The sequence below is a fragment of the Panthera pardus genome, unplaced genomic scaffold, assembly GCF_024362965.1.
Source record: "Panthera pardus isolate Hobbes unplaced genomic scaffold, ASM2436296v1 HiC_scaffold_12, whole genome shotgun sequence".
Lineage (NCBI taxonomy): Eukaryota > Metazoa > Chordata > Mammalia > Carnivora > Felidae > Panthera > Panthera pardus.
This window is the reverse complement of record NW_026526677.1, coordinates 36,759,203-36,831,291: the sequence shown is the minus strand read 5'-3', so window position 1 is coordinate 36,831,291 and position 72,089 is coordinate 36,759,203. Positions and strand designations below refer to the sequence as shown.

Below are 72,089 nucleotides of genomic sequence, written 5' to 3'. Positions count from 1 at the left end.
AGATGTATTAGATGTAGATCTTAAAAAAAATTTAAAAACACAAAAGAAAGACAATAAATAACTCCATGTAACACAAAAGTTGAAAAAAACCCAAGAAATATAACCAGATTTCCTTATGTGGCTCAACCGTGGAAAACATTTACATGGTTACAGTAATGGAAACATGAAATAATGATTTGATCAAAAAGCGTAAAATGGTTATACTGAAAAAAATAGAGGAAGAAAAGCTTAAGGGGTTTGAAATGGCATGAACAGGGGTGTATAAGACAGCTAAATTCTCATTCAACATTCTTGCAAATCAATGTATAATGTCTAGAATTCAAAACTAATTAATGGTAGTATACATATTATTAAGAAATATGAAAGTAAGTAAAAAGAAACAAAAAAAGAAAGTGACTGTTTCTAAGTGTTGGAGGCTGGGGTTGAGGAGGGTGGGGTAGAAGATTGCCATAGTCCACTCCAACCTTTGTCATGCCATTTTAAAAAAATTAACTTGACTTTATTGTGGTAAGAACACTTAACATGAGATCTACCATCTTGAAAAAATTTAAGTGTGTAATACAGTATTGTTAACTATAGGTACAATACGGTACAGAAGACCTCTAGAACGTATTCATCTTGTGTAAGTGAAACTTTATGCCTGTTAATTAGCAAGTCTCCATTTTCCCCTCCCATCAGCCCTGGCATCCACCATTCCACTCTCTGGCTAAATGAGTTTAACTATTTTAGATACTTCATACAGGTGGAATAATGCAGTGTTTGTTTTTCTGTGACTGGCATTTCACTTAGCATATTGTCCTCAAGCTTCATCCATGTGGTCACTTACTGTAGATTTTTTTTTCTTTTTTAAGACTGAAACATTCCATTGTATGAATATGCCACATTTTCCTTGTCCATCATCCACAAAAAGACATTTAGGTTGTTTCCACATCTTAGCTATTGTGAATAGTGCTGCCATGAACCTAAGAGTGCTAATATTGTTAAGATTTTGATTTTGATTCTTTTGGGTAAACAGCAGAAGTGAGGTCATATTGTGTTCCGCCGGGGTGTGAGAATTCTGGTAGGACGGTATCTCAAATTTCGATATCAGCTTGGATGTTTCTGGTTTTGTGCTTGCTTGGGGTGCAGGAGCCTTTCAACTGATTCCTGGATATCTTACAAAGGGATTTGTCCGCCAACTGATGAACTGGTGTTTTTGTTGGGAGTGGGGAGAGGAGGACCCCAGGATTTCTCATTTTGCTATCTTGCTGATGTCATGCCCCATCATGTTATTTACCACGTGAACATACATTAATTATAATAGTCCCAGTATATAATCTTTACTGCAAACTACAATAAAACCTCTTAGGAAATGATGGAGGATAGTTTTACTGTGAGCAGAAACATAAATTCTCAATGGAAAGATTTACAATTGAATTTTGTTCTTCCATTTACTAATTACATGAATTTGGGAGACTATCTTTCTGAACATAAATAACAAATAAGCATATTTGAAGTATCCAGTGTTATTTAATTTATTTATATTTAAATTATTTATATTTATTTGTTGATCTAAACAAGCTTATAGAAGATATTCTAATTCATTCCCTGGCATGATGTCTAACTTATCATGTTCATTATTCCCTCAAGCAGGGAAGCACATTTTATGGCAATTTTGAGCTTATATTTTGCTCTCTGTTTTCTTAATGCATTCCTTCAACAATCCTCTAAATCATGTGTCCTCATGTTTATACACAAGGAGGTATAGAAAATAGAGTTCTAGAATAATAGCACTCAAAGGGATATTAGAGACCATTTATTTCAAATGCCATCTAAAGTATGAAGGTATATTTCTTTGTTTCTTTTGAGACTTTGTTAATCCCTTAATAAATAATATTTAAGTGGTGTCTTTTGAAATGAAACCAAAATCTGACATTCTTAAGATATACAAGTCCCCAAATATGCTTTATTTTGATAGTTTCTTTTTATTGTGAATAGGATTTTTTTCTAATTCCATTTATCCATTGGATATTGATGGTCTAGAAAAAAACTCTTGGGGGCTCCTGGGTGACTCAGTCGGTTGAGCGTCCGACTTCAGCTCAGGTCACGATCTCGCGGTTTGTGAGTTAGAGCCCCGCGTCAGGCTCGGGGCTGATGGCTCAGAGCCTGGAGCCTGCTTCAGATTTTGTGTCTCCCTCTCTCTCTGCCCCTCCCCCATTCATGCTCTGTCTCTCTCTGTCTCAAAAATAAACATTAAAAAAAATTAAAAAAAAAAGAAAAAACTCTTGATTTACACACACACACACACACACACACACACACACACACACACATCCCTGTTTTGCTGGCCATTTACTAATTACTATTAGTTCTAATAATGTTTACCGTTTTCAATTTTTCTCTTTTTTAAAAGTATTAACAATTTCATCTGCAAACTGAAAATTTGGATTATCTTTAATATTCGAATTTAATTTTCTATGAATTAATTCAACAGAAAAATGTCTGAAAATATTTGTAGACAAAAGTTTATTACAACATTATACAAAAGAGTAAAAATTAGAAACAACATTATACAAAAGAGTAAAAATTAGAAACAGCCCAAATGATGCCCATTAATGAAAACTGGTTATAGTCTGAAATAAATGACATAATTTCATATATCTTGACTTTAAGAAGGTGTACCGGAAATAATACTCACCTTCAAAATCTTGTTGCAAACTGTGGGCATTACATGTTTAAATTTTGTCTCACCAAATTATTTTGGATTTGTCCTTTAGAGGTCTAGAGTTTACTGTAAACAGCCATTCTTAGCGGACAGCTCACATCTAGCAAAGATCTAATAGATAGACACTGCTTAAAATAGGCAAAATTTGTAATTGCAGAATATTACAATAGGATAAAACTGTTTGAACATGTTGGCTTATACAACTGAAGGTTGTATGAATATGCCACACTGTCCAACTGAAAATTTAGTTGGTGTTTCTGTCATATCTTCATCTTACTGGTTGTAGGAAACACCCTTGTGATTGCTGGATTGTATGCACCACATCTACATTCAGGTACTAAGCCTTTAAATAGTTCTGATCTAGATCTTGTATCTCAGATTGATACTTAGTTGAACTGGAAAGAAAAACTTACTTTCCTCACTTTATGGGAGGTATTTCCCCCAACCTATTTTGGTAATAGAGAGAATCATGTACTTTATTTTTTAACATTTTTTTTAAAGTTTATTTTTGAGAGATAGAACAGTGTGAGTGAGGGAGGGGCAGAGAGAGAGGGAGAGAGAGAATCCCAAGTTGGCTCTGAGCCACCAGCACAGAGCCTGATGCGGGGCTTGAACTCACAAAACCATGAGATCATGACCTGAGCTGACACCAAAAGGTGGGTGTCTAACCGACTGAGCCACCCAAGTGCCCCTAGCACCAAACACTTTAAACCTGATATACTAGGGTGTATGCTGACCCATCAGAAAGCAATTGAGAAATAGGAGACTAGGAAGCTGCAGGACAGAAGGCTCTTGTTTTAGGAGAGATGATGCTTTGTTAAGTACCTCATGGGGTTTACTGAAAGAGGTAAGAATCTCCTGGAAGTCCCCAGGGAAGAGTTGCACACACCTTCACCTTCACCTCGTGTTTATATGGTTCCACAGGACTGAGATGTTTTATTATGGAGGCAAACACGATTTATTATGGATGGTATTTTTAACTTGTTTGCCAAGGACAAATGTGGAGGTAGTAAGACACCCAGTTCAATATTCTCCAAAATGCCTGAAGCTAAACTCCTGATTAAATCTTTTGATTAGTGCCTAAGATGCATTATTTGTATTTCTTTCAGCATGCAGCAAAGTCACCAGACAAATGCTTTCAAAACACAATAGCAGAAGCATTGACCTTAAGAATTAAAAAATCAATGGGCTTTTAACTGCTCATTTGCTTAAAGTTGCAATATTTTAGTATTTTGTAATGAAATTATAATAATAATGGTAGAGATCTGCTAATGTCATTTAATTTTAGAGAAACTTGTGTAGGGTCTAATTATTGAGAATTGAATATATTTCCAGTTAAATACACACCTATATTTTAAGATAGAAGCAATTCAATCTTTCACTCTTAAGTCATGATATCATTATGTTCAGGAAAGCCAGGATACTAATAATCAGTATTGCTGCTAAATAGTTTAGCCACTAAAAATAGTTTGCAAAATAAAAGCTCCTAAAACCTATTTTATATAAATTGTTCCTCTAGAGCATGCTGAGCTGTACCTATCACAAGCCCTCTGGAACCTTCAGTTGAACAAACCACTTTAGGTTTGTGGGTCAATGAAGCAGTCGGTTCGAAGTGGGAGAAGAATTGCTCCAAAACTAAAAATTAGACAAAAGAGGCCGTCCTCCATAGAAAAGTTCTTAGAATGTGAGGAAAGAGAGCATTCACACTTACAGGGGAAAAAATGCTCATTTCTACCATGAAGCTCTTGAGGATCCCGTATTACCTAGGAGTAATGAGGAAAGGTTCACTGTGTATCTCTTGGATATTTCATGACGTAGGTAACTTAGTAACATTTTAAGACTTTTTCCTTCAATATATCCTTGTTAAGTATTTATTCCTTGCTAGAATCTGTCATGAAAATATAAATATTGGAGGAACTAAGGCCAAGAAAATCCAAGGAGTTTTTACAGTTCAGCGCACAAGACAGATGTGTAAACAATCATTCCAAGCACTTGTAAGGTGGGAGTGTTGTCCACACTGTAGAGAAGTATAATGTAAAGGAGAGTGATCAGTTACAATAGTAGCAGTGTGAAGAGGGTGGTGGGAAAGGTTTCACAAAAAGGAAAGAAGCAATTTGAGGCTTATTTTATTTTGGCTAAAATATAAAAATAAAAACTAACACTATTGATTCCTCAGTATGTGCTAAGTAAATTAATTATCTCACTTAGTCATAATAACTGCTCTATAAGGTAGGAAAAATTGTCTCTGTTTTACTAATGAGGATCTGAAGCCCAGGGCGTATAGATGAAACAGGACAGAGTTCATATTTGAACACAAGCATCTTGCTTCTGAAGCCATTGTTCCCAAGCACTCCCTATGCCACCTCTCACTGTAAAAGGAAGGAGAGCACATTGCAAAACCCAGAATGTGAAACAAAACTATGCTTTGGGGGAAGTAAAAATAATTCAGCACAACTGAAGCAAAGGCTGTATGTACATGAAAGAGTGAAAGGGTATAGGATTGGATCAAAGGATTAGAAGACAGACCAAATGGGACCACGTAGGCTGTGCATATGGCTTAAGAAATGAGGAATGCAGGACCAAAGGCAAAGAGATCAGATGAGAGACAGAACAACCAAGGTAAGAGAATGATGGCTGCCTAGAATAAAGCAGACACAGTGATAAAGGGACAGGAGTGGATAGAAAAATGGTTAAAAAGAAGAGTGGAAAGGGGCGCCTGGGTGGCTCAGTGGATTAAGCATGGGACTCTTGATTTCAGCTCAGGTCATGGTCTTATGGTTCCTGAGTTCGAGCGCCACCTCAGGCTATGTGCTGACAGTGCAGAGCCTGCTTGGGATTCTCTCCCTCTCTCTCTCTGCCCCTCCCCTGGTCTCTTTCTTTCTCTCTCAAAATAAAAAAATAAACTTCAAAAAATTAAAAAAAAAAAAAGAAGAGGGGAGGCCTAGGGGGTGTATTAAAGGGAGGCTGAAGAAGACAAGAATGGATCCTAGGTTTATAACCTGAGCAACTGATTGTATATTAGTACCACACAAGCTAGGACACAAGGGAGAGAGTGCTTTCCCAGAGTCAATGCCCTTGTGCCTTTGAGGGTTTTGTGTGCATCTTTCAGAGATGCTTGTGCCTGGTGAATGCTTAAGAAGTCATTATCTATTCATCAGAGACCTCTTTGAGAGAAGCATACAGCTGTCTTTAGGACACAATAGAATATGTGTCTCCTTTGCCAAGGTAACAAATGATTCTCCATTTTCCCCAATTTGTGTAAATATACAAAAATAATCCAATATCACGGGCTTATTCTTTAGATTCTGGGCCAGAAAGTCCAGCAACTCTCTTTGAAAACATCCAATATCCTTTTATTGTGAGACATTTAAATTGCCCTGCAGACGTGACCTCACAGATCGTTACTTCGCCACCATGAAGTGGGCCAAAGAATAATTTATCACTATTTTTAAAAGGTATAAAAAGGTTAAATGACTCATTGGATTGCTCAAAATAGAAGCTCAGCTCTGAAGTCAGCTAGGTGCATGTAAGAGCAACCACCGAATGGCTGCATGACAGGATGTAAATTGCAGTTTATTGATACTTGATATAGCTTGAGTTCTTAGAGTCTTAGTCTGCTGTGAGCAATGAGCTTAGAAGTGAAAAGGGGAATTGAAGAGGTATTTTTTCCAAGGTAGGCAGTTTATTCTTATTCTTTGTAGGCTTTTCTTCTGACCTGTGCTTTTCCATCAATAGGAATCTCAAGGTGAGATCCAATATCAAAGAAATAGGCACAACACGTTTGGCAGAAATGTTTCCTATGTAAAAACGCCTTTATGTTATGTATTATCCAATATTCTATTTGTCCCATACAATTTTATATTTTATAATTTTATATCTAGGTCATCTCATTTAGTCTCTGCTGATGAATATGTATGTCAAATGCAGTCCTTTTCCCTGGATGCCAGACCCACATAAGAAACTGTTTTTGCAATTCTTGGCTGAGAATAGGTCTCTCAAGGTCAGTATATTCACAACTTGAGTTATGTATATTCTTTCTATTCCAATTTTGCTCCTCCTACAGTCTTGTACAACTAGTTAATTGAAACTCTGTTCTTCTGTTGGTCAGGCCAAATCTTGGAATCATTCTTAATGCCTCAGCTTTTCTGAGGTCCCAAATTGGGTCTCTGATGAAATCCTGTAGCTACATTTATAATCAAATAGCTATTCCATTTACTCTTCCCACATCCACTAACTTACCAGGCTGAACCATCAATGCTCTTGTCTGAAAACATTGGAACAGCCTTCCAACTTGTCATCCTGACTGTGTATTTTGCCTCCAAAATCTATTCCCACCATAATAGTCAGAGTTACTCTGTGATAATCGACGCTGTATTATTCTTTCACTTAATCCCTCTGGTGCCTTTACTTCTCATTTGAAATACAAATCAAAGTAGTTACAACACAATTTAATCTGGTCCTACCATATGAATTTCCTCCTCCTACATTCCCTATAGCCCATTCCTTTCTGTCCACACTTGACTTCTTCATATATGAGGCAAACTCCTGCCTCAGTGCCTTTGCACTCATGGTCCAATCTTCCTGAAATCACACCTTACAGACTTTTACATGATTTCATCCATTATATCTCTTAGGTCTTCACTTTTCTTTGAGGCTTTCCCAAACTACCTGTTTTAAAATTGGAACCATTATGGGGTACCTGGGTGGCTCAGTCGGTTAGGCATCCAACTTCTGCTCAAGTCATGATCTTACAGTTCATGGGTATGAGTTCTGTGTCAGGTTCTGTGCTGGCAGCTCAGAGCCTGGAGCCTGCTTCAGATTCTGTGTCTCCCTCTCTCTCTGCCCTTCCACCTCTCAACGTTGGTCTCTCTTTCAAAAATAAATAAACATTTAAAAATTAAGAAGTAAAATGAAAAAAAATTGGAACTATTACTCTTATATACAATATCCTCCTTCCCTACTTTATTTTTCCCCTTAGCTCTTATTGTTATGTATAATAGGTAATATGCATTTTATTTATTTTTCTTATTTATTTTCTGCATGATAGAATTTAAGAACCATAAAGACAGGGATATTACCTGTTTTCTTAATGGTCTTGTACATGTAGTTACTCAATATATATTTATTGAATGAATGAAAAGCTATGCATTTTATACTTACTAAAATGACCTAGAATTTTGTACATTTTTTGTACATTTTTAAGAATCCTCATCATAGAAGAATGGTTGCTGTCTTTGCATGGATCCATGAAAAGTTGTATGTCTATTTTATCTATAAGGTTGAACCATATAAAATTGCCAACTTTCAATATTGGTTTTGATTAATTTCTAAATAAAATTAATCACTTTTTTTTCTTAGTACTGATTGCTTTTCTCCTTTGATCTCTTTTTTTTAAGTTTTCAAAATGTTTATTTTTCAGAGACAGAGTGCGAGCAGGGGAGGGGCAGAGAGAGAGGGAGACAGAGGATCTGAAGTGGGCTTTGCGTTGATGGCAGAGAGTCCCAAGCAGGGTTTGAATTCGTGAACTGTGAGATCACCACCTGAGCTGTAGTCCAATGCTTAACCAACTGAACAAACAAGGGGCCCCTCTCCTTTGATTTCTTGACAGCTCTTAACTATAGTTCCCAAATTCTGAATTCTATAAAGCAAATGGCTATAGGCTACTTCAGTTAAAGAAAAAGAAAGGTTGGCAATTACTCAGAAATTAGCTACTCTATGATCAGCTTTATGTTTGCAAGCATATGCAGGTTTAAGGCTGATATTCCTAGCTTGGAAAAGATAAGTTCTGGGCTCCATTCTGCTATTGCAGCATCAGGAAGATATGATAATGTAATCACTATATTATTTTATTTCTTTACGTTTTCCAAAAGAAAAATGTCAATATCATCTACTGAAGAATTTGAGACATTGGGTTAAGTTCTTATTTTTGCCTTTTATCTATGTAATTCCTTTTAAATTGGGTTTCTCCTGAGTAAACCCAACTATTTTACCTTGAACAAAACTCTGTAGCTTGTCTCCTTTCACGGAAAAATTTAAAAAAAGAAAAGAAGTTATTAACTGTTTTATCTTTTGGTGAAAAATAATCAGCAGTGAGCTTAACACTTTGAAACAAAGTATGCTAGTAAGCTAGTGAGTACACACATGTTGCCTCTATTATTTACTTCTCCTCTATTTAAATTTTGTTAATGTTTATTTATTTTTGGGAGTGAGACAGAGGGACAGAGCACAAGTTGGGAAGGGGCAGAGAGACGACAGGAAGACACAGAATCCAAAGCTAGCTCCAGGCTCTGAGCTGTGAGCACAGAGCCTGACACGTGGCTCGAACCCACGAACCGTGAGATCATGACCTGAGCTGGAGTCAGACATCTCACTGACTGAACCACCCAGGTGCCCCAGTTTCTCCCCTACCTTAAAAATGGACTGTGATGCTTTTATTTCATCTATTTCTATAAATATAAAAAACAAAATCAGCAAAAACAAACAAATAAGCAAACAAACAAAAAAAAAACACTCCTAAATGTACTGAAAGCCAAGGAAGACAAGACTTCATTAAAAGTGGCTGATGAAGTGATGAAGTATGGACAAGGAGGAAAGGATATCCTTGGCATCTGGGGGTAAGTTTGTGTCAGAGGCTGTGATAGGTAGGGATGTGGAAATGATAACTCACGATCCAATAAAATTGTGTTAGTTCTTTTCCATAACAACAGTCTGGCAGGGTAAGATTTTCCTGTCCCCATTTTACAGAAAAATAACCTAAGATTCTTGTCTAAGAAAAAAATATATTGTATATGCGTAGGTAATGTATGGAGTATTCATGTATATGTAGGTGTGCGTATGTATATGATTCTTTCTGACAAAATAATTTGTTAGCTTTAAGGTATTTTTGTTAGCTTCAAGGTCTTTGAGTGTAAGCAAGAGAGCTGAAATTGGAATATTTTCATGTGATAAATAGCATTATGCTTCATCTTCACCTTCTGAGTCATTCTTAACGCCTTAGGAGTATGAACTCTTGTTAATGGCAGTATATGTGTTATTAAGGATTTGCCTTTCCTGCATCCAAAAGGTATAGTGTGTCCAAGGTACTAAAATTTTCCTCCTAGTAGAAATAAAATAGTTCTAAGAAGCTCTTTTTGTCTCTAGGTTAAACCATAATACTTTTATGACAACACAGAAACTCCTGGAAAACTTTTGACTTAGAAAAATTTGTCTCCTTAATATTTTGTCCTTGAGGTGATATATTTATTAGGATCTGGGAGAAGCCTTGGTAAGTAAAACAGCAAGAAACAGCACTGCCCATTTTATTTAAAAGTATATTCAATACACTGGGGAACCAACAGCACTGCTTTAATATCCTTCAGAAGGAATACATGATGGAAATGGAAAGAAGCGTTTGGACACTTCATTATAGAACTCCCTGTGGTTGGGGGCCACTTGAGAGTTTTGGCTGCTTCCCCGGCAGGAAAGAAATGCTTGTGATTAATAACCTCGATCTTCAGTGCCTACCAGAGCTGGTGCACAAATATCCCAGGTCCCTCACATTTTGTGTGGTGCGTTTTACACTGATTTCCAAAGTTTCTCATGAGAGATTAGCCTCCATCCACTGGCAATAGTAGCTGGCTTGAAAAGGTTGTCTTTATTGGCTGCCTTTTCTCTTAGCCTCAATTCTCTACCACTGGTGTTTCTTTCACATCTTTACACAAGCTACTTGTGCTTGAGTCCTTGCCTTGGGGTATACCTCTGGGGAACTTAAACTGAGACACACATTTTAAAAACTGGGTGTTTCCTGCTCTGCTTTTCAATGACCCAAATATCTAAATGATTACTCCCGACAGCCTCTGAGCACCCATTTCCAGGTTTCTGCATCTTAGACGCTTCCATTTTGTCACTCTCCTCTACATAGATTTTAAGAAGTTAAATTCTGCTGACATCCCATTCTAGATATTTGGTGTCTGGGTCCTTTTAAGGTCTGTCAGAGCAAAATTTGCACTGGATAGTCAAGCAGGCAGAAGCCTTTATACAAAACTAGTGTAAAAAGGAGAAAGAGTGAACTCAACTCTGGGAGCGCTCTTAAGTGTGGGGGTGAGCAAGTGGAAAAGTCCTGGATGACATTAGTGAGAGCACACTTACTTCTGTGTTGGCAGTTGTTTTTCTCATTAAGCCATGTGTGATTGCTCCTTGATGTCTATTTAGATTAGGTTCCCACCTTCCACGAAGACTGGGAGGTAGGGGCACTATTTCTTTCAACGTTCACATTTCAAAAAGGTGGTTCCCAAGTCGTTGAGAAAGACATTTCCTTGATTATAAAACTGGTAAGAGTCTAGGAGAAGACTTACATACACATTTCAAATAATGTGTACATAATATACAATTGCAAACTTTCTAAAGTAAATGCTCTAAGAAAAGAGAGGTCGGGGCGCCTGGGTGGCTCAGTCGGTTGGGCGTCCGACTTCGGCTCAGGTCATGATCTCACGGTCCGTGGGTTTGAGCCCCGCGTCGGGCTCTGTGCTGACAGCTTGGAGCCTGGAGCCTGTTTCGGATTCTGTGTCTCCCTCTCTCTCTGCCCCTCCCCTGTTCATGCTCTCTCTCTGTCTCAAAAATAAATAAATGTTAAAAAAAAAAAAAAGAAAGAAAAGAGAGGTCAAAGGCTGATTGTCAGGAAGAAAGCTGTCCAAAGTTTAGTCAGGCTGAGGGTAATATTAAGGCCATCTTGGTCAATTCCTATTAATAAACACCCAAAGACATGCTTTTCTAGTCCTCTCTCATGCAGTGGTAAGAGTTGTCCAGATGTGTCCTTCATTAGTTGTGTGATTCTGGTAACTTTACTTCACATTTCTAAGCCTCATAATCAAAAAGCTGGTAGTAATCATATACTTTCTTCAATATTAGAACGTATTAGTTGGCTAGGGTGGCCCTAACAAAATACTGCAAACTAGAAGCCTTAGACAACAGGAATTTATTTGCTTATGGTTCTTTGGGCAAAGTATGAAGTGTTAGCCTGGTTGGTTTCAGGTAAGACGCCCTTTCTAGCTTATAGACAACCATCTTCTTACTGTGTCCTCACACGGCCTTCCTCTATATGTAGCATCCCTGGTATCTCTTGCTTTTCTTTTAAGGACATTGGTCCTATTGGATTAAAGCTCATTTAACCTTAACTACTTCCTGACGACCCCACCTTCACATATGGTCACACTGGGGGTTAAGACTTTCACTTACGAATTTTGGAGGGACACAATTCAGCCTGTAACACATAGTTTCGGGATCATAGTAAGAAACCTACAAATGGTAATTATTATTAATAAGCACATGACGACTGGAAGCTTTGAATGAAAGGTAACTTTAGTAGCGTGTCAAGGAAATTTGAAAGCATAGAAGATGAGCTCTTTGGAGGCAGACAGCTCTTTTCTAAAGTGCAGATGTAACTAATTCACTTACCAGCCATGATTAAGAAAACATATTTCTAAAAATTCTTTCACCAGTACCTCTTTGATTTGATAAGTTTTACATTGATTTGGTAGGCTGATATTTTCTTATGCTACATAATTATTCAGGATAAATAAGCTTATAAAGAAATGTCCTTCTGGCAAATTTGTATATTAGAGTTAGACTAAAAAAATTACCTTTAGGAACTAGCCTGAAACCCAGAAGAACCTCAATAGATCCACCTAGCCCTTTTGCTACCAATCGTATTGATTGTGGGAGTAAATACATACAGAATACATAATTGGCTTTAAATGACATATTTGCTAGTAAACCTATAACCACAAAATAGATTTAACTAAAAAAAATATTTGACAGAACAAACCTTTAGAAAAGGGGCAGTGGGTGGGAAGTATTTCAGGAAAAGCAATGCTAAAATTAGAAATTTTCTCACGGAGAATTTTTTGGGGAAATCCCATTTATTCCCTATTAATCTCATATTTTAGGAACTTCCAACTTGTACCATTGGAATAATTTACATGATTGTCAAAACGTCGAAAAGGCAAGACGCATAGCCTTAGAGTCACTACTCATTCTTGTACCCGGAGGAACTCCAGATATCTAAGAATACTCTCAGAAAAGCAAAATACATGTAACATTCCCAGAGTCACTGATGGGTTGAATGGAAAATGCTAAAGTTGAATATCTACCCACCCTTTTCCCATTTATGTTGTTCTAGTGAATTTAATAACCCTTGCCTGAACTTGTTGTCCTGAGTTCGAGCCATTGAGCAGGTTTTGGTGATAACATGACATTATAGATGTGATTGGCTTTTGAATCGTTGTCAAATTGATAGTGTGAAGCAGATATTGCAGAATAATATGATGTGATAGAGAATCAAGGAGTCTTGTATGTCGTACAAGGCAGGAGGATTCCTCAAGCTCCTTTATTATAACATCTCTGCAAATGTTTCAGGGTTATTACCTCAGGGCTTTAAGTGTGTGTATAGAGATGGGGTGGGGAATGCACTTGACTTGTCCATTGCTTCTCAGATTCCAACTCTGACAAATCTTCTTCTTCCTTACAATAAAAGTAGAATAAAAAGAATGTGGGAGAATAAGGAATGAGAAGCAAGACCAAAAAGGAGAAATGCAGCAGAATGAAGAGCACCAAAAATCTGAGCTGCCTCACTTCTTATGTCCTCTGGTATTGTTTATGCCATTAGCTAAATTAATTAAGCACTTAGATTAAAAGTCTTCTTGACCGCTGATTAATCAGCAAGATTTTCAGAGTGCTAAATTACTCTCTGAGGAAACATCAAATTTGATTAATACTTCTTGTCACATTCACACACACACACACACACACACACACACACACACATCCCTGTATACACATGCACACACATAACACTAATTACTAAAGTATTATTTTGGTATCTTAAGGATAAGTCTCACTTCCAGAAGCATTTTCATCATTCTTTTGTTTAAAGTTCACATCTTTGTGAAATAGCTATTATCATTTGCTCACTTTCCGGAGGACGAAAATGGGACTTAGTATGTTTGTTACTTGACCATAGTCTCCAAACGAGTGAAAGATGAATTTAATAATGTAACCCACTTCTGTCTGATTCCAGAGCCATTACAGGGAGACAATAGATTTTAGTTATCAAGAGGTAAACTCTCAAGTCAGATGGCATATCTTGAGTGCTGAATGCAACTAATTACAATCTATGGAAACCTCTGCATGTTAATTTCCTTCTTTCACCTCTCACTTCCCCTTCTGTGATATGGAAATAATATATTGTGTACCTCATGTAAATGTTGTGACAATTAAATGAATTAGTGTATGTACTCAGAACACTGCCTAGAATATAGCACATGTCCAGCAAACGTTAGTCCTGAAGACAAAACAATGATGATGATGATGATTAATGATGATAATGAGGACCCATTGTCTCTAGTGATGAAACAGCTCTCTCTGCAGTAGGTGAAGCTTCTACCCCTCACATTTTTTTGACAATGATACATATGTGTTGAGAAGGCTTGCCTCTGACGAAATAAGCCTAGTCTCTATGTATTTCCTTCATTGCTGTTACTGGTTTGATCAATGCTGACCATTGCTGGGGAGAAATGTGTTATGATGTCTCTTCCAGAAACTGAAAATGCAGGTTATTTTTCCTATCTATACTTCAAACCCTAGGAAACTTCTTCGTGTCATGTCTCCTAATGAAGTTGAGGGAGATAGCATCCAACTGGAGCAGGATGAAGGCTTCCACAGCCCATCAATGTGGTTTAAAGAGGAAAGACCTTCTTTTTCCATTTGAAGTTTCTGCGTTGATTCTCATTGTTCATTCTACTTTTCTTTTAAGAAATTTTTTTTTTTCAACATTTATTTATGTTTGGGACAGAGAGAGAGCATGAACGGGGGAGGGGCAGAGAGAGAGGGAGACACAGAATCGGAAACAGGCTCCAGGCTCTGAGCCATCAGCCCAGAGCCTGACGCGGGGCTCGAACTCACGGACCGCGAGATCGTGACCTGGCTGAAGTTGGACGCCCAACCGACTGCGCCACCCAGGCGCCCCCATTCTACTTTTCTAATCACCCTCAATCTCAAAGGGAATTTAGGGGATTCCTGACACCATCTTCTGGTTGAAACGATTTACAAGACCTTTAAAGTAATTAAAGAAACTGGCATCAAAGACAAAACTAGCCAAAAATTGGAATTACTCAGAAAATTTCTTGAAGTACTTTTATGTTTGTGTCAGTGCAGTACCAAGAAAAATATGTTTTAAACAAAAACACTCTTTTTGTGGACTTTCATATTTGGGAAATTGGCTTTGTTTTTAGAGGACATTTTTACATTGTGCTTGATTTAATATCAGGCCAGAGGCAGAGTTTTGTCTTCCCAAATAATGATGACATTAAACATCTTAAAATTAGTAAATGAAAGAAAAAATGCAATTCAATAGAATGTTCTGAATTTTTACCAAGACCTTTATTAATGACTGGCTAGCAAATGTTTTAAGGGAAGTTGGTCAAGAGAGCTCTTAAATTATTTCAGTTATTCTTTGTGGATTTTATGGGATACATCTGAGAAGATTTTTATTTATTTATGTATTTATTTACTTTATTATTTTTTGTTTGTTTGTTTTTAGTGACAACATGAAATTAAGAACATATGATTGTATTTGGTCATGAACTTTCATCATCAGACTGAATGCCAAATGAATTCTAGTTGTTTCCTAAATTAAAACTTGTAGTCAAAAGACAGAGTTATGCTACATTAGAGAAAATAAAAAAAAATAATTGGTCTCAGTATCTGAAGGCAAGGCCATGGTTTGTGGAAGGAAATGGATCTCTGGAGAACCCTTAGGACAGTAGAGTAAGGAGTTTGGATCATTAACCATTTGTAGTTAATAGAATATGGTTACAGTCACTGTATTTCAGTGCTGTCTGCAGTGACCAAGTCATGTTGGAATTAACAGGATATAGATTATGTGGTGGCTAATATTGATGTTGCTTGGAGAGGAGGATTGGGCTGCATTTATATGATTACAATATAGTTAGTTCAGTTCTCTGCACTATTCTGTGTCTTGACAACTAAATTCACGTGTGTGAGTCCAAACTGCATAGGAGACTTGTGTATGTGAGAAAGAAGGGTGTACACATACTAAGATACTGAAAAATCGGTGATGGGGTGTCCTAGAAAGTGCTCAGTCTTTAGTCAGAGATCTGGTGTCTCATCACTGCCATTAGTTAAGTGTGAGATCTGTGCTGAGTAAAGCATTCTTCAAGCTTTACTTCCCTGATTGATAAAATGCAAGCAATAAATTCTAACTACATAGCTGCTATGAGAATTAGACGTGATGCAATTCATCAGAGTGCTTTGTAAGAGGTAAAAATTCTACATAAGGTTGACACTTGAACGCAGGTTTGAACAGCCAGGTCCACTTATACACAGATTTTTTTCGACAAATACAGTATAGTACTATAAATATATTTTTATCTTCCTTTAATTTTCTTTTTTTTAAGTTTATTTATTTATTTTTGAAAGAGGAAGAGTAAGGGAGGAGAGGCAGAGTGAAAGAGGAAGAGAGAGGATCCCAAGTAGGCTCCCCACTGTCAGTGCAGAGTCCAGTGTGGGACTCGAACTCAAAAACTGTGAGAGCATGACCTGAGCTAAAATCAAGTCTTAATTGACTGAACCACCTAGGTGCCCCATCTTCCTTATGATTTTCTTAATAACATTTTATTTTCTCTAACTTATTTTATTGTAAGAATACAGTATATAATACATATAACACATAAAATATATGTTAATCAAATGTTTATGTTATCAGTAAGGCTTCTGGTCAATAGTAGGCTATTAGCAGTTAAGTTTTGGGGGAGTCAAAAGTTATATGTGGATTTTTGACTGCATAGGGGTGTTGGTGCTCCTAAGCCCTGTGTTGTTCAAGGGTCACTGCACAGTTGTAACTTATTATAATTATTTTTATTCATATTACTTTTATTCTATATGTGCTCTAAATCTCAGCTAGAATCAATAAATAACTGGTAATAGTCATAGGTATAAAAGTATATATTATATCACTGATCTCATACTAATTTTTCCTTCAGGAGGAAAAAAAGACCTCCCCCCCCCAAAAAAAAAGTAAAACACAAATAATCGAGGGAAGAAAATTAAAAATTAGTTTGAAGATTGGAGACCAGTTTTATGTAGCAGAAGATATTGAAAAACAGCAAGAAATAACATCACCCTATTTGTAAAAACTTGGTTTTCATTATTCAGATGTGTGTGTGATCACCACGCCCACTGAAGAGAAATAATGTTTTACAGACTTTTATGAATTAAAGGGAATATTCTAGAGAGTGAACTGGGCTAAGGGTTTGAAGAACCAAATTCTTGGCTTATTTTCTGGGTTAATTTGAATAATAATCTCATAGTGCCCAAATCTCTAATAACACAAATGAGAAAATCAGCCATGCTAAGTGATCTCAAAAAATTGTTCAGACTTCGAAATTCCAGACCGGACACCAAGTCGCTGCTTCTAAACTAATGCAGGCTTCGTATCAATGATACATTTATTATTCCATTTTATTAATAAGATGGCATCATACATTTCTATAGCTCAAAGTGTACTTTGATCTCCATACTTTTGATTCATGAAAAACTCCCTGAGTTGTCTTCAATTTCTTTCATCAATGTTTTATAATTTTCAGATTACAGCTCTTTCACCTCCTTGGTTAAGTTTATTCTAGGTATTTTATTCTTTTTGGTGCAATTTTAAACAGGATTGGGTTTTTATTTTTTCCGTGTCACAATAAATTTTTTATGGAAACAGGCTGGTGTGGGGACAAGGGGACAAACAAGTGCCTTCAGGTCCAGTGGCTCAGGTGAAATAGTGAGGCCTCTTCACATCGATGCCATACTCCGCTGACTGTAGGGGTCAAGTCCTCTGTGGTTAGCGTGCTGCTTGCAGTCCTTGCTGTTGCTTCCAGAACTGCTGGAAGCTGTGCCCTTCATTTTTCAGTGCTGTAGGGCATCACTGGAAATATCTGAGATGGATTTCTGGGCAGCTGCAGCTAGGGAGATGAGCCGAATTATGCCTGGGTCCAAGGTCTCAGAGCCAGCACCATGCAGGTAGTAACTAGGCACCGCATCTGGGATCATGGGCGTGTAATCCTCTAGCTGCATCAAGAAATCGACCACAGGCTTCTGTACATCACTGCCTTCACCTTTCCATGGGTCTTGCTCCACAGCACGTAAACCCCAATAGACCCAGCCCCCTTGACCTCGGTGCCTCGCAGACAGTGGAGGCACCCAGCACCACCCCAGTCAAGTGCCCACTGCCACAGCTCCAGCCCCAGGTACCCCCTCCCCGCCCCTCCGCCCCCCCCCCCCCCCCCCCCCCCCCCGCGACCGGCCCTGTGGAGCTGGCCTTGTTTTCCCCAGTGGTGCTCATGGGGCAAGACTAAGAGTACTGCTGAGGCCCAGGCAGCGGCAGAGCTCAGCACAGACGTGTGATTGTTGTCTTAATTTCTCTTTCTGCTACTTTCTTGTTGAGAGTTTGTTGTTGTTGTTGTTTTTGTTGTTGTTTTAAATCATGAATGGATCTGATATTTTGTCAAATGCTTTTTCTATATCTATTGAGATAGTTACATGGTTTTTATCTTTTGTTAATGTGATGTATCACATTGATTTATTTGCAACCATTGGACCACTCTTACATCGCTGGAATAAATTTTACTTACCTGTTAGAATGGCTAGTATCAAAATGACAAGAAATAATAAATGTTGGCAAGGTTGTGGGGAAAGGGGAACACACTCATGGTTGGTGGGAATGTAAATTGGTGCAGCCACTACGGAAAACAGTATGGATGTTTTTCAAAAATTAGAAATAAAACTACCATATCATCCAGCAATTCTACTTCTGGGTATTTATCCAAAGAAAAATAAAATACTAACTTGAAAAGATATATGGACCCCCATGTTTATTGCAACATTACTTATAATAGCCAATGTATGAAGTAACCTAAGTGTCCACTGATGGATGAATGGTATATATAAACAATGGAATATTATTCAACCATAAAAAAGGATGAAATCTTGCCATTTACTACAACATGGATGGACCTCAAGGGAATTATGCTAAGTGAAGTAAGTCAGACAAAAAAAGACAAATACCATATAGTCTCTCTTATATGTGGAAGCTAAAGATAAATTAATTAAACAAAAAAAGCAAGGTCAAAGTCACACAGAACAGGTTGATAGTTGCCAGTGTTGGAGCATAGGAGAAATGGGTGATCTGTTTTTGTTTGTTTGTATTTCAGAAATAAATTAAAAACCAAGCCAAACAATGTTAGTTGGCAATAGTGTAGGTATAACATCGGAATGAGAATCAGAAACTTGCTGAATTTTGGAATAAGGTAAAATAAAGGATCTTGCATACACTTAATAAATTACCAAGCTAAGGTTCAAATTCAGGTCTGTCTATAAAAGTCAAAACCTTTGTCATTATTCTAATCTCTTTTTCATCAAGAAGAAAATGTTGAAGCAAAGGGTCATGAGGATCAAAGTTAAGGCACTCTGTTTAATCTAAGCAAGTAGCCAAGGATAATAATCAAGAGTAATCTACCATTTAGATTAAAGACAGTAAATCTAGAAAGTGGATCCATAGTCCAGGAAACATGCAGCCAATGTTTTCGGGACAGATATTTGGGTACAAGAAATTATAAATGCAGATTATAGAACTTGATTCTGAAGACAGCTTCTATCCCATCCAAAGGAAGATGTTTCAGTGAGCATTTTTTACTGAATAAATTTAAGATTGCCAATAGATGGTATATTGATACATAGATACATAGATATATAAATAGAGAAATAGGATATATGTAGCTTAAAAGATTAGAATTTAGATAGTGGGTGGTAAAAGTGAAGAACAGAAATGAAGACATAACCTAAGAAAATGAAGCTCCTACTTAATGAAAATTTAATGGGTCCTGGAGACAGATGGACTGGGTTCACATCCAGTCTATATTATTACCTATGTAATCATAGGCAAGTTTTATAACCTCTGGAGCCTCTTTGTACTTTTCTATAAAACAGAGACCATGAAATTTATCATGTGTGGTTGTTGTGAATATTAGAAAGAATATATCCAAAATGCCTAGCTGTGCCTCCATAAAGTAGTTACCCAATGAATGGCAATAGAACTTGTCTTTATTATTAATACTGTCAGCTTCACATAAAGTTGCATGTCCTTGAGAAGCGGGGGGGGGGGGGGGGGGGGGGCAGAATGATAGATTCTGATGGCTAAATAACACATTCCTATGCACCAGAGAACTGAAAAGACAAGGGAGAAGAAAATGGATGTATCAGAATAGGCAGGTTCCATTTCAAAGCACTCAAGGAATCAGCAGTTAAAAACTTAAAAAAAAAAAAAAAAGGTCTTATCCATTTGTGTTGAAAAAAGAGACTAAGTTGGAAAGTGACATTTGTAACATTAAAGAACCTGCTCAGTTCAACTTTGCTATTTTTACTATTTAGAGTCTGGAACACAGAGAAAAAAAGGTCTTTGAAATTTAGTTCCATGTTTCCAATTAGTAAATGGCTTCTTAATTATTATGATTCTAATTTAGGAAGATGAAAATAATGGTTCATAGATATTTTTATCCTTTCTAATAATAAAGAATAACTGGTAAGTTTGTAGTTAAAATAAACCATAGACGGATAAATGAAAAGCTGAGAATGTAAATAATCTAAAGAAAATTACATTGTTTGCTAAAAAGATCATTTTGGCATAAAAATCTGAGTCTAAGCCATATCTGATGGTAAGTATTTTGAAAGAGAAATAAAAAAGACACAGCATAAGAATTATGTGATGTGTCAACCAATGACTAATGGAGTCAAAGATGAGATTTCTCTACTAATAAAGAGAAAAACAGGAGTTTTGCAGGTTAAAAAAATAAGGTAAACAACTTATATATCTATTTGTTCTAAGTGCACTTATAAAAGACAATAAAATAGGTAGACAGAATATAATAACAATGTTGACATTATGCTCTCAATTTAGTAGAAAATAGCCTATATATAGCCTCCCTAATATCATGACACATGTGACTTATGTATACGTGGCAGTCTTCCCTTAATGTTATGGCTATGTGTGTATAGACACCATTTCAGAATTCAACTCAGAAATCTCATTATGCTCTATTTAATTGGGTGTGTTTTTAAGTAAGTTGAAATCCATAATAGGAGACATAATACATTTCTACCTTGTAACAGATTTATCCCATCTTGAATAATAATTGCCTATTCCACAAGAGTAACCATCTGAGCACCTTAATATGGATGACTGGTAAAGAATAAAGAACACCAGGAAGTCAAATATCCTCAAATGAGAATATATATATATATATATATATATATATATATATATATATATATCATAAATGGTATAGAGTTGTGACAGCCTGTGAAGGATTAAAGATTTTGCTTAAACAGATGTGACCTGGAATCTATTGTAATTACTGTGGGTCTATGGTTAATTCCAGAGAAAGCAAATAGGAAATAAGAGTAAAAGATTTTATTTTCTCAATTAGGCAAGGATCAAGCTGAGGGAGATCAATGAAATTGTGATCAGTAACACCTAGCTTATCATTACTGAAAAAATAAAAGTCACTTGGAAAAAGACTAGGAGAGCAGAAGGTAGGCAAAGAATCTTGCTGGAAATTTATGGACAAATTGCTTGAGCCAGATATGTCATGAGTCATAGGCTCACTATTTCACTGTTTGTAGACACATCAAAACATAGAATGCCTTAGCCTACAGTTACACTAAACCTAATTTGAATAGTGGAGAACCTCCAGAGTTGAAACTTTTTAAATTATTTAATTGCGTATACTTTTTTACTAGGATTATTATTACTGAATAAATATGCTTTTGAAAAATGTGTTTAATTTTTCTTTCTGAATAACTATGCTTAAAGGGAAGCTGTTTCTGTAAACCACAATGCATACTGCCCCCAATCCACCACCTGATAATTAACCTGAATTTACTCATCCTAATTTGCAGAAATGTGGAAAAAAGTAGCTTCCTTTTTATAAATCTGTAGATTATGATAAAATTAATGATAACACAATCAACTAGTCATTCATTAACTCTAATTTTAATTTAATGAAGCAAATCTAATCTGAGTCTTTTTTTGCATTTTACCCTTTATCAATAATAATCTGAAACTATGGAATGCCATTAGAGAAAGCATTAGTAAGTTGAGATCTGTGCCCTCTCTTCCAAATAGTCAACAAGATCCACAAAGTCTATGTTTTGCTTTTGATCTTAAAAAAATGAAATTCAAACTAAAGTTTCAATTTAATGAGGTGAATAAATTCAGAAAAAGCAAAAGTACAAAGAAATAGAACATAGGATAAATTAGTTCAGACACTGAGATTAATGATTTTCTTTCATAGCTAAATTATAAAAACTATTTATGAAATTATAAATAAAGATGCTTTTCTTTTGGTTATACAGGAAAATAAAATATATTCATCTAATTTTGATATTTAAGTAAAGTTAAAATTTAGATTTTTCCAACTATAGTGTTTTGATCTTTTATTAAACTTAGATTTAAAATTCAAAGAAACGCATTCTCATTTTATAGCATTATCCTCCACTTTGTACTTAAATATCTATCATTTAATAGGTTATACTGGGTAAATATAATGCACTAATGAATAAATCAAGCTGTGTGGGATCAAATTAAGTTGCTTTAGAAAATAAGCTGTTATGTGTTTGAATTCTGGTTTTTGACACTTAATGTCATTTTGACTTTGAAAAGTTACTTTAAAAGTCCCTGATCCTTATTTTTTTCATCTCTAAAATGAAGTTATTAGAAGTAAGTTTATTGTGAATACTAGATATGCTCTATTTGCAATATTTACCATTGAATATGGCTCATGGTGGGAACCAGTCTTTAAAGTGTTGGGGCACCTGGGTGGCTCAGTTGGTTGAGAGCCTGACTCTTGGTTTAAGCTCAAGTCATGATCTCACAGTTTCCTGAGTTTCAGCCCCCGCGTTAGGCTCTGCACAGACAGTGCTGCGCCTACTTGGCATCCTTTCTCTCTCCCTCTCTCTGCCCCTCCCCCACTCGCTCTGTCTCTCTCAAAATAAGTAAACAAAAAATTAAAAAATAAAAATAAAATGAATATTACTCCTCTTTCTCCCTCCCCTTTTGTTTCTTCTGATCCCCCCTTCATCTTCTTTTTTGTATCATTATTATCACCAATTGTTTTAGCATGAATTTCATTTAAACAAATGAAAACACCATCATTCCCATGTTTGAACTACATCATTTTACATCTGGGTAGACTAAAGGGCTAAATGTGATGAATGAGCTGTACTGATTCCAGATCAGAGCCTCTAGCGACCTTATTACTTTAGGGTAGAGTATAGAAAATGCTTTCAGAAAGAAAGATGATCAAATTGACATAGCCAAAATAATCTTTTGTTCAACTTGTCAATCAATTTCATAGCCACAAATGATATATAATAATGAAGACTCTATTCACCATGGATTCTTTATGGTCTCTAGTTCAAGCTCTTGCTATTATTGAAAGTTTTATTCCTTACATTCATTTTTAAAATTTGACTTCATATTTGGATATTATACAGTGATGTTCACAAATGAGAATAAAGTACATGAAGACTTAGGGTCTTTGGGGAAAACTATCAATTTAAGTATATGGTCCATGGTGGTAGAGGTCAATCTGGACAGATAAGTCATTTGTTCCATCCAATGTTAATTTGGGCTGTATGCCTGAAGACAAGGTGTTGCCTAATGGAAATCATCAATTCTGATTTAATTCTGGATCTCATTCTAAATTATATTGTGAGCTTTCAGGTGGCATTTAACTTCTAGGACTAATGAACTTCCTCTGTGAAATCTTTAAGATACTTTTTTTTTTTTTTTAATTCTAAGGTAGCTACAAGGATTTTAACCTGGGAAATAATGATTTTTGGAGAACTAATAACTGTAAAATGAAGAATTACAGTCTTTGCTTTTCAGGTTATAAAGGGGTCACTTCTGAAGCTGGACCAATGAATTAGCAAGTATCTATATCTACTACTCTATTTGATCTCTATGACTATATCCCCTCCCTCCCCCCACATTATGCATCTGTGTGTTCAATTTGAGTTTCGTTACACAAATGCAACTTTAGTTATCAGAACATAAAATAATGTGGTAGACTAAGCCAATAATGAAAGGCCAAATTTTCTGCAGCATTGTCCCATTTTTTGATTACCTTGATTGCAGGGTTTTCAGCCGAAAAGTGGCAAGATCTAAGTTATATTGTGAACTGATCACTATTTTTATTGTGTCAGTGCAGAGAAACTAGTTAGGAGGCTACTATAATAATCTAGGCAAGAGATGGTTGTAACTTGGACTGATATTATACTTTTGGAAAGAATTATCAGTGGTAAGATTGTGGATAATTTTGAAGAGATAGCAAACCAAATATTTTTGGAGTATGAGAGGAAGAAAGTCACCAAGGATGATTCTTCAAAGTTTTGTTTCTGTTTTCTGAGCAACTTCATAATAAAGAAAACTGTGGAGGGGAGTAGTTAATGGTGAGTGGGGGCAGAAATACTATTAGTCATGTCATTGGGTTCTCCAGATGCATACAGGTACAAAAAGCTTATTAGAGATGAACAGGTATATATATATATTTTTTACATTTTTTAATGTTTATTTATTTTTGAGAAACAGAGAGAAAGAGCATGAGTGGGGGAGGGGCAGAGAAAGAGGGAGACACAGAATCTGAAGCAGTCTCCAGGCTCTAAGCTGTCAGCACAGAGCCCAACACAGGGCTTAAACCCACGAACCATGTGATCATGACCTGAGACGAACTCGAACGCTCAACCAACTGAGCCACCCAGGTGCCCCAGAGATGAAATTGTGTAAACAGAAGGTGGACCAATAAGGCTGATGAGAGAAAAAAATTTAATTGCAATGCAGGGCTGTCAACACCATGAGTAATTTGATGGAGTCCTCTGCAATGAGCATTGCCTATTAGTGTGTACTACAGAAGCTGAAATGGCTGGGCTTATCTATCCTGACCCTCTGTCACTGGATGTGGCTTCCCCCAAACAAGGTAGCTGTCTGCAGGTGAGGCAGACTTTAAAGATCTGGAAATTGGAGGCTGTCTGCTGACCTCACAAACTGCAGCTGGGCAGCAAACCTGGCTTGGAAAGATCTGGCATTTTTTATTGACTTTTCCATATTCATTAAGAGAGCTGCTGCTCAAGGATGCAAATGGACCTTTCTTTCTGAGGAGAACCATACAAAATAGACATTAATTGGACAAGTTACAGCTGGTCTCAGGGCTAAAAATGATGCTTACTGTCTCCCTCTTTCACTATCGATTTCTAATTTCCCAACAATCTGAGCTACTATCTCTGTGGCCTTAGTATCTTGCATGGCGAAGTTACCTAGACCCTGCTTTCAAAGGAGTCTGAGCCCGGATCCTCTGCTCTTCTCAGAAAATGGCTGTTGTTATATATTTATAGTTATAATTGGTCAAAAGTGTAGTAAGAAGCATCCAAATGGAACAACCAAGTTTAACGTGCATTTTTTTCTGTGTCTCGTGTAACAGCAGCGCTACATTCTCATAATTGTCGGGGTCCATTACCATTGCCTGGGGAGTAATTCCTCTTCTTGTGTAGAGGTCCTGGAAACAAAAGGCACCCTATATGCTCAGGAATCATCTGATTTTATTTTATTTTATTTTATTTATTTATTTATTTATTTATTTATTTATTTATTTATTTATTTTAAGTTTATTTATTTTGAGAGAGAGAGAGAACACAAGCTGAGGAGGGGCAGAGAGAGAGGAGAGAGAGAATCCCAAGCATGGTCTGCATTGTCAATATAGTCAGAGGCAGGACTTGAACTCACAAACCATGACATCTTGACCTGAGCTGATATCAAGAGTTGGATGCTTAACTAACTGAGCCACCTGGACGCCCCTGACTTTTGTAATTATAGTTACATAAGATACTTTTATGTATCCTATGTGAAAGTAATTTCCTTCTAAAGATCAGGATTTCTGATCCTACAGGGTCCAGAGTTGTGGAGACAGAAAGCATCAAATCCCTCTTAGGTCATCAGGAATGATAATGAGACCATTCAGCTTCCTCACTTGGTTTCTAAATGTGAGTGTATTTTTTCTACTGGGTAACATTTTTTTTTGTATTGAATATATAGTCAGAGTCCTGAAGGATAGTATCTTATCCTTTCAGAGTATCACCCTAAAGGGGAAAATCAGCTGTGCTTTCAGCAGGCTGTCCCAACAATCTATCAGGTGATGAATGCAATATGAAAAATGGATCTCCCAATCATAATCCCAAACCACACCTTCTTTGCTGAAAGTGAGTGCCCTAGTCTCCTGTGATGTGATGTGGGATCCCATTCCAGTGCATCAAGTAGTGGGTAAGCCTTCAGAAATTGGAGGTCAAAGTCCAGGGGGTAGAAAAAACAAATCCATTACCCAGAATAAGTGTGTGTGTGTGTGTGTGTGTGTGTGTGTGTGTGTGTGGTGTTTTTTGGTTTTTTTGTTTTTTGTAATTCTGTTCTTTCCAAGGAAGGGCCCTAGAGAAATCAGCTTTACACTTGGTCTAGTCAAGAAATGATATCACATGGAGGCACCTGGGTGGCTCAGTCGGCTAAGTGTCTGACTTTGGCTCAGGTCATAATCTCATGGCTCATGGGTTCGAGCCCCACCTTGGGCTCTGTGCTGACAGCTCAGAACCTGGAGCCTGCTTCAGATTCTGTGTCTCCCTCTCTCTCTGCCCCTCCTCCGCTCACACTCTCTCTCTCAAAGTTAAAAATATTTAAAAAAAAGAAAAGGAAAAATAAAAAGATATGATATCATATGAAGACTTCACAAGGCTCTCTGTTGCTGGCATTTCAGACATTAGGCAATAATGATGATTAGATTAGTCTTGGGAAGTAGAGTCCCTGATATTGGGTTTATGTGTAGCCTCCATTCCTATAACTAGGTCTTTTTAGTTCATATGTGCGCATCAAGGCAGAACTATGTTGGCTAAAGACAGACAATGACTGACATCAACTGGCTGAGATAATTTGTCTACTTAGTTGTCAGTGCTTTTTGTACTTGGATGCTCTCTAGTGGATATTAACATGTTACAGACAGATGTCCAAATGTAGACACTGATTAATTAAAGATTTATGCCGGAAACCATAGGATGGCTAATAAAAATAATTGAGTCCTTATGTTATAATGTACAATTATCGGAAGAACACTGAACTAAGAGTCACAAACACAAGGTCTCATCTTGAATATGACATTAGTAGGACCCAGACCTTGACCAATTGTAACTGCATTTGTGAAAATAGGAATATTACTTGCTCTGAATGCCTCAATGTGTTATTGTGGTAAATAGTAAATTCTGGTGAAATTTAAGTACTGTTTAATATGGAATAAGAATAGTTATAAGCAGAAGTCCAGCCAATGAGGTTTTTAGAACTCTTATTCATAAGAATATAGAGAGAGATTCTTCCTTGTGGAAACTTGATTTCATTCCATCTCTCCTATAAGTCTACCTTTGTCTAACTGTTTCCTTAGAGTAATAGTCTTTAATAGTTGTGACCGCATAAATGCCTTTCAAGTTATAGTACAGGGTGGTCTTACTAAATTGTTTTACCTCAACACTTAGTGGTTTTACCTTGGTACTTAGAGGTCACTTGTTTTGTGTGTTTCTTTATCACCTATTCTCTGATACTAAAGTGAAGGGCACACATTTTAGTTTTTGTGGTTGTTGTTATATCAGTATTTCACTTCTATAGTGTAAATTCTCTGAATTAGATAGTGTAAATTATCAAGCTACCTCCTCCAGACCTGCAAAAATATGGTTAAACAGTATGAAATTTTATTTCTTCTTTATGTAACCACCCAGAAGTGACTGGTTGAGGGCCAAGGGAGAAGTTCTGCCATATTTTTCATCCAATGACACCTAAACTTCCCCTGGTCATCACCATTTTCTAGTCACTATAAAGGAACAGAAAGTACAGAACAATGGTTTGGGCTTTAAAGAGTGATTTATAACCCACTGAATCTAATAAAAGTGTAATTTTGGCTTATCACATCTGATCTCGGTAATTGGAACTAAGAGCCCCTTAGAGAGAGCTGGCCAGTTATCATCAGCCAAGGTGGAAAAAGTATGTCTGTCACAAAGTAATCTTGAGCCTAGATCAAGGCGAATCTAATATAATAAATTATAAACAGGTTGGTAATGAAATAGGAAGCAGCAGCATGAGCTGATAGCTGAGTCATATAATTAGAAATTCTTGAAATAAAAATCTATTAATTCTTATTATTGAGGTCTTGAGAACCTGCAAAATTTCTACAACCAGCTAACAGACTTAAACCATGCCTTAAGTTCTGTTCTTCCATTTTTATGAAAATACATTAAAACTTATCTAACATCTGCTTACTCCTTTTCTTCCCTCTACTGGGATCAAGAAAGTTCTTACGCCATATCATGTGCTGAACCTTTGCAAAAAACTCAAGTCAACTAATTTTTGAAGCCAAAATGACATTTAATTCAAGATGAAAACTATCATATCCATTGTGTTGGCCAAACTAACTTTCAAGGAGAACTAAAACTATGGAGATTCTGTCAGTGCAGTGACCCAAATTACTTTTTGCCACTCATTGCCTCATCATTGCAATTTAATTGATTTAACAAGGTCATAACTGGGCATATAGGCAAAGCTATAGAATTTCTTCCCAATATACAAGTTGATGTCAACTTCCAACCAACATGTTTTTATTACCAGAATTGTTTGTTATGCTATGATTATTTTTCAATATGTCATAAATTACTTACAGCTATGCTCATATTGACAAAGTTCTTATCTACTGACACCAATTATTTCCCCTTTAATCTTGTCAGATGGCTGCTGTTCAGTATAAGGTGTCCTTAATTAACAACTAACTGTAATTGAAAGTATAATGAAAATATATTACATTGTCAAGACTCTGTTCATCTTGATGTTATACAAGGACAATAGGACTGTTTCTATGAGAATGCAATGCTCAAATATTTAGCCCTCAAAATTTTCTCAGTGCATTTCAAGGATTAGCATTTTGAAATCATTGTTTTAAAATTGCAATAAGTACTAACTCCACTAAAAATAAAGCTGTTTTTTTTTATACGACAACAGCTGTTTATGAAATAGTAGCTGTTTATTTTTTGTGTGGAAGTAAAATGGAAAAATTAGGAAATAATTTATTCTTAGTAAGAATCAAAGCTTGAAGCTATCTCTTATTTATTTAGGCCAATTATCCAATTATATTCTTGATATTAGGTCAAATTAAGCCATAAAAATTAATAGTAGTGCAATTCATCAAAAACACATTAATATTTTTACTTAGACTACATCTTTGAGTATATTCATTCTGTCTTGGCAGTGTATTGAGGTTTTCTATTGACACAGGATTTGAAGTATTTGCTTCTTTGTTATCTGCTTTGAAGAAAGAAATGAAATGTAAAAATCTAAATAAGAAACGTTTTCAAAGAGTATTGAAAGAAAATTAGATCAGAACTTCTTCTTTTGATTTTTTAAAAATTGGCCTTCCTTGGGGCGCCTGGGTGGCTCAGTCGGTTAAGCATCTGACTTCGGCTCAGGTCATGATCTCACAGTCTGTGGGTTCAAGCCCCTGGTCAGTCTTTGTGCTGACAGCTGAGAGCCTGGAGCCTGCTTTGGATTCTGTGTCTCCCCCTTTCTCTCTGCCCCCCCCCCCCCCCGCTCGCTCTGTCTCTGTTTCTCTCTCTCTCAAAAATAAATAAACATTAAAAAAAAAAACAACACCACTTAAAATTGGCCTTCCTCTATATTATGTAATTTCTCATCTAATATCCTCTTACATTTTAGCATTTTACTATATACTTACTAAGTACCTGGGGGCTTATAATATATTTTGCACACAAATATGCACTAATTTTTTTGTGAATAAACGATATGGTGATCTGACACATGTTTCAGAGACACTCTGTGAAGTAACAAAGGAAGACGCATAATTACTTGATCAGAAATAAAATTAAGGGTCTCTGACTAATGATGAAATCACAACCATTAAGACAATTAAATATTACAAAGTCAGTGTAATTTTATTTTTTCTCTACAGTGTCAATACCCTACATCCAGTGACTACCAGAAACATAACATTTGGCTGAACTATTTGTGTTTATTACTCATCTCAACAGAGGAAAGAAAAAAAAAAAAAAGACCAGGGCTATATTGTGATTTATTATAAAACAGATATATTTGGTCTTCATATCCCATTCCTGCACAGAGTTCCTAAAACCTTTGGAATTTCTTAAGTGAAAAGAATGATAAAGGTGTCTTGATATTTGTAACAAACCCCTTTCAACCACATCTGAGTTTAATGTTAATGAGGTGACTTTTGGATCTATCTAAGGATGGGGTTGGTTTGCCATGGGAACCAATCTGTGTTTGGAAGGTTGGTAGTTTCAGTGCCATCCTTCTGACCTCCTGGGAGAGAAGATGGATTAGAGGTTGAATGGATCAACAACAGCCAATGATTTAATCAGTCATGGCTATGTAATCAAGCCTTCATAAAACCCCAGAAAGATGGGGTTTGGAAAGCTTGCAGGTTGGTAAAAACACGGAGATTTGAGGATACTAGTGTATTAGGAGAGGTCGTGGAATCTCTGCCCTTTTCACATACCTTACCGTATGCATCTTTCATCTGGCTGTTTCGAAGTAACTCACTTATACGATCAACCTGTAATCTGGTAAGTAAAATGTTTCCCTGCATTCTGTGAGATGCTCTAGCAAATTACTCAAATGTAAGGTGGGAGTCATTGGAGAGTCCAATCTATAGTTAGTTGTTCAGAAGCACAGGTGACAATGTGGACGCACAAATTGGATTCTGAAGCGTGGGGTTGGGGGGTGCAGTCTTGTAGGGCTGAGCCTTTAGCCTGTGAAATCTAATGCTATGTGCCAGGTAGGTTGTGTCAGAGAGTGAAATTGCAGGACATCCAGCTGCTGTTGGAGAACTGCTTGCTGGTATGAGGAAAGAACAAACACGTTGTAAATTGGAGTCAGAAACATTAGACAGCCTGATGGGAATGAGAAGAAGGACTTAGTACCTCTGATTTTCTTTCTCAAACTTTCTTTCTTTTTTGCACAGTACATCAGTTTGAATCCCAAATTTTTTGCAAGAATTACTGAAAAATTACAGGATAGTTTTTTATCCTGGAGTTGCTAAATTTTGAGAATGTGTTTCAGGAATGCTTAGCAGGTATTTAACTTTTTTATGGAGAGATAGCCTACCTGTTACAGAACCTGACAAAGAGGAAAGACAAGGAAACCCTGCATGAATCCAGAAGGTATCTCTTGACCTCCTGCATCTAAATATCCTTGAATGTTTTCAAGCTTGAGGTCCATATAATGAAAGCCAGGAAATTCCCATTATTCCTAAAGTTGGGTTGACTTGGGGTAATTTGCTGCAACTGAAAGATCCCTGTCAAGTTAAAGAGGCTGAAACCAGTGATTAAAGAGGCAAGAGAATGGCAGGGTTTTCCTTTAATAATGCAAATCAAACCTGCACTAAGGGCTCCTTTAGGGGAAGATTTATTTTCTATTCAGATCCTGTAGCACAAAATATAGTACCTCCCAGATATTTTATCCACTGCTGTTCTATTATGTTTTTCTTCAAAGTACTTCTATTCTGATGTCTTGCCATCTGATCCCCACCTCTCATTTGGGTGGGGTAGACCCTACCTCTAATAGATGCCCTGCAGTTTTCCTTTATATCGATAATTTCTCTTTTTTTCTGCCATATTTTTCATAGATGTATTTATTGCTCAAAAACTTCCGGAAGCAGTTAAATGGCTTGAGTTGGTTGCTGACAAGTCAATCCTGTCCTCTCAATTTATTCAGGAGCATTTCTAAAGGCACTGCTCATTTTCAAGTGTTCATAAATTCCAGGCTGCTCATAGGCCATATTGCATAGTTTTGACTAAGCCTATTTATCACCTGATGTGAATGTTCACTTGCTCCCAAACAGATCTTTAGATTGCATGGTTACAAAGAAAAACTAGAGCTAGTCATTATTACAGAGGTAAAAACAGATTTTATTCAGGACTATTGCAATAGGGGAAAAGAGACCTCGTATAGAATTGGGTTCAATCCAAATATAACATGGGCAAGTCAGAATTTATGGCTAAGAAGCAGGGTGGGGTCAGTGGATAGAAAACTACTAAGAGGAAACATTAAGGTTAAGGAGGACATTGGCTAAAGCAATATAACAGGATTCTTACTGAGGACAGGACAGGGTAATCAGGTGTCACCTGGGGGATGGGGAGGATGACTAACCCAATCAGATATTGAGGGTGATCAGATATTGAGCGTGGGAGGTTCTGGTTAAACTGAATTAGTAGGTTTTTTGCTAAAGCTGGATTTTATAAGGAAGTGCACAGATGTGCCTAAGAGAAGGATCCTAAAATTTGGATGAAAAACAAATCTTTGTCAAAAGAGTTAAATGTTCTTGGAACTCTAGACTGCAGAGGAGAGGGGAAATCAGAAATCTTAGAAATGCAAATCAGCTCCTTGAAATGGCATACTCTGTGCATCCTGCCATCTTCTCCCCTGCCCAGTCTATAAAATGCCTGATATTGTTTCTTAACTTTGTAGGTATTTGATCAACATGGTTAATTTTATACATCCAAGCAGCACCTACATGATTTGGAGACTTGATATTCCATGCTTATTTTCTATAAACAGATAAATAGTTTCCTCTTGGACAACATTAGTAATTGTCCTAACGTTCATACAGAATTTTCCAGTTTTCAAGGCATGTTACCATACATTGTCCCATTATTTTTTTTCTTCACGTAAACCTCACCTATACACAGACACAGGGGTGCAGTGAGGGTAATGACTTGTGTGAAGCCTTGGGAAAGTGAGTAGTAGAAAGAAGCAATGCCTGGAAACTGGTATGTCAGGTCAAGTGCTCTTTGCACTTTGCTCTGCTGCTTCTGGATTTTTCAATAGGATGCTGTTTGCTTTTGCATTAAAATAAATGCTTCATCACTTATTTAGGAGTAATACTTAACAGGATTTTGTTTCAAACTTGCGGGGTAAGAGATTCTTTTTAAAAAATTCTTTTAGGCTCCACATAAGAGTGAAACCATATGGTATCTGTCTTTCTCTGTATGGCTTATTTCACTTAGCATCACACTCTCCAGTTCCATCCACGTTGCTACAAAAGGCCATATTTCATTCTTTCTCATTGCCACGTAGTATTCGATTGTGTATATAAACCACAATTTCTTTATCCATTCATCATGGGTATTGAGGAGGGCACCTTTTGGGATGAGCACTGGGTGTTGTATGGAAACCAATTTGACAATAAATTTCATATATTAAAAAAAAGATTAAAAATTCTTTTAAGTTGTATTTTAGAGAGTGAAGGAGTGTGTCTGAGCAGGGCAAGAGGGGTAGAGGGAAAGAGAGAGAGAGAGAGAGAGAGAGAGAATCCTCACCAGGCTCCATGCCCAGTAGCGGAGCCCAACTTGGGGCTTGAGTCCACGACCCTGGGATCATGACCTGAGCCAAACAGGCTCCCCAAAAGATTTTATAATGAATCCTTCTTCTGCACACATTTCTCTTCTTTTCAAATGTAAATCATTTTTAGGGAATCCAAATTTCCAGCTTCTTCGATCATTTCTTTATTTTATGCTAATTATTATATAATGCTAAAAAGGCAATTCATCTCCGAAAAGTACAGATATTTATTATGTTTGAATCTAAACATAGAGACTGCGTTCAGTGGGATTTTCAGCCACTCACCTGTCTATCTTGGCTGACACACTGAAGATTGTTTTTCCCCTTTGGAAATAACAGTTTATGTATCAGTTCCTCTGCAATCTTTGCTTTATGATTCTTAATTCTTTTCATAATATTTTTGTTTTTGTTGCTCAAGAAGAAAGTTGACTCGGTGCTGATAAAGATGGTGTAAAATAGGCAGTCTCAGTGTTTAAGTAGAAACATAGCTTACAGGAAATTTTCTATTGCTGCTATTGCTGCAATCCCTCCTCTCCTTCTGTGAGCCTCTTCCTTGCATAAAATGTTGCACACATACAGATTTGAGCTGCAGGTGACGGGACAAATGATCAATCTCAGTAATCCTGAAGGATAGTAGAATATGCTACCCAAAACAGGACACTTTGGCTTATTATTTTGAGCCATAGGCATTTGAAAAACAGCAAATTCAGGGAAAAGCTTTCTGGACTTCCCATGGCTGCCTAAATAAAGGTCCCACAAAAGGAACTCAGTTGTTATAGAGCCTCTCCACTACAGTTTCATCACTAGGGAAGATTAGTCTTATCACAGGGAAGGAAGCTAGAAGTGTCGACCCCCCATCCAGACACTTTGTCACAGACTCTTATACCTTCCATCTATTCTTCTAAGGGTCTATTTATCTTTTCTAAAAATCATTTGCTCTCCCCAGGAAGCCTACATTTCCTCCCTCTTTTCCTATTAAGATGATATTTAATCCAGAATTGTAAGCCACTTTGGAGAGTTGCTCATTTTTTACTGTCTCCCGTGTGCATAGGAATTCAGAAAAGTATAGGGAAAATTCTTTTTTTTTCTCCTCTACAATACAGATCAGCTCTCTGAAAGTATGTACTTTGAGGATTCTACCCACCCCTGCCAACTTCAATTACTTTAATGCCTTTTCTAAAGAGCTTTTATTATAGGAAAATGTTATAACACTTAAAACCTGTCAGAATGGCTAAAATCAACAACGCAAGAAACACCAGGTGTTGGTGAGGATGTGGAGAAAAAGGAACCCTTATGCACTATTTGGGAATGCAAACTGGTGCAGCTACTGTGGAAAACATTATGGAGGTTTCTCAGAAAGTTAAAAATAGACTACCTTACCATTCAGCAATTGCAGTACTGGGTATTTAACCCAAAGAACACAGAAACACTAATTCATAGAGATACATGCCTTCCTATGTTTACTTCAGCCTTATTTACAATAGCTAAGATATGGAAGCAACCCAAGTGTCCATCACTTGATGAATGGATAAAGAAGATACATATATCACATCTTCACACATATATGTGTGTGTGTATACATATACATACAATGGAATATTATTCAGCCATAATAAATGAATGAAATATTGCCATTTGAAGAGACGTGGATGGAGCTAGAGCATATAATGTTAAGTGAAATAAGCCAGACAGAGAAAGACAAATACCATATGATTTCACTCATATGTGGAAACAAAACAATTGCTCATGGGGGAAAAGTGAGAGACAGAGATAGTCATAGCAAGAAATAGATTCTTAACTATAAAGAACAGTCTGATGGTTACCAGAGAGGAGGTGGGTGAGGGGATGGGTTAAATAGGTGATGCGGATTAAGGAGTGAGCTTGTGATGAGCACCAGGTGATGTTTGGAATTGTTGAATCATTATTTTGTACACCGGAAACTAATATAACACTCTATGTTAACTAACTGGAATTAAAATAAAAGCTTAAAGTAAAAATAAATAAGTAAATAAAATACCTCAGAGAGCTCCAAAAACATTAAAAAATCAGAATATAAAATTGGATGTAAGTTATGATCATAACTTTCCAAATACATATACGGCAGAAAACTGTAATAATTATAGCTCTCTGTTAATGTTAATAATTTTATGTCAGTGTTATGAGTTTAGATTTTTTTATTTGTTTTCTTTTTCTTTTTTTATGATTCTGTCAAATTAGTTGTTCATTAATTAATGATTCTGAGGTATTAAGTCTGGGTGACCCACAGCTTAACATGGTAGAGCCCTTAATATAGACAGTTCATTTTTCAGACTGTTATTTTTTCTTTTGGCAAGTAAATAGCTTTGATCGAGTCACTTAGTTGTATATGTACTATAGCTACTATATATTAACATACTTAAACTATACTTAATTTATATATTAATGTATCTATTATTTATTAAGGTCTCAACAAATTAGATTACACTAATGACTAAGAGATGTCCCCACCCTTTAAAGTGTTTGAAGTTTAGTGAGAAAGAGAAGAAAGCAGACGATTGAAATATAGGACATTAAATGATACAAAAGGCTGAATCTGAAATGTGATAGGAACAGAAAAAAAAAGGGGGGGGCGGGCAGTGCTTTCAACTTACAAATGTCAGAGAAGGATTTGGGTAGAAAATTACTAAGAAGTCAAGGTGCATATCAGTTGTTTGAGATTGGAGAGTGAGGGGTGCTTCAGGCATAGAGAACAGAATAGGTTGGTGAGATCCTGGCATGTTTAGGTGACTAGAAGTGAGTGAGCATATCTGGAGCTAGGATTTCAGGGTGACATGACAGAAGACGAAAACAGGCAACAAAGATGCTTAGACTTCATTTTGATAGCAGTGGTGGGCTCTGTTTTGAGATGCACATCACCAATTAAAGGTTGAAATGTCAATGTCCTGCAAAGTTTGAACATATTTAAGGAATATTATGTTCAAGCTGAATGTTCTCCTATTTCAGGGCAGAGGCCAAACAATGTTAATACCCATTTCAGTGTGACGATGGAATAAAATCTTAAATCATCACAAGTTCCCATGTTACCCCTTCATGGCTTAAAAAATGAAGATGAACTTTAGATTTGGGCACTGTTTTGTTCAGTTGTACTTCTTTGTTCAAATATCAGCATCTCCCGTGAATTGTGTACAGGGGACAAAGTTATTTAATCTTCCAGAGCCTCAGTTTCCTTGTTTTCTAGATGGGAATTAATTCCAACCGGAGGGGAGTTAACAGATTACAGGTGACATCTTATACAAAGTTAAACTGAAAGGGTGCCTAAGAAGAAGAAGACATTCAAAAAGTACTCTTCCTATTCTTACCTCTGAGATTTCTAAGAACACACATGAAAATGACTCCAACAGGTCAAAAGCAAAACATTCTTTTAGATGTAGCCAACTCCACTTGGCAGTTGCTGGGTACTATTTTCTAAACAAGGAGTCTGTCCTCTAGCTCTTAAAAATATGCAAATGATCCCCTTGAAATTCCCTACACTGCATATGAACTCAGCAATGCAACACCTTACTTGGCACACATTTTCTCATGATATGTCTTGTAAACTGCAATATTTTAACTTCTACTTCACCAATTGTTACACTATTACTTTGTATAATATCCTATTAAGTGTCCCTTCTAAAGAGATTATAATCACCAGGCCCTGAATGTTCAACACTGCTGAGCAATTCATCACCCCTACTCCACTTTTCTTCCCACGTCAACATCCACAATAGTCTCTGTGCCTCTATTATTTAGAAAACTATGAAACCCTGTATCAGTACACAAACAGCTGTTTCTCAGGACATTTTTCAGCTTATTCAAGCACTTGCCATAACTGAAATCATGCATAATTACAATTCTAACTGCCTACATATATTTACAAAGACCAATCTTTGCTTTACTTTCTGACAAAGGCCTCAGTTGGTACAACACAGGTCAATAACTTAATTATACCATCGTGAAAATGAAACAGAGAGGCCAAACATTTTTCAGGTTTATTGCCATTGGTCTTACAATGAAGGAAGGGATATTCATATGAATTACAAAGCATGTTTTTATGTCTTTTTTTTTGTATTTGCATTCAATTTCACATACTTCAAATACAATGAGATTGTGTGGAAGTGACTTAAAATGTTTTCCGGTTTATTTTCATCCTAGAATCTCAGTATATAAAAATGGGAAATGTGGGTTAAGACCAAAGTCACAGCACCTTCTTATCTTGAGTACAAATTTTTGGAAGAGTCTTTATTTTTCTTGGAATAAGCTTCAGGAATTTCACCAAATTCTCAATTTAGAAAACATTCAAAATATTTTTGCAGTAGTTATTTTTTACAGGAGTACCTCTGTAATCATGATAACCACTTTTTTTTTTCATTTTGTTTTTTATAACGACTATTTTTAAGACTTCTTGGAGGAAGCAGTTCCATGTATTGTTAGTGAGAGTGAAATCTGGTGTAATATTTTTCTTGAACTCTTTAACATTGTTATTAAAATTTATATAAATGCATATATGCCCTCCTTTTATAATTTCTTATACTTTATCCTAATAAAATTATCAAAGATGTAAATAAAACTTCAGTCAAAATGCTACTCAATGCAACATTCTTATAATAATAAAAAGAAGCAAATTAGTCTTACATCATACAAAAAAAAACACCTCAAAATGAATTAAGGATCTAAATATAAGACTTGAAACCACACAAATCCTAGAAGGAAGCACAGGCAACTAATTTCTCTGACACTGGTTGTAGCAACATTCTTCTAGACATGTCTCCTGAGGCAAGGGAAATAAAAAAAAAAGCAAATAAATCATTGGAACTTTATTAAATTAAAAAGCTTCTGCAAAGCAAAGGTAACAACCAACAAAACTAACAGACAACCTACTGAATGGGAGAAGATATTTGTAAATGACATATCTGATAAAGAGTTAGTGTCCAAGATATATAAAGAACTGATACAACTCAACACCCCAGAAACAAATAATCCAATTGAAAAATGGACAGAAGACACGAGCAGATTTTTCTCCAAAGAAGACATACAGGTGGCCAACAGACACATGAAGAGATGCTCAACATCACTCATCACCAGGGAAATGCAAATCAAAAACACAATGAGATATCCCTTCACACTTGTCAGAATGGCTAAAATCAACAACACAGAAAAGTATTGGCAAGGATGTGGAGAAAAAGAAACCCTTGTGTACTGTTGGTGGGAATCCAAACTTATGCAGCCATTGTGGAAGACAGTGTGGAGGTTCCTTAAAAAATTAAAAATAGAACTACCCTATGATCTAGTACTTCCACTACTGGATATTTACCCAATGAATACAAGAACACTAATTCTGAGGGATATATGCACCCCTACCTTTATTGCAGCATCATTTACAATAGCCTAACTATGGAGCAGCCCACGTGTCCACTGATACATGAACGGATAAAGATTTCTCTGATCCATTTTAAGAGTTGTTCACACTCGATTCCTTTTCTCCCACCTCTCTGGAACTCACTTCCATTTAGATTTCATCCCTATAGCTTTTCTGAACTAACCCTTGTCAAAGTCAGCAATGACATCCAAATCACTAACAGCAGTGGTCATTTCTTCATTCTAATCTAATTTTGACTTGTCGACATTTTTTAATATATTTGATTCTCTCCTCCTTGAAATACCATATTCACTTGAGTTTCAGAAATTAATACCTTGCCTCTAATTAAAGGAGAGTTTTAAGGGTCAGTCATTGGAGCTTTTCTCTCTTCTCTCTACCTTCATACTCTAAACTGGGACTATCTAGCAAAAATGTCAAACCAGCCACAGTTCAGTGTCCTGATCTCCTGGTTCGTAAGTTTGAGCCCCACATCAGGCTCGCTGCTGTCAGTGCAGAGCTCACTTTGAATCATCTGTACCCCCCCTCCGCCCCTCCCCTGCTCACACTCTTTTTCTCAAAAAAAATTGTTTTTTTAATAAAATTGTATAAAAAGTAAAAATAGGCAATTTTAATTTTAAAATATATTTTATTTAAGACAACATATTAAAACATGATTGAAAGTACAATCAATATAAAATCATTAGTGAGGTATCTTAGATTATTATTTCACACAATGTCTTCAAAATCTATGGTATTTTATGCCTACTGTACATCTCAATTCAGATGACTCATGTTTCTAATGTTCAAAAGCCCTTTGTGGCTAAGTCTACCATATTGGTCCATGTGAGTGTAGATAATCTCATTTATGGCTTTAAATACCATCCCTCTGGGCTGAGTGCTGTCAAATTAACATAAATGGAACCACTTCCCTGAAATCTTCTTCCCTTAAAAGCTTATTTGATATCTCTACTTGGTGTCAAATAGTTACATCAATATGTGTGTGTGTGTGTGTGTGCACATACTATATATATATATATATATATATATATATATATATATATATTTATATGTATGAATATATATACATACATATATAAGCATTTAATATAATGATTTAATGATTACCTACTATAAAAGTGTGTGTGTGTGTGTATATATATATATATATATATATACACAGACAGTTAACCTTGTTAGAACTAGAACTACTTCTATAATGTGCATAGAGTCTGATCATTTATGTCCATTACTACGCTCTATTATTTCCCTGCCACTAGGTCCAAGTAGGAGTTGCTATTTTTCATGGTGCTTGCACTGTTCCTTTTCTACAGTGAAGTTTTTTTTCTCTTTCTCCAGAATTCTATAAAAAGTAGAAAATAAAAGACAAATTCATACGGTGGTGTAATTTAATGTTTGCACCTAATTGAATTTACCATTTTCGTTTTCTGCCTGGTCTCTGTAGGCATTTGTGCTTATAACACTAGATGTGGACTGTAAGACATGACACACAGAAGGAGGCTTAACATGTCTTAACCAGCATCTGTCCTATTTATCACATTAAAGATGTGGGTGATGTTTGTTGGCATTGCTATGTCTGTAAATCATTAAATAAAATAATGACAATCTTTCCTTTTGAACTCCATAGTTGAATTCTTTTTACAATTGAATCTAATAGTATGAGCAACATTTAGGAGAATTTAGACAAACATACTTGAACTATGTTACCCACCACAGTAGTTTCAAACTTAATGCTATGTTTTTGATTCCTAAAAGAGCACTTGTGACATACAATGTAGAGTAATTACGTGTAATTGAATATTTTATTTCTATGAATAAAAAGAGTATTTGCAATGTGTTATTTGTGCTGAGGTACTTATCTGTAATAAACTGAAACCCTTGCTTTCACCTTGCTATTTTGTTATATAATACATAAAAACTAAATTAATAACCATGAAGACAACAAAAGATGAGTTTTAAAATAATCAACGGGGTTCATATTCATGTGTGGTTTTTTTTATTATTTATTTTAAGAGAGAGCGCATACATGGGGGAGGAGCAGAGAGAAGGAGAGAGAGAAAGAACTCAAGTAGGATCTGCACTGTCAGTGCCGAGCCTGATGCAGGGCTCGAACCCACGAAACATAAGATCATGACCTGAGCCCAAATCAAGAGTCAGATGCTTAACTGACTGAGACACCTAGATGTCCCTCGTTTGTTTTTTTAAATGTCATAATTACAGACAAATTTCAATTTATATTAAACATAGATGTAGATATGGGTGCAAAACCAATCAAATAAACCATGGAATCGTCAATGCATTTGTAGACAAATCAAGTTTTCTTTTTGAAAGTACTGATTTAAATTAGATGAGACCCATTATCCTCCGGTTAAATATATCAGAGCAAAGGGATTTCCATCTGCATTGCCATCACTGAAATAATCAAAAGGAAACCAAGTAAATAAATTTCAAAAACAGGCAAAATGTGAAAACACCATTCATTAAAAAAAAAAAAAAAAATTTGAAGTAGTCATAACACCTAACCACTAATTGGAAAGAAAAGCTGTTGTAAAGTGTGAAACTTGAAACAAGTCAAGGGGTGATGATAAAGTAGATGAGGCAGATTCTCAGACTTGACTAGAGGTACCTTTCCCTCTGGATTATAATGTGAAGGTTTGTTCTTCTGGGATTCAATAGAGAAGCAGAAGAGTTCAGGTGTGAGTGGGAAACCTCTCATTTAGTAAGTTCTGTTTTATCCTCTGATAGCTTATTAAATATTCTGTTAAGTGTTCGGTACCAAAGGAGGGTTTATATCTCATCCCACGGAGAGAAAGTCTTGTAATTTTCATCGTAAATCCATTTTTCAGCGTCAAGGATAAGAGTAAATGCTTCCATTAGAAAGTTATTTTCTTAATCACTTCTCCTGTTTCTCCTTAGTATTATGGTTAATTAAAGTAATTTGTTGGATTACGGTTACAAAAAGATAAGAAAGTATGAAGATAATTATGTGCCACCTGGGTTTAACTATTATGTCAGTGAAGATTGCTGCAGTCCTTATGTTACACTTTTAAAATGAAATCTTGTGTAATAATTACATAGTCCTTGTTAAGTTACATTATATTGGAATAAAATATAATAAGCATAATGTTTGGTTTTTTTTCAACCAAGAGTCAAGGACTTGTATTATCAAAATAATTATGAAAAAAGCATTTAATCCGACAAGTAAATATATTTGTAGTGTTGTCTACATATGCTATGCTATCACACAGGAGAAGGAAGGGGACATCTTCCAGAAGGAATGCTCGTTAAACCTTATGATGTCCGTATTTCACCTGAAGGGATGAGTAAGACATGATGACTATTTAGTATCGTTGAATAAGTAGTTCAGAGAAGAAATCAGCAATATGCATTCATGAGTTATTTCAGCAAACATTTAATAAGCATCTACCATCAGTCCAGCCCTGGTCAGCATCCTAATGGCAGAGAATAGACAAAGACTTATTCTAGAGGGATAAAAGATGGTAAGTATGGAAACAAAAACAGATACATCAATTGTAGGTTCTCTGAAGATAAAGGAAGGAAGAAATGAGAAAATGAGGACTGGCTGCTATTTTCTGAAGGGGTAAGGAAGCCTCTCTGAGAGTCACAATCAAGCAGATACCTCAATGGAACAGGCTGCTTATCATTGACATACTTGGTGATTCAGTTTGAATGCTGAGATTGTGTGAAATTTGTCCAGGTTATCAGTATATGAGTTTAGATATTTTGTATTCTCCATAAAAAGAGTACTTTGTACCACCATCAACACAACTGTAAAGATATGTATTGGCATTGTTTCCGGTAATATAAAAGCAATAGGAAGGGCTCTTAGGGGTACAATAACGCCATTATTAATTGCCTTCATACACTCATGAGAAATTTCGTTAATGAGTATTAATGGTTAAATAGATGCCTTCCTCTTAAAATCCATGTAACAGAATAACATGTGAAACATGAACTAATTCTCTTAACTTTATTGTAACTCAATTTTCTTATTTGTGTAAAGACTTTTTACTGTCAAATTTCTTCTTTGAATAGTGTATGGGCTTGAACTGACAGATTGCTGGGCTCTTGAGCTCCTTTGAAATGCAGATTGTTTTGAGGTTCTTGGGCACACAGGGCTCTGTAATTATGCCACAACAACAGGGAACCTCTAGCTCAAGAAAGACATTGAACAGCTGCGATGACCGTGTACAAACGTTTTCTCAGTTTCCAAAACAAACAGAAACACACACTGTTCAATGGCCTTTATTAGCAGACTATTCTCTAATTTCATCTCATAACAATCTGCCAGTGTTTTCTTTAAAATTGCTTTCTAAAAGAAAAAATATATATTACTTAGCCATTTTAATTCAAGTGAGGCTAATGCTTGGCACTCCATCAAGACTGCTATTTGAGTCCACTTTTTCCCCTGCGAGACTATTAACTACTCATTATAAAGACCATGATAAAAACATATGTATAAATACTAAACCTTAATATGTACAAGTAGATTACATGTACATGTACCATATGTACATGTAGAGTCACTTTGAATTTATCCTTTTTCATATCAACTCTGAAGGAATCAGAATTTGTACATAAAGTCTCATTGGTCTGGGCCACTGAATCTTATGTAAAGAAATGGCTCATTAATTCTAGGAGACAGTCCTACAGAATGATTAGAGCCAGGGGCCCTGGAACCTGGGTTCAGACCCTGACTCTGCCACTCATGAGGTGTTTGGCTGTGGACTGGTTACTTTGCATTTCTGAACTTCTGATTCCTTACCTATAAACTGTGAATGTTAAGAGCACCAGCTTCATAGTGATGCTGAAGTGATAAATACATCTGGCTTTAAGAGCTTCCCCTGGATCCTGGTAAGAGCTCAGTGCATGTGGCTTCCTCCTGTTTGTGCTCTTTGAAGTCGGGGTGACTATACTGAGCACAAGTATAGAGTGTATCCACGCCCCTCAAAGTAAAAGTGATCCTTTGCTATTTGATTAGAGAAGAAATCATCAAATAGTTCTAGCAATTAGGAACATGTATGAGCGACAGAGACAGAAAGCCTGACTACATTGAAGCCATATACTGCTTTCTCAGCTAACCAGTAGCTGAGTAACTCAGTAACTGTTGTTGCTTGTCTAGGTTCATTTGCACTGTGGTGTTATCAGAGAACCTGGCTTGTAGCCGAATGATTGCAACATAGCTGCTACAGATGGATACACCAAGAAAGTCCTCAAGGCAGGACTCAAGGGGTATGGGAGTGAAGGCAATCTCTTCTGTTCTTGCTCTTTTATCAGGAAATCAACAGATTTCCCACAATTTACCATCTGAATTTTGTTGATGACTTACTGTTATTCTCTGTGTCATATGGCAATTCTCCGTGGTAAGAGCTACTGAAATAGCAAGCTGGGACCTTGCAATCTCCAACAAATTTTAGGTTATATTAATAGGAATGGAGGTGAGAAACACAGGTTGGGTAATATTTTAGTGTGTGCCATAATAGCCATCCAGGGAAACATCAGAATTGAGTTAGACTTTCATATACTTATTTATGGTTTGGTATTTATTGTTTTAATATCGAATTGCCTATTGGAGAGTGATACTATAAACTTTTCATTGCTTAATTCCTCTGAAGTTTTAATTTAGCAGTAGTACAAGATTTTATTTTGTAGCTGAAATGTTTTCATGTGCTTTTGTTTGTTCGTTTGTTTTCCTGAAAACCATCAGCAGTTGGGCAAGGTGTCCCTAGAGTTCACTCAGTTCATTCATCGCGCTTCAGCTATACTGGCTTTCTATTTCTCAAATAGGCCAAGTTCGGCTCTACCTCGTGGCTTTCCCACTTGTTCTTCCTTCAGGTTTGGAAAGCACTCTTCCAGCCCAGACCTACACCTATCACCACCATCTGCCCACCTCTGATTCCTAACCTAGGTTTGGTTCAAATGTCTCTTTCTCAGAGGCTCCTTCTCTGATCTGATGCCCCTTCTAATCAGCCTCTATCTCACTAATCCTATCTTATTTTATTCATCCTCTTGTTTTAATTTTCTTCCTTTAAAACTGTCTTATTTTTTATGCACTTACTTAATTGTCTGACTCTTCCAAATTTACAGTAAGTTCCTCCAACTGAGGGACATTTGTCTGATTCATCACCACAGTTTCTCAACCTAAAACTGTACTTAGCACACAGTAGCAATTTAAGAGATACTTGTAAGATAAATGAAAGAATTCTTAACATAGGGTTGTTCATTAAAGCAAGAGGAGTGATTTGAATATTAAACACTGAAATGTTTGATTATAGCAAGAGAAAAATGGGTCAATCTCTCCATTCCAACAACTGGAATGTACTTGAGAATACGTCTTCTTACACCTAACAGAACCTGAATGGACATGGTAACAGCTCTCACTTAAATTATACCATGGCTAAAAAACCTCCTTTTATTGACACAGACTTCCATTACCCCTGGTCAAATCTTACTGGCTTTGGCATCATTGCCTTTGTCTATGTCTGTCCTGAGGCATCAAATATTTATTTAAAAATGCAATTCTATCCAATTAAAAGATGGGCAAAATATCTGAACAGAAGTCTCACTAGAGAAGATAAACAGATGGCAAATAAGCATATGAAAAGATGCTTAACATCATATGTCATTAGGAAATTGCAAATTAAACCAACAGTGAGATACCACTACATGCCTGTTAGAATGGCAAAATTCCAAAACACTGGCAACACCAAATGCTGGTGAGGATGTGGGGCAACGAGCTGTTGTACGTTACTGACAGAAACGCAAAATGGCACAGTCATTTTGTAACCCAGTTTTGCAGAGTTTCTGGCAAAACGTAGTATCATTTTGCCATATGACCTAGCAATCATGTTCCATGATATTTAACCATATGAGTTGAAAACTTATTACTCAAAAACCTGAATATCAGCCTGCAGAGCAGCTTCATTCATAATTGCCAAAACTAGGAAGCAATCATGATGCTCGTCAGTAAATTAATGGACAAACAAACTTGGCACATCGATGCAAGGAATATTATTCAGCAATAAAAAAGTGAGCCGTCAAGCTCCCACAAGACACGAGAAAACTTAAGTGCATATTGTTAAGTGAAAGAGGCCAATCTGATGATGCTACCTGGTGTATGATTCCAACTATTTGACATTCTAGATAAGGCAAAACTACGGAGACACTAAAAAGATATGTAGATGCCCAGAATTTGAAGGGAAGAGAATAGACGACCTATACGATGTTAAACATAAAGAATGAACCTTAATTTAAACTATGGATCTTAATGAATAATAATGCATTAGTACTCACCAATATTAACAGATGTACTACCATAATTCAAGATGTTAATAATAGAGGAAACCAGAGGAAGGGTGTTGGGGAACATGGGAATACTTTGCCTATTCTGTATTTTTCTATAAACCTAAAATTACTCAAAATAACCCAACTAACATCTATTTTTAAATAATGCTCACAGAGTAATATTTAAATACAGAGCACCTGTCTCTAGTGTCTTTGTATTAACAACTTGTAACATGAAAACTGGAAACAGTGATTGATTGGCTTGGCCATACCTATCCACAGAAGAATTGATTTATTCTCTTTCTCCCTTAGATTAGTTGAATAACCAAAGGCCAGAAATGTTACCAAACCCCATTTAATTCTGGACTGAGATTCAATGTTTTTCAAAGTTCTGTTTTGAATGGCTTTTATAAGTGTTAACTAAACAAAATGTCAGACTTCTCAGATATCAGCATGTCTTGGGAAATTTTAATAAAAAATAATTGTAAAATAATTGACTATATTTTGACTAACAAGTAGATATTTCATTTTCTTCCTCAAAAAAAGGACAATTTTGGCTTTGAGGAAAAAATAAAATTCTCAGGTACAGTAAAAATGTGCACAGATTGAAATGTGTCATTCCGTTATCCATGAAATAGAGAATAAATGTCTTGCTTACTTACTAGAAAAACAAATTTCAACCCTAGAAGAACACTAAAATTCAGATACTTTAATACCTCTTAATGCTTCTGGATTACATGGAACAATGTAGTGTAGCTCATGTTATTTCACATAAACATGGAGAATATTTCCTGTGGGCTTTCGATTTTTGGACACAATCCAAGATGAATCAAGGCTTGAAAGTTCAAATACATTAAAAATGAAAAAAAATATTAATTGATGTAATAGTCATCAGAGTTACCAGAAAGTTGTCATCTTATCTCTATTAATCTTAATAATCACGATACTTTGTAGCTTTATCACTGTGAACCAGTAGAGTAGTTTCACAATGGTTTTTCTTTCTTTTATTTATTTTTCCTAACAAATATCTATTGTGCAATAAAGGCTAGAGATCATGAAACTGCCGTGTCATTTACAAAGCCTGAGTGATTCATTGATTGCTGATCTCTTGACTCACCCTTATAACTATCTAAAAGGTTATCTTCTCCTTGATGAAAATCTTCCAGCAGGCAAGGCGATAGAATGTATCGATGAAATGTCTAAAGGCAAAAAAAAAAAAAATGCAATTGCAATTCACCGTGAAATTCTAATTGGGAATCTGTTTGAAGACTTCATAGTTGAGAGACATTTCCATTTGTTTCTTCCGCTTGTAAGCCAGTGTCTTAAAGCCAGCTGATGCTGGGGGAAGCTGCAATAACTTATCCTAAATTTCTTTCCTAGCGATCTGATGGCACAATCCAAAAACTAGAGGTTCTTTTCTGATAGTCTTAACCTTAACTGAAACCCGACTCATGCCAGGACCACATGCGTTTCCAGCTTTCTTTTTTAGAGGATAATGAAAAGTGCTGCATACGTGAGGTCTGCTACTGAGCCTTTAATAAAATTTATCTCATGCGACAAGATAATAACCCTCTGAAGTAGGCATTACTGCCCTGTTGTATAGTTGAAGAACCAGAGACTCAAGAACTTACATATCCTATTCAATGTTTCAAAACTACAATATGGCAACAATTGATTTCTACGTCCCTGATTCTACACTATACATCCCTGTTCCCCCTCCTGGTGTACTGCATAGACTCCTCTGACACGCGCCTGTGGTTATCACTGTCAGCTCTCTTATGTGCAAAGCTCTACCTCTGAGTCATCACCATGCAGTCACGGTGGGTCTCCAATGCTTGTAACTATCTTCATGATTATAGTCAGCTTCCATTCCTAGCCACCTCAACTGTGGCTGTAAATGTCACTTTCCCTTTAACTCCTCAAACCCTCCACCAAACAAGTATCTATCATCAGGCACATGCCTGCTCTCTCTCTCTCTCTCTCTCTCTCTCACGCACACACACACACACACACACACACACACGACTTTGCATCCTACTTTACAGAGTAAAATTCAGGTTTTCTGGCAAAAGATTTCTCAGCATGCTGTCCCTCCCTTAACCCTTTTTTGAACCTATATTCATCATCAAACTTGTCCTTTCTGTCCTAGCAAAACAGACATCCTCAATCTTCCTGTCCAAAGCTAATCTATACCTGGGCTCCTGAGTCCACCGCTCAGGAACTGGCTCAACATTTTCTTCTCTTTCATGATTTCATATACATATATCTTTTGGAGTTTCTACTAAATCTATGTATATGTAAATTTTAGGAATGATTTTTGCCTCCAAGTAACAGAAAACACTTCTACATATGGCTTAAGAAAATAGGGGTGACTTTTTTCACATAGTAGGAAATCTAGAACTAGAAAGTTACTGTCATTGGTTTAAAAGCTTAGCAATATCAGGACAATGTATTCTTAATTCTCTCCTCTGTATCCTGTCATGTAAATATGCTGCCATTGTTTCGTACATTACACCCTTTTAGAAAGATCTCCAAAAGGTTTCCACTCTGATCTTATTGGCTGGAATTCATCAGCCAAACTGGTTGCACAAAGCTACCCCAAATGCTTTAGAGAACGGGAAGGGCAGGTATGCAATTTTTTAAGGCTAAAGAGTGAAGGCAGGAGAGGAAGAAAGGAATTGGGAAAAGGTACTGTTTTAGTGAACCGACGCTGTCTGTCAAAGCACGTGTGCAATACTTTAGTGTCTTGTATCTTCGAAACAGGAGAGGTATGCAAAAGAAGACTGTGATAGATCCAGATTCTTGATTAGTGTCCCCGTGTTCAGCTTGTGTCTTGTTCCTCCTCTGTCGTACCTGGACTGCTTCAGGTCTGACCCTCTGCAGGAATTTGTTGGCAGTTCCCTAATTTTTGGATCCATCTCCTTGAACACTTGGAGCTGTGACCACTTCTGCCCAGACACAGGAGTCACCTCTTCTGTTCATTCGCTTCTATCTGAAAACACACGACGGAGCAATCTTGTGTGCTCAGTCCTTTTGACTTTGCTTTGACGTTATTAGTTTTTTCCATATTTTATTTCTGTGTTGCCATTTTGGGACTGTAACTGGAGAGACATTGAAAACTGTGTTGAATCTGCCTTCTTTAACTGTGAGCTTTATCTTATTATGTTGAGTGATTATTTGTATGTCTGTATTGGCTCCTAGGTTCTGAATTATGGAGGCAGGGTCATTTATTTACTTTGTTTTAGTTCTTAGTGTGCTGCACAGTTCTTAAGCACTCGATTATTGATGAATGTGAATATAAATTAATTAATTAATCACTAAATGCTCAGAAGGATTTGAAATCCAAATACCAGACTTGGAGTACAGGATTGCCCCTTTACACCTGCCTGAAGCAGCAAAGTTTATTTCACATCTCAGATCTTCAGTTTCTCAATATTTAAATTAAAAATAATACTAAATGCACCATGTACTTCATTCATATTCTATCTTAAAATAAAACCAAATAACAGAGAAAGATGCTTGTTGAATTACAAAATGTAAGCTGGTATTATTTGACGCATTTTTCTTTTGAAAGTCTTTATGTAGAATCTGACAAAATGATTAATGAATTCAAAATTATTAATTGAAATTCATCAACAATTTAGTGAATATTTACTATGTACCAATCACTATCCTTGGCACAAGAAATATGGTGACCACTAGATCAGTTCCTGTTCAGATGAAGCATACTTCCTGGTGGGTGAAACAAGATAGGTGTATTCATTTTCCATTTGCTGCTGTAACAACTTACCACAGGCTTACTGTTTAAAACAACAAGACTTAATTATCTTACATGGCCAAAGCCTGACAGGTTTCACAGATTAAAGTCGGGATGTAGGCTGGGTTGTTCTCTTTTCTGGAGTCTATAGAAGAGAATTTGTTTTTCCTTTCTGCTAACCACTCCCTGCTTTTTAAAAACACATTGATAGTAAGAATCCTGGGAATTTTTTCCCATACACCATTAGGATGCATTGGAAACTGATGAAAAATACAATACACTAGCATTGCCAAGAGTTTTTTTTCAAAACCATTTATATTCTCTCTCTCTCTCTTTAATTTTTTTTAACGTTTACTTATTTTTAAGACAGGGAGAGACAGAGCATGAACGGGGGAGGGTCAGAGAGAGAGGGAGACACAGAATCTGAAACAGGCTCCAGGCTCTGAGCCATCAGCACAGAGCCCGACACGGGGCTTGAACTCACGAACCGCGAGATCATGACCTGAGCCGAAGTCGGACGCTTAACCGACTGAGCCACCCAGGCGCCCCTCTCTCTTTAATTTCTAACTGAAATCTCCTTATTTTAAAAGAATTACATACAAAATCAGTTTACTAAAATTCCTTCAGGGCTAAGTCAAGTAAGGTACATTTATTTCTACTACCAACCCAAGAAGGTGATTATTATTTCTATTTCCTCTTAACATATGAGAAAACTCATAAGTGTTCAAAAAACTGTAACTTACCCAAGAGATGCTACCAGCTGGGGGTTGGCCAGGATCTGGACGAAGGGCTGAGCAGCCGTTGGTACCAGCCTTGTGGTACATATTAGGCAGGCACACCCACATGCCTGAAGTCTGTGGGCCTTTTCCATGGCATTGAAAAAGAGGTCACATGTTTAGGAAGAGTAGAAGAAATACCAATTTATAAACCACACCAGGTACAAGTTACATTTCTAAAAAAAACTTTCTCTTGGATAATTTGATGAAGACTAAGACCAGGGGTGCCTGGGTGGTTTAGTCGGTGAAGTGTCTGACTCTTCACTTTGGCTCAGGTCATGATCTCCCAGTTTCGTGAGTTCAAGTCCCGTGTTGGGCTCTGCGCTGGCAGTGTGGAGCCTGCTTAGGATTCTCTCTCTCCCTCTCTCTCTGCCCCTTCCCCACTTGCACTGTCTCTGTCTCTCTCAAATAAATAAATAAATAAATAAACACTTAAAAAAAAGTGTGGCACAATGTGAAAGATCAGATAAGGGGAAGAGCTGGGAAGGCAGATACCACACCACTCTATTGTGCGATACATCTGTGCAAACAATGGGAATTGTAAAATGTTTTCAAAGAGTAAAGCCTTAAAAAATGTCACAGGCCCAAAAAAGAACAAAAGAAAGAGAATACTGGAGCATAAAGCATTCAAGCCCAAGAATCGTTTTGACAAATGGCCTGGAGAATCCCAAACCTCAGTGGCTTTTGATTTGATTGCTGGATACAGAGCAGAATCTGTGTTGCAAAGATTCATATGGGATAAACTTTAGAAATGGTTTAAAAAAATTCTCAAATCTCAGTGGAGAAAACCGAGTCAGAGAATAATGGGGCTGCTCGGTGAACCACAAACGCCCATGGGCTATGAGGCTCAGTGGGAAAGGAAAGATTTATTCCTCACTTGAAATGCAATGTGAGGCCATTGCAAGGATACAGATTTTGGACTCAGACAGACTCCGCTCAAATCCAGACAGTTGTTCTGTGTAATGGTGATACTCTCTCTGAGTATCACCGTTTATGTGCCTGAAACAGGAATTAACCAAGATCAAATGCATTTAATGGTCACATATGGTCTCGAATACTAAATCTCAACACATGAAGCCTACTTATTCGTTCATTTGTGGATCATTCCCTGAGTGCCGGAGAACTTTGATAAGGAATGATCAGTCTTGGGGATAAAAAACAAGTAAAAAGGCAATGTATTACAGTACACAGTGATACACACTTTAGGATGAGACTATGGCACGCTGGGAACACACAGGAGTGTCACCCTGAATGCCTGGAGCGTAAATAAAGGCACCTAGGAAGGGCAATATCTCCTTAGATGCCAGCGATGCATAATGGCAGTTCGCGTGAGGAGACTGGAACATATTATGAGACTAGAGAAAGAATTAGGGTGCTGCAACAGTCCAGGAGGGTCTATCTCCAGCAATGGGAACCGGAAAATAAGAAATGTAGAGATCAGGAAGAAAAGACCTGGTTAGGAAGCTCATCCCTTTTCTTTCCCTCCTCTGTAAAGTTCAAGCCAGGTTAGGAGCAACCCATATCTCGTTTTCTCTTTCATCCTTTTTTCTACTTACACAGTTAGGAAAAGGCAAATATCAAATATTTATCAAGACACCGGCCAATCAGAACAGTAGTTGTCTTGGCAATGGGGCAGGCAGGGTTCTAGGGGAAAGGAGTAAGAGGAAGCAGTGGAGAATTTTAACTCAAATGAAAGCATAATATTTAACAACTGGCATGTCCATGTCATTGTACCATCTGAATTTGAGCCCTGGATCAGGTTAAGCAACTGAGAAATAAGGTTGTCATCACTGACATTGATTTTTTATGTTGCACTTACTTTGTAGTAAGTTAACATCCTCCTCTATATAACCCATGTGTGTGCACGTGCACATGCACACACACCTCAGAACACTTTATATCCCAGCTATGAACAACTGGGTCAAATGTTGAAACAAAGCACATTATTTAATTTCACGGAATTAACCGATCTAAAGGTCGGTGATTCTGGCACCATTAAGACTATGCCATCAGTCTCAAATGACCCACAATTCAGAGATGATATGATTAGTATAAGACTTTTCTAGTTTCAAAGCACTTTCACATTATCAAATGTAATCCTCACAATAGCACAGTGAGGTAGATAGAGTGGGAACTCGGTCATTTACAAATGCTCTGAAAGTCAATTTCCACCAGCTGAAAGATGGCCAGGAGCCAAAAAATCAGGTGGTATCATGATGTGTACGTAGAAAATGAGAAAATTGAGACCTATCAAGATAAAGCTGATATCCTTTAAATAATATGCACTACTCTTGAAATGAAAAGATACAAATAAAGAAAGGGACACAAACAGAATTTTATTATTAAAGACATTTCACAAGTTGAATGAAAAAGGACTGAGACTGTTAGAATTCAAATGACAGGACTAACTTCTTTTTCTAAAAGCTTTTGTTTGTGGGCTATTTGGAGTTGCAAAGGATTACAATTTGGTTTTAGACTCGCTAATTGATGTGTGTCTAGTTAAATCCTAAAACAGAATTTACATAGTATTTTGAGTGGACAGGAGGCAATGGCATGTTTTCCAAATAAGAACAAAATAGTGGAAAATCTGTTGCTTTCTTAACCAACATTGGTTTAAAAATATAGTCCCAGTTTTTGTGAGAGTTAGTGCTGATGTCCACACATTGTGATATTTTTATATAGTGTGGTCCACAGAATTCCAGGGTAAAGGCAACATTTCCTGAGGGATCAGGGCAGGTTTCCTTGGAGGAGTTGGTACCTTGAAGAATGGGCTAAATTAATCCAGGTGCCTTTCAGTTTCAACAACCATTTTGCCACAATACACCTCAACGTTTCTTTGGGATTTATTCACTCTTGCCTTCTGTCTAGACCACATTGCAACCTTGTCATTTTCAGCCAGAAGATTTGATTTGTGAACAAATCAAGAGGAAAATTGTACCAACAAAGGGAGAATTAGTGAAATGAGAATAAAGATATTCCTTTTGGTGTCTGTTTAGGTTATCCAGTACACACTGAATACAGTGGACTCTGGGAGGTGCTGTATAGAGGAGGCATAAGCCCAAATTAAATCTAGACCTTGAGGAAACATAATATATGACACAAATACATTATCTTATATGATATTTTGTATTATATAGTGTATATCGTATTGCACTACGTTATCCTACGTATGATACAGTATATGATGATGCACGGGAGAAGATGTGATGAAATGACTTAGGAAGCATCTGAATATATTGTATGGGATTTCTGAACAGATAGCAATTCATTTAGGCTTAAGGGGCAGAGGTGGGGTAAGTGACAACAAAGACACATGGAGATGGGGACACAAGGCAAAGGACTGCAGATACAGTGTATAGCAAAAGAAACTGGAAATGCAGGGCAGAGATAGGCAATCATGTGGCACGAATGTTTGGAGGCAAGCTTGAGGGCGGTGAGGTGGGACTGTGAAGCATTGGGGACTGGATCAAGGAAGCCCTTGAACATCCTTATCTGGAAAGTAATTGGAAGTCAGACAATCTTTTGGAGGATTAGCCCCACAGCGCTCTGAAGGATGGTGCATGGAAGGCATGAGAGAAGCCAGGAGTCTGTCTCCCTGGGAGAGCAGCAGCACCGCCCCCCAAAGACTTACTGAGTGTGAGACACCATGAAAACTCTGAATGGGACAAGCCTCATAAATAGGATTCTGCTTTTTATTATCACTTTTCATTAGTTTTCTGAAACAAGAAAACCAGATTCTACAGGCAAGTCAGTGTCAAATCTGTATCAAATCTGACTGGGAGAAAAAAATCAGTATCAAATCTGACGGGGGCGGCGGGGGGGGGGGGGGGAGAACAATAAAAAAGGCCCATTGAGGCTGTAAGGCATTGAACAATGGGTGGTGTTTGACTTGGGTGGATTACTGATGTGTGTTTTTAAAAGATTTTATTCTGAAAGGGACAAAGCATTCTCCTGAAAGACTGGCCTCTTTTCTCTCTAATTTTAGTCCCCCTTTTCTACTCTGCTATTATATTGCTCTAACTTTTAAAAGGAATATTTTACTAACTCTCCTCACACCAGGTAATTCTTTCATTGCCAGGACAGTTAGAAGGTCATTGCTATGTGCTCTTTTTCAATCAAAGAGTGACACCCAGACAAAAGTCCTCCCCCAGCACACTCCCATTGCTTGGCTGCATTTCCCGGGCTGAGCTGCAAATGTGTCTCCTGTAATAGTTTAGCATTCCCCAGAACCTGTCAGGGGCACTGAGCAAGAGCAGGAGAAAGGCTTGCTGATATATTCATGGTCATTTATAACGTCGACAGCCATGCCGAGCAATGAGAGCTGAGGCATTTCTAAAACTAAAGAAATGTAAAAACGCTTGCCCTTAATCAAAGTGTCTCATGCTTTTGCATGCATTGTTTTAAGCAAACGATTTCATCTGAAAGCGTTCTATTCCTGACAGTACTCCTCTGGGAGAATGTTGAAAACTCTAAATCTCAAATCAAGTGTGAAATGTTGCACAATTTCTAATTACCGAGCTCCGTGGAAAGAGTAGATCCGATCGAATGTGACACCTGGGGACTTATGGCATGGCGTATTAGGAACACCTGTTGTCGGGCAAAGTGACATCTAAGATGCTGGCACAATCTCCCAATTAAGGTGGTTAAAGCTAGCTTAGGGTAAAGCCAATAAAATTCACAGTAAAACATGCTGTCAGCTGAAAGATAACTGCACAGAATGGGCCTGGGGGGGTTGCTGTTTTTGTTTGTTTTGCTTTTTGAATTTCCTGCCAGCACCATTACCACACAGTTTATTTTCCCAATGGCTCCTTGTTAATCTACAGAGGGTGCAACAAGTATATTAAACTACAGCCATCCTTTGCTGACCTGGACGTGAATGAATATGGGCAGACGTTTGTTTCTCATGAAAGGACACTACGTCCCGAACAGCAGGTTTTCGGGAATATCTTGGAAATAAAAGTTTTAAATGTGGTTGCTGCCATTACTTTTTATTGCACAGGGTTCCTGCCTTCCCCTGAGCTCAGTCTGCTTTGCGGGTGTTACTGCGTTTGTCTTCACAGTATGGTGTGCAGTTGTAGGCTATTATTCTGGTTTTACAGATGTCAAAACAGACATGCCGGCAGGCTGTGACTTCCCCAACATCACGAAACAGAACTGAAGCTGCCATTCGTTCCTGGACCTACTCGATTACCCATACATTTAAAGGAGAAAAAGGAGGGTGCGAGGTAGTTAGAGAAGAGTCAGAAGAAGAAGATGGGTATAGTTTTCATTACCGACCATAATCTCTGTTTTTACAGGCTCATTTAACCTTATTTTTCAGGTCTGTGTATGGGAAGACTTAGGGCTTTGGGCTTCTGAATCTTGTACATCATCACAAAGCACATTAAAAGGCAGAGCCAGCATTTGAACCAAGCTGACTCTTGAGACTTTTCACTGCATTTTGAAGATAAGTTTGTCATTACTCCCCACGGTTTGGTTTTCTTTATCCGTCAGAGGGGCTGCACAGAAACAACAGCTGTTGCTTAGATAAATGGGCTTTATTTCTTTATAGAAGTTAGGGATAAATCCTAGAAAGGCAACAGAGGCCAGGTAGAGGAAAAACAGAGGTTTGGCTTTGGGCGAATGTGCGCATAAAGTGCACCTCTGCTTCTTACTAGGTGATAAAATCCTTTTATCAGGTACTTAATTTTTATCCCTCTCTGTTTTTCCATCTGAAAAGAGATACAAGCCTACCTATTTTGAGGAACTGACATAATAATAAAAGATAATGTGATTTTCTAGTACATTTACATGTCCAATAAATAGAAGCCATCATTAGTTCATGTAGTTCAGATGCGTTCATCAATCAAACAGGGGATGTCACAATTGAATCTTACATCTCCAGTCCATATGAAAGAGGGTAATAGAGATGCTAACACGTTGTTAGGAAAATATGTATCATGTGATCGATTTTAGAAAGCATTCCTCTTGTAAAGTATTTCCTATTCCTAATTCTGTCTCCGTTTGCAATCTTACATTAATAAGTCCTATGTTTTGAATTAAAATGACACATGTAAGATTTAATTACGGAATTAAATATATTTTAAATGGTAATTTAGTCTGAGAACCAAAGCCAGTGAACATTTTTGTAAACATGAAGCAATCAGTAGCTACCAAATTCTATTTATCATGAGGTAAATGTGGCAATGGAGCCATCAAAAATTAAAGTTCCATTAAAAAGTTCAATAACAATTAACTATCTCTTTCTCAATTGAAAACAAGAAATTAAACACTAATATTCAGTAAAGAAATGTAGATATTTTTATACTTAGCAGCTTTATTTGTGGGAAGATCATCACTTCTACTACAGCTAAAAAAGGCGAGGCAGAGTGTTCAAAGACGTGACTTCCAAGAATCTTACATTTTGCTAGCTTTTTACTCCTTATTTATTTGAAAGTGGTAAGGTGATTCCGCTATAAAAATTCTCCATAAAAATTTAATATTTTATAATGGAATACTGAATGTTAAGTACACTGAATTGGAGGGTAAGATTTTTTAGTTGTAAATCGAAGGCAAAAATAGAACAGTTTTGTTTGCACATAAACCAAATATCCTACAGATTGAAACATGGCCAATGTACCAAAATGTTAGAAGGTATTCTGAGTCATTTCACCCTCAATAGTTCAGCTGTGAACATTACTGCTGTCATTTAATACCCCAAATTTGTTTTAGAATTAAAAATGTTCAATTTGGGATTGGATGAACTGAACAGACCTTTTTACAATAGCCATCATAAGCCAATTTGAAATTTCTTGAGGCAATAGGTACAGCTCAGACCAAGGAAATAAGAGAAATTCTCTATCATCTAAAACTTCTTAGTGGCCCGATGTCTTTAAAAGTGAGCTACAGTGGTCTACTGAGACTCCCTTCAGGAAAATCAGAAGACCTTTAAAATAAGGCAACCCAAGTAAGAGTTGAGAAATTAGCCTTCTGAGTGCTTTTAAGTTCATTCTAAGCACTCATTAATTTATGGAATGCTTACTAGAGTCTGCCTCAGCATAAACAGAGGCATTTGAAGTCCAAATCAGGATTTTGAACAGGAAGCTCATAACTTAGAGATCACAGAATCATTGATCCATGGGAACTTTGGAGATGATCTAGTCCAATCCTCTTCAATTGAGAGAGGAGAACATTAAAGATGTTAAAAACTTCAAAAAGTTTTTGCATACATCAACTTACGCATTCTCAGAGCACCTTTTCCTATGTAGAGGCATAGATAATGGTCATGTCATTTTACAAAAAAGGGAAACAACTCACAGAAACTATCTCCTAGTTGGTCATTGGAAGAAACAAGCAACCCTGGGGAACTAAGGATACTAGGACCTTGAAGGCATCCACAGAAACTTCAGGAGTATCTGTAGAGATGAATGGTAACTGAGAATTACCAAAAGTCTATAGGACCATTTCCAAAGGAGATTCAGTTGGGATGTCCATTGGCCATAGCACTGTGAGCCCTACGGCTTTGGCAGGGGCCATTTAGCTACTAAAGTTGAGGAGCGAATGAAATAAATGGGCAAGTGGCCAAGTTAATCACAAGTTAATCAGTGTCCAGGTGAATTCTAAGCACCAAGAGAGCTGAGCAGCCATATTCCCCACCAGTCAGAGGAAGAACCCAAATGATGGACTGCTTGCTACTGTGGATCCAGCGGAAGCCCAGGGAGGCTGAAAATGCAGTTATTATGAGAGGCTTGTAGCAAGACAAACACAGATGTGAGGTCAGGCTCCGCCTCTTTCTTCTGGCTTTGGATTTGGAGAAAATCACTTATTTCTCAGAGTCTGAGATTCCTCATAGTTTTGTCTCCAGAGAATTTGCTTTTTAAATAATATAATTCATGTTCAAAAGCTTTATTGCAGAGTGCTTAGAACGTAAAAGCTTGAAATAATAAAAAAGCTATTATTTTCATTATTATTATTGTTTAAAATATACCCCTTAAGGGGCACCTGGGTGACTCAGTTGGTTAAGAGTCCAACTCTTGATCTCAATTCAGGTCATGATCTCATGGTTTGTGAGTTCAAGCCCCATGTTGGGCTCTGGAGCCTGCTTCGGATTCTCTCTCTCCCTCTTTCTGCCCCTGCCTCAGTCGTGCTGTCTCTGTCTCTCTCAAAATAAATAAATAAACTTTTAAAAATAAAAAAAAAATAAATAAAATATAAAATATACTCCTCAAGTCAAGAAGTTTTTGTTTTGTTTTGTTTTGTTTCCCCAATCACCAGGCCTATAAGCAACATGATGACATCTGAACATGGAATAGGTGGATGGCAAAGGGGTGGGCAAAGGGGTGGCAAATTCCTTACAATTTAGGTGACTAATCCAAATTATTGGAGACAGGATGGAAAGCAAGTTTCCTTCCTTCTAAGTCATTTATTCCCCTTTAATAAGCCATTAGAGTTTCACAAATTCTTTTTGCATTAAAAACAAAAAAAAAGTTCCTTTGTTATTCTCAAAGCTGTATTTAAATTAACCCACAAATGTCTATTAGAACATTCATATCTGTTATTTTGAATTTTATGGAAACTCTACCACTGCTTTTGGTAAAGTTGCTAATTCAGTTAAACAATGGGAGGCTCTCATGTCACTGTTTTAATGCTCTGCCTTGTTGAGGTTTGTAAATATTCATGCAGAAGAGCCACACAACATACTCAGTATTGTCTTGACAGATAAATGCCTAGTCTTCAATTACAGGAGATTTTTTCCCCCCTGAAGCAAGCATTACATTTGACTAAAGCAAGAAAGAAAAATCAAGTTTGTAAACAGATTTACCAAAGGATATTTAAAAAAAAATTTAAAGCAAAAACTATACTTTTTTTGCCAAATAACACAATATTTTTGGTTTTCCAACATATATGTCCTGATACTCCTGATCTTGATACAGCTTTTCCCTGCTCATGGCTCCTTTATCACATCTTACCAGAAAACTTATTAAGTCATTAATAAATTAGTTTTGACTGTTCTAGAATTTCAAATAAATGGAATCATACAATATGTACTTGTTTGTTTCAACTTCTTTTATTTAGCATATCTTGTGATATATACACACTACTACATGAATAAGTAGTTTTTCCCTTATTTCTGAGTAGTATCCCTTACACAGAATGATCGATTCGTTTATCCATGAACCTTTCATGGACATTTAGTTTGTTTTAGAGTTTTTGGTTATTACAAGTGCAGCTTCTCTGAATATTCAGACATATGATTATTTTAAACACATTTTAGTTTTTATTAAGTAGGTATCTAAGAGTAGACGTATATGGTTGTAGGTTTGTTTGTTTTATAAGAAACGCTCAGACCAGTAGAATATTAATGGGTCCCTAAAACTCATTTTCTATAACTATGGTTGTCCAGGTAGCTATGGGCCTAAGTGGGAGAAAAGTGAATAAATAACTTAACCATATTACATGGTAGAAGCCAGAGTAAACACTTTCACCAAGAAACCTGGTTTAAGTGTTCCTGCTATTAAACAACACACGATCCTGCCTCTAAAATAGACTCTCTACGTGCTCCCATGGTCATTGCAGCATTATTCGCGATAGCCAAGACATGGAAACAACCTAACTGTCCATCAATGGATGAATAGATCATGAAAATGTAGTGTGTGCATGTACATTTATATATATATGTGTATATATGTGTGTGTGTGTATGTGTGTGTATACACATATGTATATATATGTATACATATGTATACATACATATATGTATATATATGTGTATACACACACATACACACACACACACACACACACATATATATATATATATACACTGAGATCCTCACATGTGTGACAACATGGATGAAATTTGTGGGTATTATTGTTAAGTGAAATAAATCAAAGACAAATTACTGTATGATCTCATTTATAGGTGGAATCTAAACAAATCAAACTCAGAAACAGAATAGATTGGTGGTTGCCTCCAGTGGCTCGGGCATGGGAGAAATGAGGAGTTGTAGGTCAAAGTATACACACTTTCAATTACAAGAGGAATAGGTTCTGGGTGTATAATATATAACATATTGTATACTTGAAATATGTTGAGAGAGTTAATGTTCTCACCACACACACACACACACACAAATGGTGACTATGTGAGGTGACGATATGTTAACTATCTTTATTGTGGTAATCATTTCACAATATGCAGATGTCGAATGATTATGTTATACACCTTAAAGTTACGTGGTGTTGTTTGTTAATTATATCTCAATAAAGCTGGACAAAAATTTAAAAATTAAAAAGAAGTACACTATTTATAACAGTGTGAGAACAAAGCCTGTAGTAGAGTGAAGAATGAGGGGACAGATTAAAACCGCATTTGTTCATTAGCTAAGAAATCACATTTTCAGCTGATTTTTCGTTTATTTTAACTGTAGAACATCTTAGTACTAGGCCTGTGCTGCTATGTACAGTCTAGGCACAGTTAGCAAATTCTTAAGGATGCCAACTCAAAGTTTGACTTTATTATGTTGGACACAAAGGAAAGCCAGTAATAAGAGAGGAGGATGGCCAAGATTTAGCTTTGTAAGATTCTATGAAAGCATAGTTTGCACTGTCCTTCACACCATTACTTTCCCTTTCCCAACTCGGTCAGACCTGGAGACTGTCTACGTAAGGTCAGCCTGCACAGATATTCTCTCCTCCCAATATAATTCTGTTGAGTGAATCCAGCTCAGGTTTGTATATCCCTTTACTCATTTGGAATTGAGAATGATTTGCCTAATTTGACCATTGTATAAGTAAACACGCTCATAAGATATAAGGAAAGTATTAGAACTTTTTTACATCTTTTTTTGAAAGTTTATTTACTCTGAGAGAGAGAGACAGAGAGAGAGACAGAGAGCTGGGGAAGAACAGAGATAGAATCCCGAGCAGGCTCCACACTGCCAGCATGGAGTCCAATGTGGGGTTCGAACTTATGAACTGTGCAGTCATGACCTGAGCCGAAATCTCGAGTTGGGTGCTTAACCACCAAGCCACCCAGATGCCTATAAACGTTTTTATATCTTTAACATGGGAGTGGTCATGCTGTTGTACTTATTTGTCGAAACTCAGCATTTTGCTAACAAGCACTTTTCAATAACAACGTAGAAAAAAATAATGTAATTTGGCATGAAAGTCAATTAGAGAAGCTTATTAAATTCTCTAGATTTGCCAGTAATCTGAATGATTACTGTATTGAATACATGTATTGAATAATTCATCAGCTGTTTATTACATTTAACCCTCCCCCAATTACTGGAAATATTTTCTTTTCCTTTTTTATTTTGTAAAAAGATTACATTTTTTCACCTGGGAGATGCCAGAAGTTTAATTGCAGTTTTATTAACATGAAGCTTTTGTTACTAGAAAGGGTTTTAGCTAAAACTATGTTCTGTGCTCAAATTAAGGGACCTCACTACAGCATTAGGGTATTTATCATAAACCCTCAGTCTATTTATTTATAGGACAAGCAATGGCTAATTCTTTCCAGTATTGTAAGCCACAGATAGATGGGTATCTTGCTTCTAATTGTCTGATCTACTAATTTGAAACAAATAAAAAAGAGTTAAATAGTGCTGTTTTTAAGCTAAACCATAATAATAAAATCTAAGGTAATTTCATTCTATGTAAGTGAACTGCTCTTCCAGAAATGTAAAAAAGAAAAAAAAAGATTAGTAAGATAAGTACATAAACATATATAGAATATACTAAAACATAATTAAATATCAGGTGAATGCATGATAACTTAAATTGTACTAAATAGAAATCATGTTATATTAACTAGGCTATCCTGTGCATCTGTTAATATTATACAATTTGACAATTTAAATAATCTGTCATGAATTCTTTTAAAATGCAAATTATTAATTTATACATATTTTATATTAATATAATGAATTCCTATGATAAGCATGGGATGATTCTAGCATAAAGGCTCTTGCAGTCTATTTTATAAGCAAAGCTGAATTTCATATATGAATAAAGCAAGAACTTACAACTGGCACTTAGAATCTATCTATAAGGGGTGCCTGGGTGGTTCATCAGTTGAGCTTCTGACTTTGGCTCGGGTCACGATCTCATGATCTGTGAGTTCGAGCCCTGTGTCAGGCTGTGTGCTGACAGCTCAGAGCTTGGAGCCTGCTTCAGATTCTGTGTCTCCTTCTCTCTCACCCTCCCCCATTCATGCTTTGTCTCTCCCTGTCTCAAAAGTAAATAAACATTAAGAATTTTAAAAAAATCTGTCTTTAAGAATATAATACTCTTACCTGGACCAGAATACAAATTTTGTCAGTATTTGTGGTATAAGTTAATAAACAGAATACATTATTCATTTTTAACATGTGTTTGAGATTAATTTAAAAAAAAACAGGGTTTAGATTGGTGACATTCATTAACATACTTGCTTTATTTCTTTTGAAAGATAAAAGCACCTCAATAGATTTTCTAAACTGCCAGCTTCCTAAAAAACACAACTGATTCTTTTCTTAATGTATATGAGTTTATAGGTCAAAGAAAATAAAAGATAAATTAGAATAAATGTAAGCATCTAAAATTACCTTGCTCCTTGCAATTCTGCACAGAAAGGCTTACATCTCTATAAAAATGGGACAATGGAGATCAAAATAAATTAATTCATCTACAGTGGTCTTGAACTTGAATCAAGCACATAAAGGTAATTGTCTCCTACACCTACAGAACACATTTCTCACATCCTTAAAATTTCAACATGATGTTTTCAGTAGGGTTATGCGTGCCATATTATAAATGTTTTATAAGTTTGCAATTATAAGAAATAAAAAAAGACATTCTTCAGGTACATTATGTTCCCACCATGTTTTTATAAGATTTTCCTAATGGAACATTTAGTGTTTATTAAGTCCTACTACGAGCTATTCAAGTTTTTCATTTGTCTGAATCTCAGGAAATCCAGATGATGTGCCATAATATAGCAACTAAGAGCTCTAGATTAGACTTTGACAAACTTGGCCCCAAGTTCTAGGTCAGTCTTTTGGCAATTGAGGACTCAGATTTCTGTCAGAACCCTGACAGTCTCATGGAATCGCCACCCTAATCTGAAATGCCTACTTCCAAACCTCTGGGTAAGAAAAATAAAGTCTGTTTTAAGCCACTGTTTTCCAGATTTGTTATCTGTGGCTAAATATGGTTATTAACTAATATGCTAATTGTGTCACTGTTGGTAGATTCTCATTCCATTCTGAACCTCCTTTTTATTCGTTCATAAAATAAGTATAGTAAATATTGAAAGAAATAATCGTACTGAGTGTGCTGGAAGAAGTAAATGAGAACACACATCCAAAGTGATTAACCCAATTGTTGGCAGTGAATTTGCACTCAACAGATTGCAAATATTACATTTATGTACTGTTTAAGAGGCAAGGCTTCCTTTTCTTGCCCCATCCATTTTCAGTGTTACATTTGAGAGAAGCTATCAGCAGTCAAATACTTGAAGATGGAAACAATCTTGTGTCTTCACACCTCTTTGTATTTTTTAACTCTAACAATACAACAAATCAGGAATCATAGAAATCAATCCAAAATTGCTGTGAATCTATGCCCTTGAGAAGTCTCCAGAGCAACACTGCTTACTCAAAATATAGAGAGGAACTGATGCTGTAAGGCTGGATGTAGTTAAACTTTAATGAAAGCAAAATGTGAGAAAATAAAGTACAATCAGATATTCCATACCTTATAAATGAATAAAGTTAGATGGTTTTATTTTTACAAGGCTCTAAAAAGGCAGAAGTAATGTTAATTTAGATAGCTGAATTGTTTCAGATAAACAATGACTTGAGAGTAATTACCATAGCAAATGTGCTAATGATTTTGAAAAGATTATTCTAAGTAAAATCCATCTAACTGAGGAAATAAAAACACAAAGCATTAAATCTCAGATCCTTTTTAAAGTGAAGCATTACTTATTTACTGCTTTTAGGAGATTTTTCCTCAACAGAGCAATTAATTTTTCCTAATTTAATATATAATGAAGTTTCTTATGCATAATTATATTCCTTTCATTTACATTTCTAAGAAACCATTGAACTTCAAAATAAAAAGTTCATTACAATGCTAATATTTAACACTTCAAAAAAATCCCCCTGTGCAAGTAACTAAATTAGTTGCTTGATTAATTCTATTTACCATATTCCTTTTCTGTTTCAACCATGCCATTTTTTCCCCCAGATTCATTCAAGAGCTTAATTCTCTATGATTTATTGGAAAAGCAAACATTTTTCTTGGTTTATTTGGTTGACTTGTTTTCATGTGTGAACTCTGCATTTTTTATTTCCTGCTGTCAATTACTTCCAAAAAGCAATTTTTAAGTTGTCCATCAGGCATAAACTGTGCAAAGGTATATTTTCCCCACCAAACCCTTCTGAAAATCTTCCACGTATCACCCATTACTTAAAGTCTAAAATATGTTCCTAAAATCTTTGTAATATAAGATGAAGGTATCAGATTATAGAATAAAGTTGTTCTAAATAAGAGCTGACTTGTTAGAGTTCTAAAATATCTAAAATAAAAATTAGAGGATACTTGATATATTTTTGTATGTGTAAGTAGAATAATGGGATGGGAAAACTGATCCTCTCTTTAGGTTACATGGGGGTTCATATGTTTTATTTGTTCCTTTATTTAAAATATCCAGTAAATGTTAAATGCATACATAGCACTGTGATAAAATGAAGGAGGAGCCTATGCAGTATTTGAAAGCAAGGTCTCTACCCAATTCCTTGTTGTCTCCCCCAGCCTCCAAAATGATAAGGAAAGAGAAAGGAAACACACCAGATAGTAGAAAAGAAATGGAAATAAAGGGGAAAAAAGGATGGAAAGAAGAGAGACAGTGTCTTGAGTTGATTAGAAGCATGGCCTATGGTAGAAAATAAGTTTATCTTCAAGGCCGGCTCTTGTACTTTAGACAAGTGTGTATTCCTGGGCCTCATTTTCCTCATCTGAATAATGGGGAAAATATCATCCACTTCAAAGAGTCCTGGGAGAATTAAATGAGATCATCTCTACAAAGTATGTGGCAATACCTAATATTTGCCATATCTGCCAGACCCTATCAGAGAAGTCATCAATTTGAAGTAGATTCTTTCTCATATCTTTGTGGACAGCTTGAATAAAGGAATCAAGATCAAGCTAATTTTAACTCAGTAAGTGATGAATTAAGTGAGCTCATAATTTGAAGTCCAAAAGAATTCACTGATATTACAGAACCAAATAATGAATGGCAATAGAGCAAGTAAAAATTCAAATATAGAATAAGGAAGAACTGGCTCCAGGAATTAAAAAAAAAAACTGATAAATTAGGCCATGGAAGGCAAAGCTAAGTATAATTAGAAAGGAATACTAGATTCGAATATTTAATGATTCAGGTGTCAGTCTTTTTATTCTGTAATGAACAGTTCCTCCTTAGAATCCTGCGTCTTGCCTCAGCCACCTGGATTTAAAAAGGGTAAGTTAAAACTGGAAAAGGTGGAAGAATGAATAATAGAGATGGGATTAAACGCTTGTGAGTAAATGACAGAGTATTTTAAGCTCTTTGACTTTACAAAATGCTATAATGTGATATGATTAACAATTCTATCTTTGTTTCTCAGCAGTGAAGTGAGTTATCAAAGCAAAAATCTTATAAGACAAAATTAAACAGGCAAGATGGACTTTAGTCAAGGTAACTCTTATAGGGAAGAGAGTCTAGCACTTTGAACTCTGTTGAAACAAAGGGAGGGGGCTCTAAGCACTGGGGTGAGCTTGTGGAAAAGTACTGGAAGACATTAGGGGAGGTTGATCTATGGAATATGTGTAGCACATCCAGTTATTCCTCAGTTTGCAAATGTTTGTTCCTATGATTATGCCATCAGTGTTTGCTAATTAGTGCCTGAGGAAGTTGGGCTCTGACCCTCCCACAGATAGGGACACTACCTTCCTTGATATTTACATTTCAAAGAGATGGCCCCCATTCCAATATGAGTCCTGCTACCAACATTTCCCATGGAAAAAAAAAAAAAAAAAAAAATAAGAGATGGCTCCCAGGTTCCTGAGAAAGACATTCTTGGGTTACAAAACTGGCAAGAAGCTCTTCAAGAGATTGACATCTTAGATGGGCAATAACTAAATAAATTAATATAATATAATAATAATGTACAATTACAAGTTTTCTAAAGTAAATGCTCTTAGGAAAAAGGGAGGTTAGGGCCAATGTCAGGAGGAAGTCTGTCTAAAGTTTAGTCAAGCTGAGGGGAATGTGAAGCCAATCTTGGTCAGAGTATTTGTTTTCCAAGGCCATAATAAAGCAGCAAAATAAGGATAAAAAAGAAAAGAAAAAAAAAAGAGAAGAAAAGAAAATGGAAAACAAAACAAAACAAAACCAAAAGATTTCAAATAAAAAGAAGAGATTTTAGTTAGAATTAAGAATCACGAAATAAGTCATCACTTCCAGTGTATTGCAAGTATAATAAAATATTGAAAACTATAGTTTGGAGGAATTTATTTATGTTGTACCTATCCATGATGAACATCTTTGTGAAGAAAAACTTTTTTTTCCCCTATATAGCTAACATTTATTGCTCCTCAATGATGGGAAGGTAGACCAATGGATCTCTCATTTTCTGCCTAATAGTTTCTTAAAAACACCAACCACCTTTAATTTAATAATCCTAAGAGAACGAACTAGTTGTGTGGTCAGTGCACTCATGAAACAGAGTAACTCTAAGACTAGAGTAGAAATTCAATTCTTAGTGTGGTAAAATGCAGCTTCCAGATAATAAGAATAGTTGATATTCCTTGAACATCCACGCTTGTTCCATAATGTGGTAGGATCATATGAAAATTTTATTAAAATTTACTTCATTAAAATTTAATCTTACAGGTTAAATTTACAGATTTCTCCTGTTATTATTGTCATTTTGCATGTTTTGTAATACAGTTTTACAAAAGGACACACATTGGTAAATTTGATGGGGAATTCAGTCAGTCAGAGAAGGGAAAATACTATATGATTTCACTCATATATGGAATTTAAGAAAGAAAACAAATGAGCAAAGGGAAAAAGAGAGAGAGAGAGAGAGAGACAGACAGACGGACAAACCAAGGAACGGACTCTTAACTGTAGAACTGATGGTTATAAGATAGGAGGTGGGGGGGCGGGGGGATGGGGTGGGGAGGGATGGGGATTAAGGAAGGCACTTTTGATGAGCACTGGTGATGCAAATGTTGAGTTACTAAATTACACCTGCAACTAATATTACAGTGTATGTTAATTAACCTGAATTTAAATAAAGACTTAAAAAATAAAATAAAAAAGGATAATTTATCCTAATTAAGAAGAAAAAGAAAAAGATTTAGAACCAGAAATCTTCTTCCCAATTGTATTATTATATGTTTGCCTCAGAACATAAAAAAATAAAATAAAATAAAATAAAATAGAAAGAAAGAAAAAAGTAAACCCTCTCTTTTGGAAATGGCAAATATTAGCCTGTAGGATTAAATTTAAATTTAATTTAACAGAAAATTCTGTTTTCTACAAAAAATAAAAGACTCAATTATTTCTGACTTGTACTTTAGTGCAATGTATATAATATAAAATGAGGCAAGCCGTTGGGTAAGGTTTGAAGTAAAAACATGATGCAGTTTGTATTTTAAAATGTACTTATACAGAGAAAATAAGGCTTTATAAATTACAATATGAAAACCACTGAAATAATTCGGCTTGCTACATGGTATCTTTTAGTAATAAAGAAAATTCATAAAAGGTGAGAGAGAAATCATGATGGACTGATGCCTCTAGGTGATTCGTTTGTTTCATTCCCCTGACAATTTTATATTGCTAGTGAAAATAATGTCCATTACACAACAGTGCAAATTCATATACATTGTCTTATTTACTACTTATGCTAATAAAAGACCATGTTGCAATAACCCACTCCAGATAGTTTAGGAAGAGTAGTATCACAACTCAATGTTCAGTCTTTTCCCCCGCCAAAAAGTGAAATGACTTACCCCAGGGGTATCCTCAGTTGAAATAGTCCTCATGTAAATGGCTTCTTAGAAATATTACAGAAGCAGTTATAGCACATCATTCTCTAAAGAAAGTCTGGGAGTAAATAGTATCCTACCAGTAACACTCTGGGGATTTCTATACATAATTGATGTTTATGGTCTTCAAAATCTGATGAAATCGATAGAATTTCCAGAGACTCAGCAATTGCTCCTTCTCCAGAAAGTGGAATTTTTAAAAAATACAGTTGACACACAATGTTACATTGGTTTCAGGTGTACAACATAGTGACTCAAAAAGTTTATACATTATGCTATGTTTATCACAAGTGTAGCTACCATCTGTCACCATACAACACTATGGTAAAACCACTGACTGTATTTCTATGCTGTACCTTTTATTCCTACGATTTATTCCGTTTCTGCAACCTTGTATCTTCCACTTTCCTTCACCCATTTGAACTTCCAAATCTCATAGGCAAATAGTGAAAGGTGTGATAAAGGCAATTTTACAATTTTTCTAAGCCATTCCATGTGCATGTTGCTTTGTTTATGCCACTCATAAAATCTTTTATTGATTGATTGATTGAATATAAGGGACAGCCTGTACCGGAATCAAGTGCTCCTCGTTTTCTCTCAGATTTTTTTTAACAGAATCGTCCTGGCAGGCAATAGTAATCATTTATAGATGATATTTGAGTTGACATTTGTTTACTATATTAACATCATATTTGGGCAGGAGGGAACAGAAGAACACATTTTTATGATATGGGCACTTTTTTTCACAATAGGTTATAGAAGGAAATGGAGGAATACAGCAGATTAGAATTCAAGTTGGCTATACGCACAAAAGAACAAGGACAATGATGCTCAGCAGGACATTTCAAATATACTTTAATCATGATGTTCCATAGCCTCGGGGGGTACCAGTGAAGAGATTGCTGTGTATGATAAACCAAAGGTCCTCGGAGCTGAAAAAGTTCTGAAGGTTACCTCCTCCAGCTCTGTATCTGGTATATTTGTCTCTGTATCACCTTTAAAAGTGGATTTCAAGATTGTGCCTCAATATCTTTACAACTGAGAGAAGTTGTTTCCTAAAGGTAACTCGCCTTTATTTTAAGGCAGCTTCAATTATGACATTATTATTATTATTATTATTATTTTACTGCATAATCCTTAGGCATGGGCTTTCCAGACATTTGAACACAGGTGATTTTTTTTCCTTATTTATTTTATAGTTCGCTCAACTGAATGTCTCCTCTTTTCATGTGATTTAACATCTTACATGGTTTCCTTATCTGCAAATGGAGAGGTTTGTGCTACATCCATATAGTTATTAGTTTTTGTTTACTTTTTAAGTAATGGAACTCTTTATATAAAACAAAAATCCCATGTGATATCCTTTTAAATAAATTCAGACCAGAAGTGTTAACTTGTGATTAGACAGGGTGAAAAGCCAAGAACTCAATTACTTGACTTCCCCTGCGGCCTTCTTAGAAACCCTAGCTGGAAGTCTAGGGCTCTCTGGCAGGAACACTGAAAAATATCATTGCATGAAACTATGAAATTTATGTCTAGCTGAAAATATTAGTATAATTGCTCAAGGTGAATTATCTCTTTCCCCCTAGATGGCCTTCATAGGTGGTTCTGCGTCTGTTCGGCATTCTGGTCACTTTTTTGGACACACCCCAATGTGTCTCACTGCAGGATCGATCTTCAAATGCCCCATTTAAAAACTCAACATTGAAATTGAATTTAATATATATATAACTGACTATTTTGCTGGCTTTTAATAGAAAATAAGTCAATTATAAGTGGTTTACCCCAACATAATTCAGATAAACACTGAAGATTTGATTATGTGAGCCATCATGGATGAAATATAACATTCCCTTCCTCATCACAAGACTCCTCTCAAATAATATCTTAAAAATTCCAAGAAAAAACAATATTGCTGAGGCAGCTCACATGCCTGTATGATCTTCATATGTCATTAGATACTAAAACACCATCCGTACCTAACCTTACATTTCAATAAGCAAAGTATATATAGGTGTGGGTGGTCACATTGATTTGTTTTCCCAATCTAATGCCTTATCCATCTAGAAATGATCAAAAGAAAAATGAGTCACTTGGATACAAGGCTCTGCTACTCTGCTCTCTTTGATTACACAGGACAGAGTCGTACCTTCTGGAGCGGCAATTTGAATTTTAATGTGCTTTAGGAATATGTAACTATGAAAATTATGTAACACTTAGAATACTGAAGAAAAATATTGTTTTTTAGAGGTAAAATGAAACATTTTCATGCTCTTTTCTAAGAAATTTAAATCTCAACCAAGAGTATAATATTTGATTTAAAAATATTTTGTATTGGCACAATATTAATGTTGTGTTTTCAAGAACATTATATTTAGTCAACAATTTCTGTCATGTCCAGCATTTCTTTTAGTTTGTTTTCCATTGGTATTCTAGGGAAGGAATGGGGAATTTGAATAAGAGTATATCTATAACCATCATTTTTAATTGAAAGAAGATATTTTCTATTTTTCTGCTCTGAGTTACTTTGAAGATGTTTTCTATCAAAGTGTCATATGAATCAACTATTATATTACTATTTAAAGTGTCCTATTTTCACTGGAATTAGTAATATTGTATATAAAAATAACAATGAATCACTAAAGAATTGTGCCATTCATTCTGTGGGTCTTAATTTTCCAACCATTTAACTTTGTTAAATGAATGCATTAGACCAGGTGTAAGTGACTTGTAAGTCTCCTTAAGATTACAAAAAAAAAAAAAAAAAAAAAAAAAGTAAATGACTGCAATGGCCTTTGAAAGTCAGATAAAATGGCCCATGTAAGCATAGATAATAGTTCTGATATTTTTCAAAATCAGATTAATGTCAAACAAAAGCCAGAGAGATCTATTTAGCAGTCAAAAAGAGCAGAATCAAAGTCCTAAAGACCTCTGTATCACCTAAGGTATATAGTTTAATTAACAAGCTATTCAAATTAGTTGTTTCGTACCATTTTTATTTAGAACTAATCAAAGTTGCATTCATGTCTGAGTTACATGTTCAAACACTCATAATATACAAAAATAATTTAGCAAGTATTTATCAGGGTCCTATATATAAATAGTGTTAATAGTACTGCTTTGGATACAATGATGATAGGGACAGATAACCCTGTCCCCAAATTGGGGAAAGACCTACATTAAATAAATTAATACACAGGAAAATCCCACCTAATAACAATACTATAAAGAAGCTAAAATGGAGTCATGTGGAAAAGAGACTGAGAGGGCCTCTCTTGGAGGTAACCTTTTTTTTTTTTTTTTGTATTTTCAAGTTTTTATTTAAATTCCAGCTAGTTAACATACAGTGTAATATTAGTTTCAGGTATAGAATTTAGTGATTCATCACTTACATACAACACCCAGGACTCATCACAAACAGTACCTTCCTTAATAGCCATCACCCACTTAACCCATCCCCTTGACCACTTCCCCTCAAGCAACCCTCAGTATGTTCTCTATAGTTAAAAGTCTATTTTCTGGTTTCCCTCTCTCCTCTCTTTTTTTCCC

The 72,089-nt window shown here is 36.2% G+C and overlaps 1 pseudogene; it reads right to left on the bottom strand.

Moving 5' to 3' along the window:
- Positions 1-17,513: 17,513 nt before the first annotated feature.
- LOC109271046 (transcription initiation factor TFIID subunit 10-like) lies at positions 17,514-50,538 on the bottom strand (annotated as a pseudogene).
- Between the last annotated feature and the right edge of the window lie 21,551 nt (positions 50,539-72,089).